The sequence below is a fragment of the Miscanthus floridulus genome, chromosome 17 (genome assembly GCF_019320115.1).
Source record: "Miscanthus floridulus cultivar M001 chromosome 17, ASM1932011v1, whole genome shotgun sequence".
Classification (NCBI taxonomy): Eukaryota; Viridiplantae; Streptophyta; class Magnoliopsida; order Poales; family Poaceae; genus Miscanthus; species Miscanthus floridulus.
The window spans coordinates 85,258,050-85,330,138 of NC_089596.1; the positions used below are offsets into that span (position 1 = coordinate 85,258,050).

At 46.5% G+C, this 72,089-nt stretch overlaps 1 protein-coding gene, 1 long non-coding RNA gene and 1 pseudogene across 2 annotated transcripts; 1 reads left to right on the forward strand and 2 right to left on the reverse strand.

The window, feature by feature from the left end:
- The first annotated feature begins 3,705 nt into the window (after positions 1-3,705).
- Positions 3,706-5,966, forward strand: LOC136516657 (protein NUCLEAR FUSION DEFECTIVE 4-like). Its single transcript, XM_066510111.1, has 2 exons — positions 3,706-5,064; positions 5,175-5,966. The coding sequence occupies exons 1-2, from the start codon at positions 3,869-3,871 to the stop codon at positions 5,599-5,601; spliced, it is 1,623 nt and encodes a 540-aa protein (XP_066366208.1). The 5' UTR covers positions 3,706-3,868; the 3' UTR covers positions 5,602-5,966.
- A 5,621-nt stretch (positions 5,967-11,587) lies between these two features.
- On the reverse strand, positions 11,588-13,515 carry LOC136518888 (uncharacterized). The gene is made up of 3 exons (XR_010774643.1): positions 12,650-13,515; positions 12,494-12,571; positions 11,588-11,787 (listed from the first exon to the last, which is right to left on the reverse strand). It is a non-coding gene; the product is annotated as an uncharacterized lncRNA (long non-coding RNA).
- Positions 13,516-25,135: 11,620 nt separating this feature from the next.
- On the reverse strand, positions 25,136-46,182 carry LOC136515900 (uncharacterized; annotated as a pseudogene).
- Between the last annotated feature and the right edge of the window lie 25,907 nt (positions 46,183-72,089).

Here is a 72,089-nt window from a genome sequence, read left to right on the forward strand (position 1 = left end):
GCGCCGCCTCCCGTGCGCTGGAAACGCACAGTACCATCGAACGCGCACGCATGTGTACCCTAAATTTTCTAGAAAAGATAAAAAAAAAGGTACGATCACCAATGTCCAAACCCTGATGGGTAGCGTGCCCACTGGACAACCCTACCACACTAGACCACATGTGCCTTAAATATTCAGTCTGTTCGGCAGGTCATAAACGATCGTGAATTATTTACTACTGGCTGGTTTGATTAGTTTGATGTTAAAGAAAAATATTATTCTAGCTTATAATCCACGATTGTTTACGACCGTATAATCCCAGACTGAACAGGCTGCTGTGTCTTCGGGCTTTGAGATAGGAGATCGCCGAAGATATTTACGGCCTTAATTCATGGTGATGTCAACGTTAGCTGGGCGTGACATCGATTTGAAAACGTGTGCACCTGAGCAAGAGCAGCCACACCAGCTTTATTACTGTATACTATTTCTCTACGGCAATATGATGTGAAACTCGATCAGGTTGAAATGACGGCGGGGATTGCTCTGGAGAATACATGTGGTGCCACTATTAACCTAGCTTGCTCATGAGTCGTCTGATAGCTTGTAAGATCGTAAATACAAAACTATGTATGACGGTGGGTACATTATGTGCTAAACACTAGTAATCCAAGAGCCTTGTAAACGGTAGATGAGCACAAGGATACTGGATACTAAAGGATCCAAGTGGTGGGACGTCTTTCTGACTGAGGCTGAACTGGCTAAATATGATCGACCGCCGCTCCACATGAACCGTGCAAGGGCGATGATGCCGTAGATCATCGACAAGACAACTGAACCAAGGTGCATACTTAAATATAAAACTGAACCGGTATCCAACGGATTTTACTATGATACTTCTAAATGACTATAAGCCGTTCATTTGTTTCGATCAGACAGTTAATGATCACCTATATGGAATATATATTTATTTAATTTCTTATTTTGTAAAATATGATACATATGGAAAGTTTAGATATGAAAAATCTTTTTTCTAGATTTGATTGATGATCTACAGATATAGTAAATCCTTTTGATTTTGTTTGGCCTTATATATTTTGACTATTATATAATTTTGTATATATGTGACCTGATACACTTGATTTTTTTTAATTTTTTGAGAATTACACGGTACAATATAGACGCTCACAACACGCACGCACACTCACTCTTATGAACACACGTATGCAAACCCGACCCTTATGAGCATCTTCGAATGACTGAGCCGATAGATCTCGAGATTCACGAAGTCACCATAGGCGCCTCGCTATCGACACGGAAGCCACCCACCGCAGAAAGCATAGTGCCGTTAAATTTTAGAATAAATCAAAAAAAAATACGAGCACCCGTGCTAAGTCAAGAACTTGAACCTAGATGGACAGATTCTACTAGAAGAAACCCAATCAACTAATCTATGACGGAGAAAGACTCTAGTTTTATAAAAGCAATGTATCCGGCAAAACGGTTTATGTTGGGGTTACCAGCTTACAGACAGGAAGCACAAAAGCAACTCAAACGGCTAAACATCCATAACAGAACGCCTAATAGACGTGATAAGATACGCTTGATTATACATGTGATGTGATTTGCAAGTGTACATGATTAGTGTGTGTACGTGATTAGTGTGTGTGTACGTAGTTAGCGTGTCAGGTGAGCGCGCCGTATGCATGCAACGTATATATTATTGTTTACAAGCATATAATGTTTTATTGTTTATATTTTTTGGTGGCGTGTTAACGTGTGATACAAAGTATGATATGGGCAATCATTATTTCTAATGTGTGAATAACAACTAGATTGTCACTCTTTGCACAGTCCATACCAGTAGCAATTGCTACATAATATCAAGTTTTGGAAATCTCCACGGAAAAGGAAGGAAGGCCTCGACGCTTTCTGTCTCCGCACAACCCAAATCTACAACTTCTCCTAGCGACGTAGGATTCTCCTACTGTTTTAGCATTCAACATTTAGTATAAATTTTTTCTACCAAATGGCTTCTGGTGAGGATTTTTATGTACTATGACTAGTGGTAGTTTTTTACTACTACTTACAAATATTAGGAGAACTCCCACCATTTTGGTAGTGCCGTGATGAGGTCACCATGATTAGGGGGATGTGGCAAGTATTTTTACTTTCCCTATGTTAATTAAGTAATTAATTAATTAAAAAACCCAAAAATTCAAGGGCTCAGATTTATTTGGGAAAAAGTCTATCTAACCCCAACTATTCAGGATGGACTACTTTACCCCCCGAATTATAAAAACGGATTTTCTACCCCTAAACTTTCCAAAACCTGTCAAATAACCCCCGAACGGTTTTGGACGGTGGTTTTGTTACAGTGATAGTGGTTTTGTCTTTTTTATTTATTTTCGCTAAATCTTTAAAAAATCATATTAAATCACAGAAAAATCATAAAATAGAAATTCCAATTTTGTTGGACTCCACATGAGTAGATCTACACAGTGAACATATAATATGGTATGTTTTAATACAAACTTTTTGCTGTAGATTTAGATCTATGTTTTTTCTATAATTAAATGGAATAATTCATAGTTGCAGCTTCTATGGTCCAATTGTGTTGAAATTTTTATGGTGGACTAATTATTGTATGCTTGAATTATAATAAAAATTTCATACTCATTGGATTTTTCATTTTATGATTTTTCTGTGATTTACTATGATTTTTCTGTGATTCAGCCGAAATAAATTAAAAAGACAAAACCACTATCACTGTAATAAAACCACAGTCCAAAACCGTTTGTGGGTTATTTGACCGGTTTTGAAAAATTCAGGGGTAGAAAATCTGGTTTTATAGTTGGAGGGTGAAGTAGTGCACTCTAAATAGTTTGGGGGGTTATGTAGACTTTTTCCAATATATTTGAGGTATTATGTCCTAAGTAAGTAGAGGGTGTACCGTAGTATTGCCTGTATCCAGCACATCTACAGTGATTCGATTTGTAAAACATGCAGGCCCAGATGAGCGTGCGTTCCGAGACGACAAATCTGCACCTGCACGTCAGTGTCTGTGAAACGATTCACATCAGAAGCATCAAATGCAGGAGCTGTGAGCTCATAAGCCACAGGTTGCTACCTCAACTGACCAACCAGCCAGCCAGCCCCGGTTTCTTGTTATGATGTGCCCTGCAGTTACGAACCTTGCCGTTGCCGGTTGCCGTCCCTTGCTACCATCTTAAACACATACTTTGACAGGGTGATATGATGCCTCCTTGCCTTACAGCCAAACACGTTCCTTGCACGGATTAACACGTAGTAGAAACCCAGACGTTGCCTCCGCTACTGCTGCTCCGAGGCGTTTCCAAGCCGTGAACCGACCGCGGCCCACGCTTCACGTTTTGCACCAGAAGTTAGCGGCTCCCAAAGTTGACGAACGATGGTAGGAGTAGCTTCCAACTGACGACGAACCGAACCGACGGTTTGAATCAGGCACTACTGCTACCACCGCTGCTGTGGTCCGTGGTCTCGCACCTGCTGACGATGGACCTTGTGTTCCATGACCTGCACTGTGTTACTGCCATCTCGTGTACGCATGTTGCCAACCTTGGCCGGCCATCGCCGTCACGTCAGGTGCATGCCTGCCTGCGCTACCACTAGCAGCCGTCCCTGGGCCAAGCACACACAGAGCACTATATAAGCCGGGGCTTGTGGCAGTGCAGAATGGACAAGAACAAACCACACAGCCATATCGGAGTCGGAGCCACAGCCATCGCCATCGACGGCCATCGCCGTTGGCGGTTCGTTGATCGCCGTCGGGCCACTTGTTGAGATTGCACAATATTAACTAGCACGCTTCGTCGTAGCAAGCGCGCACCGGAAAAAATCCTTCCCACTAACTATGTCGTCGTCTCCTTCCTCGGCGCATTGGCTGAGCTTGGTAGGGAGCGTCTGGCTCCAGACCATCAACGGGCCCAACGCCGACTTCCCCGTCTACTCGTCGCAGCTCAAGGAGATCAAGGGCATCTCCCAGGTGCGGCTCAACTTCCTGGCCTTCGCCTCCGACGCCGGCAAGCTCTTCGGCTGGTTCGCGGGGGTGGCCGCGCTGCACCTCCCGCTCTGGGTGGTGGCGCTCACCGGCGCGACGTTCGGCCTCGTCGGGTACGGCGTGCAGTTCCTGTTCCTCAACAGGGCCGGCCTCGCGTACTGGCACCTGTTCGTGCTCACCTCCCTCGCCGGCAACGGCATCTGCTGGATCAACACGGTGTGCTACCTGCTGTGCATCCAGAACTTCCCCTCGCACAGCCGCGTCGCGGTCAGCCTGGCCACCAGCTACCTCGGGCTCAGCGCCAAGTTCTACACCACCATGGCGGAGACCATCCCGAGGGCGGCCAGGGCGAGGTACTCCACCACGGAGGTGTACCTCCTCCTCAATGCCGTCGTCCCGATGGTCGTCACGCTCGTGGCGGCGCCGTCGCTCCGGGTGGTCGACCTCAAGGACAAGCAGGAGGACCACCGCAAGAGGACCGCCGAAGCGCCGTTCCTCGCCATGTTCGTGATCACCCTGGCCACCGGAGCCTGCGCCATCGTCGGCAGCATAGGCGCCAAGTCCATCGGGCTCTCGTCCAGAGAACACATGGTCAGCTTCTACGTGATGCTCGCCCTGCCTCTACTGATCCCGGTGTGGCTCAGAGTCAGGGAGAGCACGGCCAAGATACGCGAGACTATGTGGGAGAACCGGGTCCACGACCACGACTCCGACGGGCCCGAGACGACGGCGGTGTCCGCGTCGGTGTCGGTGTTCGAGACTGAGGCGGAGGACAAGCAGGAGCAGCAGGCAGGGCCGGAGGTCGAACAGAGTAGGAGTAGTAGTCAAGAGGAGGTCGGCGGCCTCCGCTTGCTGCGGCAGCTTGACTTCTGGCTGTACTTTTTCAGCTACATGTTCAGCGGCTCTCTGGGTCTGGTCTTCCTCAACAACCTGGGACAGATCGCCGACTCCCGAGGACTCGCCGACGCGTCCACTCTGGTTTCCCTGTCCTCCTCCTTCGGCTTCTTCGGTCGTCTCCTTCCCGCCTTCTTGGACTACTACACTGCCAAGTAAGCACGCCGCTCTACCTGTGCTCGTCTCCTTCCTCAGTCTTGCATGCAAACGTCTCAGCCTTTGATTACTACTTGTCCTGACAAACAAAGATGTGCATGATGACCAGGAGTGGCTACTCCCTATCAAGAACCGCGTCCATGGCGTGGCTGATGGCTCCCATGCCCGGCGCGTTCCTGCTGCTGCTGCACCCAAAGAACATGTTCCTGTACGCCAGCACGGCCGTGGTGGGCACGTGCACGGGCGCCATCACCTCGGTGGCGGCGTCGACGACGAACGAGCTGTTCGGCACCAAGAACTTCGGCGTCAACCACAACGTGGTGGTGGCCAACATCCCGCTGGGCTCGCTCTGCTTCGGCTACCTGGCCGCGTTCGTGTACCAGAGGGGCGCGCACGGCGGCAACCGCTGCCTCGGCGCCGCCTGCTACCGGGACAGCTTCATCCTCTGGGGCGCCACGTGCGCCCTGGGCACGGCGCTCTGCACCGTGCTGTACGCGCGGTCGCGCCGTTCCACCGCCGGCAGGCTACCCCGCTAGGTAGGGCGGCATGCCGGCATACGGCGCTGGTTGGTTGGCTAACGTAGATGGTGATGACGACGAAGGGTCCAGAAGCTTCTCTGATGAACGAGTTTAGCTGTTCATTAGATGCCACATAATTAAGGAGAATAAAATATCTAGAGAGTACTGCTAGGTGGATATAGCATCTTTTTTTTTCTTCTTAGGATTGTTTTGTTTTGGTAGTTTGTTGACACACAGTCCGTGCTGGAGGCACGGAAGATCTCCATGCATGCTTATGGGTGAAACGAAACAGAGTACCATGTAAACGATGCTGGAAGTTGCAACTTTTGCCAGCCCAGCGGTAAATTCTACGTTCTGACACAGTTCAATATGTTTGCGATCAACCACCGAATTCCGTTCTGACACAATTCAATATGTTTGCGATCACCGTTTTCACTGCACCCTCTCAAAACGCAGCAATTTCATAGTACTCTCTCTTCCAAAATAAATACACATATCATTTCTCGAGTAGTCAAAAAGTCTAAATTTGATCTATTATATACACAACATAATAATATTTATATAAGTATGATTAGATTGACACTGAAATATGTTTTCATGATAAACTTTTTAAAAATATAAATATTATACGATTTTCTATATACCTAATCAAAATTTTAAAAAGTTTGACTCTCTCAAAAAAAAATGTGAACTTATTTAAGACGGATGGAATACGTGTATACTTGACCATACCATTTCTGGCCAAAGTTGCTAATTCCACTTACGTGCATCAAGCAAATACTTTCTGCTTCCATCTGTCGTACCACTTTCATGTACTCAGTCCATCAATCCGTGCTTGTGTACAGACAGACTACAGTCTTAAAAGTCATAAGCATTAGATATTTATATTTACAACTATAAAAACCAGCTATACTTTTTGTTCATTTTTCTGAAACAACATGCATATAAATACTCTGTAATATCTATCTAAGCATGATAACCTTAATAATTATTATGTATGTTTTTTATATTTATTATATTCATAGTTTTTCTCTTTCCACGTGACATGTGTCTTCATGAATATAGGCGAAACATTAGATTAGGAAATTGCTGGCCAAATTATCTGAAAAAAATAATCTGAGGGATTTGAACGACAAGATCTGCACATTCAGTAGTTTGAAGCACACCAGTACTACAAATTTACACTTGCAATCCATCTCTGCACATGAGTACTAGAAATTTACACTTGCGAATTGCAATCCATCTTCTGCAGTGGCTGGGGAGGCACGACTCGTTGTTGAGGGGCAGGAGGCGACGAAGCAACCGACGGAGACGCAGGCGCTGGGAGGCATGATTTGTTGTTGAGGACAGGAGCGACGAAGCAGCCGACGAAGTTCGCGGCAGCGGCGCAGACGAGGAAGACGACGGCCATGGCCCCAAGCTGCGGGCGGCCGCGGCGCCCGGCCCCTGCTTCCCCGGCCTCTGCGTCAGACGTCGACTTCGAGAGCTGGCTGCGCCCGGTGGTTCGTCAACATCTCCGGGATGGTGGAGCCGTAAGGCACGCTGCCCGGGCCCGGGCTGCGGCTCTTGCTGGGCGTTCGCTGGCCGCACTAGATCGGATGACACGAGAGAATCTGTCTCAATGCAGGTTACGTACGGTTTCCAAGTCGTGGGAAACAGCGCCGATTCGTTTCGTGGCCATGAAACTCCAATCTTCTCTCTTCCTCGATACATGCAAAACAGTATTTTTTGCTGACATGTCATGTAATTTAATATCCATAATAAAACTCTAATGATATTTAGAACTGGCCTAATGTGCGGCATAAGGGCGTCCCAACGGCTGACAACCTGCTGCTAGAGGACCGGCTTACCCAACACAGAGGAGAGAGGACGAGAGAATTTACAGCGCTAGCGACGGAAGAAGCGCCTAGCTCGCACGTCTTTCAACATTTTCTGAGTCACTGACCTGCGTTCCCTATATAGCTTGCATCATTTTTTTATTTCTTGCTAACACAGGAGCCGGCGATTTACTCAGGCTGTTGGGACGCCCTAATAGGATGGACTCGGGCACATGTCTGGCCTGATCCGGCTCATAACCTGTGAGAAAAATCCTGTCGCACATGTGCATGCATGATCGAGGAACAAGTGCATACTGGAGTACGTACGTGGAAATTCATGTCGCGTAGTCAGATCGAACTCAGAAGGCATGGTAAGGTAAACATCAGCCAAGCAGGCCCCGATGGACGCGTGAGAAGAAACCGACACGGACGAGAGGACCACCAGCCAGCCGCGCGGCATTGCCCTTCCTGTGTGTGCCTGGCCAAGCACGTCTACTGCCACTAGCCACAACATCATGTGGCCGACTGGCCGCCGGTCCAAGCGAGCAGAGAGCGAGAGACAGTGACCTCGCTCGATCTCCGCCCCCTGCTATAGCTAATCCATTTATCCATCCACACGCAATGCAAGATTCCTTCCTTCCTCTACCCTCGCGCGATCACACGCCCGGCCGTGTGGTGCATGCGGTGGCTGGTGGTCGAGGGCTAGCTCCGGAGCGCATGCAGCAGGGGCCGGCACACAGCAGGCCATCGATGGATGGACGACGACGTCGCGGCCGCGGCGACGACGAAGACGACGTGACCTGCAGTAAATACCAGCCGTCTCATTCTCAGTTTCTCACAATCCAAAAAGAAGGCGCCCGGCGGTATGCGGGCCGAGAGGGACGGCACATGTGCGACGCGGCTGGCCGGCCGGATCGGAGCGACGGGGTGAACCGGCCGGCAGCTAACGTTTGCGTTACGTGCGGACCTGAGCGCCGCTCGACCGTCGACCCGGCCGTTTGGAGTTTTTCACCGGCCTACAGCATGTTCGTTTGGCTGTGGCTCGTCGTAAACGATCGTAAATTTCCAACCGGAACAATATTTTTCTCTCACACAAACCGGCCAACAGTACTTCTTCACGAACCAGCAACCAACCGAACAGGTTATTAGCTAGTAGCAGATTACGTCACAACATCCGAAATAAGCCCGCGTGGTCCATTCGCAGGTTGCGTGCGTGCGTGCATGCGGTGCAAGTAAAGTAAGGCCAGTCTCAATGAAGTTTCATCAGAGTTTCATGGGCATTAAATAGGCTGATGTGGCACCGTATTGATGAAGAGAGAGATGATAAGAGTTTTATGGGAGTAGAGAGAGTTTCATGGGGATGAAACTCTTCTACACTATTTCCAAAATATGGATACATTGGTAACAGGGTCATGAAATCCCCATTGAGACTGGCCAAAGAAGAGGTCAAGGAAAGGAGAAAGCAGTAAAGCGCCCGGGCCGTTACGTTGACAGTCCACTTATTATATCCTAAAAAAAAACTTGTTCTTTACTCCAACTAAAGCATGCAGTAGGACCGCGCGTGCATAGACGATCGCCATGCATGCATGGCACTTTCTTTAGGACCATGCATTTTGATTTTCGGCACCACGGTCTACCTAGTCGGCCCGCCGGATATGCTCCTCTCCACTTTTGTTGATTGGTTTCAGTCATCAGGGCGGAACATTGTGGCATCGAGGAGTCACGGCGTACGTGCTAGTAGCGGTCGAGCTTGGAACGGACCACTCGAGCACGCTGGCCGGCCGGCCGGCCGGCTGATCTTTTCGGCACCGCACGGGCACGGGGCACCAAATGACATGCGCATGATATGCGTGATGTACAGGATCGGACGACGACGACGGAACACGACGAAGAGACCCATCGAGAATCGAGGCGCGAAAAGTAGCGTCCATGACGGTCGATCACTACTGCACCGTCGGCTCGATGCCACTATGTAGCTAGGGTGACCGGGAAAATCAAAAGGAGGAGGCAAGTAGCTTGTAGCTTGGCAAGGACGATATATCAAGTAGCTAGTACGTAGCTTGTTGGCTATGACTATGAGCGCCTTGTACACGGCGGCGCATAAACGTACGCCTTCTTCGCCCGCGCGTGGGCCGCGTACGTTCATGCATTTCATTCGCCGCGGGGGTGCGACCGGGCGTCGCGCCGTTGAACCTTTGGCTTCCACCGCCGTGTACGGCGCTCCGGCGGTCGAGATTATTTCTCGACCCTTACGGACTGGGATATATATATATATATATATATATATATATATATATATATATATATATATATATATATATATATATATATATATATATATATATATATATATATATATATATATATATATGAGAGTATATTCAGTAGCCATGTTAATTTACGAGATTATAGTAACTCCTTATTAAGTGGTTTACTATAATGTTATGGTAAATATCCCTATGTGTTATAGTAACCCAACTATCGTAAATATGTATTGACATTATCGTAAATTAGTATATAAAATTATCGTAAATGGAGGTGGCTACAGAATAACTTATTTTACAGCTGGCTACTGAATATACTCTCCATATATATATATATATATATATATATATATATATATATATATATATATATATATATATATATATATATATATATATATATATATATTCTCTTACGCGGGTGTTTTCTATGCCCTTGGGAGATAGCTGTATTTCTCGCAGATCTTCGCCACGGGTTCATCCGAACGGTTGGATGATACCCGTGAACTTCTCCGGCAGCCTGTGCACGTAGCCCTCTCTCTTCCTGTATACTCCGTAGTATCTCTCTAGCCGTGCCCAACTCTGACATGCTGAACTGCAAAAAGGCAACCTGCTTGGCATGGAGCTGCTGCTATGTCCCTGACAAAAGGTGGGGCCCAACTTGCATATAAACTCCACTCTTACCTCTCTCTCCTCTCAAGTTACTTTCACTTTCAGCGTTCAACAAAGTACTGCATGCACCTAAATATAGGTGTTTTTAGTTTTTCTATGATATTTATTGATACTATTTTTATTTTTTATTAACAAACGGTTTTATTACTGCATGCATTACCTCTGCATGCTACCCGTGACTTCCTGCATGTGGCAGTTCGGGGGATCTGCACCCAAAACGGAAGTTGCTTGTTGGGAAATTTCGGGAATTTCTGGTGTTCAAAATGCTCGTCTTCCTTGCTGTACAGAATGGACCAGTCACGACGTCCAGATTTTTCTTGCGATAGTAAACTGGCGAAGGCCAATGAGTAAAAACGTAATCTTATTTTTTTGTATGCATCATTAAAAAATAATAAATCATTTGCTGACCCAGGGGCTATTCATTTGAAACAACTTGAAATTCGTCGCGAGGTCTACTCCAATTTTTAGCAGGAAATTCAGTCCTCCAATATGTATTTATATATTTTTTATTTTAGAAATTAGGAAAAATATCTTGATTGGATCTGTTAGCTCGGAAAGGAGTCGTCAGAGAATGAATTAAGGATGGGTGAAAATCTTGAGAACCGGATTTGGTTAGTTTGCATGCATGCGGTGCTTTGTTGGATGCTGAAAGTGACGTGGGAGTGAGGTGTGTGTCAAGAGAGAGATGAGCGCATTGCGCCCAGGCGAGAGAAGCAAGCTGGCGTCGGAGGCAAAAGAAGGGGGAAAGCCTGGTAGCCCCGTTGGTGCGCTCAGAAGCTGCCTGCACCGTTTTAGGGCTGCTTTGGCAACACAGGGTGATTAACCCAGGGAAGAAAACGGCAAGGGAGGAATTTTTTTGGACATCATAATCCCCTTCTCCTCTCCAGGGAAGATTTCACGTGCGGGATCATTCCCCTGCTGCTCTTTGGAAACCTTTTTCCCCTGCTTCTGTCGGGAACGGAAGAAATCGGTGGTTTTTCACAGTAGACATGGTTTCTCACAGATAGCACCCAATATATTAGCCTAGGAATGCTACTGTGAGTCCGTGAGAAACCATGTCTTAAAAAATCAGGAAAAAATAGCAAAAAATAAAGAAAAAACAAAAAGAGGTGAATAATATAAAAAATCACTACATATCAATGTCAGAGCCACAAAATCATGAAAAATCCCAGGAACAAATCTCACCATACAAATATAGACATAATTCAGACCTTAAACCAAATCTAGTAAACGCAAAAGTATTATCTGACATCTAATCAACTACTAGTAGCATTCATACAGATTGTTCTACATCCTTAAATCCAATAGAAAATGGTGAAGTCATAATCATATACTTCAATCATCTCGAAATTGACCATCCTTACATTCAATGTCTTCTGGCATCTAGCAAAGTACTATCAAAAGTTACGACTTCACTTATTTTAAATCATGCATTGCTTCCACTGAGACATCTGCAGTAACACAATAATGAAAATGGTGATCTGACAAGTCTGGCTCTGGAAAATGCTATTGTATATGGCCAAAATACATATAACATAGGTAAAAAGGAGATTGTTCTCATGATGCCTATGGCTATCTATCAGTTCAGACTAGGATAAATGAAATACACAACCGTACTGGTATAGGACAAGAAAGCATTCGAACAGGAAGACATGCATGCTGGATTTAGAAAAAAAAAACATGAAACATGCATGCTGGATTTGGAAAAAAACAAGTGTAACGTGACAAACTTGCATGAAACAGAAAGACATAGCTACATCAGGATCTGCCAATGCTTGAGGGCTAAACAAAAAAAAACAAAAACAGAAGATTATTCTACTGCTCCCTTTCAAGAGACAATTCAGAGAAGTAGACACCAGCCATAGCCAGTGGGTCTCTGTGTGCTAACACCAACAAACTGGCTCCTCCATCCATTAGCAATGAACAATGCAATGCAACAGGACAAGTCTCACAAACTCACAGTAGGTTCAGTCCTTCACCCAACAGCTAACACCAACAAACAGGGAGACTTATTATACCATGTGTAGAACCATGAAAAAAAATCCATGTATATGATTACTATCTCACAGACATGCAAATTCCTAGGCTAATAAAAAAATAAGATCAATCGGCAGTCATAGCTGTTGGCAAGTGCAAGCTATTGTTCAAATAATATACCTGCATACAATGACTGCAGCTGCGTTTTTCTTCTCAATTCAAACATTGCCTCCACCAACATTGCCTCCACAGATAGCACTGCAAGTAAGCACAAGGAAAAGCATTAGCAGCTAAGTCATACCAAAGTAAACTAATCCAGTGGCAGCCAAGCATTACCTAATCTGCTGTTTGAGCCAAATCAAACGAACATTTTTGTTTTTCATTTTCATGAATACCTCCCTGTCAATCTCAGATTTGAAGATATTCATAGCATACGCCTTCTCCACATCAGTAAGTTCCATTGCATCAACTTCATCGAGACACTTGTCGACTGAAAATGCTTCGTCTTGTTTCTTCTTTTCATTGAGTGCTTCCATTGTTTTACTTGTTTGCATCTTCTTAAACTGCACAAAACCATCAATAGCAGCACCAATGTGACTTTGCTTACGCTTTCTCCCACCACTCGTTCCTTGCACAGAATCTTGATTGGAAGGTGTAGACTGAGCTTCATTGCGTGCACTTGAGACGTCTAGCCCATCAAAAGTAGCACCTCGACTTGTGCTATCAGACACTGCAACAGGAGCAACTGGAGCAGCCAGAGCAGCCGGAGCAGCTGGAGCAGCAATAGGAACAAGAGGAGCAGGCTGCAAGTGCTCAGTTGATGTGAAGTTTAGATCTCCTGTAGCAACACTTCCTATGCAAAAAAAAAAGGAGTTTTAGATGTTTACTCATTGGGGAGTTATCGTTGATGTTCGCTGACTCTGGTGCTGTTGAGTCAGATGATAAAACACAACTGTCTCGAGGAGCTGATGACAACAGTTTGAATCAGGATCATGGAAGTAATAATGGTTTCTTAAACAATAGGGGAATTGATTTGTCAGGAATTGATGGCCCACAGTCTGCTGGAGTGTTTAAATCATCAACACTGCTTGCCCACCGTGATTGTGTAACAGGATTAGCCGTTGGAGGTAAAAATCCAACACTGTTAATGTCTATATTTAAAACATTTGCTATTTTGTTAGTTGGTTTCTTTTGTTCACAGGGTTTTGTAATGCTGGCTCAAGAACTGCCTATTTTCATTCTTTATTTCACTACAGGTGGATTCTTTATTTTTTATTTCACTTCATTTCCTAGTAACTTCTTGTATGGTCCTCATCCAGAGTGACAGGTGAGAACAAATTGTGTCTATGTATGTAGGCCACATGCTATTTTCTTGGATTTTCTACACTAGCTAATCTCAACAATTCAGTCCAGCATATCTGTCAGTTATGACTAGTGGTGTGAGTAGGACTAAAATCCATACACAATGCCGCCACTATATGGTCCGGGTGGTAATTACCAACAAGTTAAAAAGTTTATTTACTCTTTTTGTAAAAGGAAAAAAACACACCAAAACAGTTAAGATAGGGTTTTGTACAGTAAACAGTTAAGATGGGAACAGACATTGCGAATAGCTCAATGCACAGTAAACGTGAGATCAAGGATTGACGGAAATAGACATTGTGAAGAGCTCAACGTGAGATGAAGAATGATGGAAAGAGAGAAAGCCCTCCTCATGATTAATAAGAAAAAACAGTTAAGATAGGGTTTTGTAATAAGGGGTGGATATTAACGAAGAGATACATTTTCTTCAAATCCTTTAGGACTAGAATACACTAAAAAGCACAATCTATGTTTTTTAATAAAAAAAGACAAATATTACTGTAACCTTAGAGAGAAGTTTCAAATAACATACCAGTATACAATGACGTACAGTCTTCATATAAAGAAAACGGCTTCTTCTGGAACCTAGCCATTTTTCCATTATCCTATTTAATACCAAGACAACAGCATAGTTAGTACTTGCAACCAGAATATGGCAACAATTTTTTGGTTCAATGAAAAAATCTTACATTGATCAGTTTCTTCCATTTTTCCGATTCCGCAATGACCATGGCCAATGAGTCATTCCAACCAACACCACTATCCTTTAACGCTACATGTATCGCCTTCCAGCTGCCCTTTAGCTCCTTTTCCTTCTCTTGTAGCTGCTGCTTTGTGAAGCATGCTAAAGGATACATTTGGGTAAACTTCTCTGAGATACTTCTCCAACCCTCTCCACTCCATCCATTCTGACCCCTGAACAAGGGGATGTTCACATGGTCCCTCGTAATGTCAACAAGCCCTTTCTCATATCTAGAGTTCCATGTAGCCCTTGCCTTCGACATTGCTACAAGAAATAATTACAGAAATACATAACTCATAAAATATTATAGAATGTATTGGAGAATTTATTACAGAATATTGCATCACACAGAAATACATAACTCATAACATATTATAGAATATAAAATAAAAGGGAGAAGAATAAAGAATAGCTCCTCATCTTCTTCTTCCTCTTCCAACAAAAAATTTCTAGCAAGCTCTTCCTAAGAAGCCATCTAGTGTTACATATATGAAATTATATTATTACATATATATAAAATAAAAGGCACAAGGCCAATACTCAAGCATAGCAAGTCACAAGTGTCATATGTAATAAACTCAAGCACATCACAGAAAATAAACTTCAACTATCACTGCCCCAGCTGAGTGACGAGCTACTCAAGTCTGAAACCCAGAACCAGAAGCCAGTCCCTTCAACAGCTCCATGATTAACTAGTGGGCGAAAAACATTTACAAGGCTACATGCAGCATCTCAAGTCTATATGGACCCTAACTAACTTTGCCCAGCAGCTAGCTAATTACTGTACCTTTGGATAACTAATCACAAGGCTACATGCATCATCTCATCCATACCACAAAGTTCTCTGTACAAAATCAACAACAACTCACATAGTAGCATCAAGAAGTATTAAAAGTCTAAAAAAGTGGAGAAAACATATAATCAGACAGCAGCACCTAATCATCCAGGCAGCACCTACTCATCCAGGCATGCATGCATTCAATTTTTTTAGAACATGACTGACAACAAAAACGACAGCCAAATTAGGAAAAAACAACAGTGGGGGAACTAACCTGACACTAGTGTCACCCGTCCCAAGACGCAGCAGAAAATCACTCCTGCAAAAGCATCATGCCCTCATTAGTCGAAGACTCTGACCCTAAGGTTGACTGTTGTAATTGACAAAGTGATTAGTCCTTTCCAAACAGCATTTATACCAGGAAGGAACATCTTAGAAGGTGTGGTGATTTTGCAAGAGGTTTTGCATGAGTTGAGATATAGTAAGCACAAGATTTTCAATTTAACTTAGGGATAAAATTATAGCAATCAGTAAGATTAAAATTTCAAAGTCAGAACTTAGATTCATTGTTAGATCATTTTGCTGGACAGAACGATATTATAGCAACCTACCTCAAGCAAACTTAGAAGAGCTATCAAGGGTTGGGGGCAGAACTATGACAGTTATCAAAAGAAACTCAAGAAAGATATTATGAAGAGAATAATTTCACAAATGTGCTAATGGCAGAAGAAGGAAGATGCAGATTACTATGCTGGAAGTGGATGGGCAGGAAACAGTGGATCCCCAGTGTCTGAGAACCCACATCACAAATTATTATAAAATGTTGTTTGGAAGTGTTGAGGTGGCAGATATGCATCTAGATGCAGATTTGTGGCCCACCAGCCAGCAGATCCAGGAAACTGACAATGAGTTCTTGACCAGACCTTTTCCTAATCTTTTCAGAATTGCGTCACATCCAGATTTAGAGGTGGCCAAGGCTTGTGTGAATGGTCAGTGGCATATAGAGTTCAGGTGACAGCTGAATGACATCTTGGTTGAGGAATGGGTTCCCTTCTAGATCTCTTGAATGATATTCAACTGTATGAAGGCAAAGATGAGGTTTTCTGGTGCCTGGAAAGAACCAAGAAATATACTTCTAGATCGTTGTATAGATTAATGACATATGGAGGCGCTGTGGACCGTTGTATGATGACAGTATGGCAATGCAATATTCCTTTGAAGGTGAAGATCTTTCTGTGGATGGCAGTACATGACCGTATACAATGTGGAGTTCAACTAAAGAAAAAAAAGTGGACAGGGCCCGAAGAACAACTATAAGCATGCATATAGTTGTTGTGCAATGCTAGAAAAAAATCCATCACGACATGCCATCCTATTCTATTGCAATGGTGTTCTGAACACAGAAACCAGCTCACCAGTTGGATCTTTAAGCTACATGAAGCAATTGAGTTCTATTTTCACATCACAAACAAGAAACCATAGAATCACAAACAAGAAACCATAGATCTACAAGAAGGGGTGTGAGATGCGGACAGAAGACTAACTTGTAGAGGCAGAGGTTGTGTCGTGTTGCTGGCGACGTCGGTGTTGCTCACGGACGACACAATGGCTCACCAGATCTTGCGACGAGGCCGGTCAGTCACGGAGTAGTGGTGGAGCCGTCGTGGTCGGGTCGGCGGGCGGCGGATGAAGAGCTGTGCGAGCGGTCGCGATTCGCGAGCGGATGCATAGGGCGGAGTGGGGAGAAAGATGCGGCCATCCACAGTCCCAAGATCCACAGGAAACGTGTGAGGATAGGATCAGGAACCCTAGATGCGGTGCAGGGAGATGCAAGTGGAAGCGAGCTCACCTGCGGAGACGTAGATGCTGGTGCCGCAAGGTGATGGCGACGGAGGAGAAGTCGAGGCCGGAGGAGCCGAGGCGACGACGGAGAGTCGAGGCGAGGCCGGAGGAGCCGAGGCGACGACGGAGAGGCGTCCAAGCTCGCGGACTGGTAACTCCAAGATCAACCAGAAAGAGATGTGGATGAAACCCTAGCGGATCGAGAAGCTTCTGTGGGGAAGGAGATGTGGATGGAGGTGGACTGACCGGCGATAACGACGGTGGTGGAGCGAAGTGGAGCCGGGGTGCGCCAACCAGGGAAGTCGCGGCGGCGGAGGCGGGCTCACCGACTGGGCGGCGTCGCGAGTCGCGAGCGACGAAATCGCGAGTCGCGAGCGAGCGAGTCGGGGAAACCCTCCCGGCCTCACGAGTCGTGGATTCCTACCGCGGGGAAAAGGAAGGGAATCTGGCTGAGATCCTCGGGTGGGTGGGCTGCCAAAGGACGTAAAAATTTGGCCCAGGGAGAAATGGCACGGGGAAGATTGACACGGGGAAAACGCTGGAATCCCTCCGGGAAAGCGGGCTGCCAAAGTAGGCCTTAGGGGGTGGCCATTATACACCCGTGGGGGATAAAGAACACGGGTGCTAGGAGGATATTATTTATATTTATATATAAATATAAATATATTACATTACACGATCCAGATCTTCTATATAGTCGTACGTGTTGAAGCAGGCAAATTAAATTAAAGCAGCCGCGCCGGCGAAACGGAGAAAAGATTGTACCGATCGAGTTACGTATATTAGAGATCGAGTGCGCATGCATCAGGATATCAAAGCTATACACAACATAGGCACTAGCTAGCAGAGCATAGAATCATGTGGGTACGTTAACGGAAAAAGCGTGACGGTGACAGGGGGCCATTGTGCGGCTAACACCACCGGCAATGCAGGATTATTTGCGAGGGGCCGGGATCGGAAAGAGATAGATGCTGGGCACACCGAGAAACCGATCCATCCATCGATGGAGTGCAGTGGACTGTGGACGGTGACGTGCTCGGCCAGTTCCGCGGAGCGTCACGGTGACGCGGCCGTGACGATGCCATAAACTGGCACTGGCTAGATAGATATATCTATATACACGTAGATAGATATGGTTCGAGTGTTGCCATCTTAATTCTGGCTGCTCGGGTGCCTCCGCCGTGGTCCAACAAGCGGATGGAAAGTGCGTGCGTGCGCCGTGTCGCGCGCAGCAAATGGTAGAGCCGGAACAAACCGTGCATGAACATCAGAGCATCCCATGACCGGAACGTCTCTGGAGGTATACGTACGTGCGTATCTCAGCAGGCCGACACCCCCCGTGCCGGATGCTGTGCACGCATGCATCACGCTGATGCAGGCCGTGATGCACGCAACGCAACAACGCTCGCCCTGAATAATAATTCCTTCCGAAAATGTACAGGGCTAGCTGCCTAGCTAGGGTGTGTCAATATTAATTTTATGATTATGATCTGACTTTTATCCAGATGCTAGTTGCACGTACTCGAGATCAGCTTTCTTCATCAACCAACCGGCCCCTGGGTACACGCGTACGTGTCCAGGTGAGATGCTGTTAAGCGCCCTTATTAGCTCTCCGATCCTGGTACTAGATGCGTGTTGTCTGCCCAGGTTTAACACCACCTTTTGGCGTGTCTTGTGAGCATTGCACGTACTAGCAGATAGCACCGATGGATTAGATATGATCCTCTGTTTCCATGGCGGCATTGCGCAACAGGCACAGATGACCGATCATCGATGGGTCTCAAATACAGGAATGCTAAACGTCACCCGTGTGTTTTAAGTCATAAACACATGATTTTCCTGTGCCTCTGACGTGTATGGCCCACACCTGACTCAACATAGAAAAACGACCCTCCTCCCTCGCTGGCTCGCGGCGACGCATCTCTCTCTCACCGACGCATCTCTCTCTCTCACCCCGGCGCCGGCGAGCCCCACCCGCGCCCCGGCGACTTCCCGGCGAGCCCCACCCCGCACCCTGACGACCTCCACCCGGCGAGCCCCACCCACGCCCGCGCCCCCACCCGCCCGCGAGCTCGCCGGCCATGGCGGATCCATCGAGGTAGGTCTTTTTCTCCTCCTCGCCCTCCTCCTCTTTCTGAATCTGTGCCGACCGGAGACAAAGACGACGACGGCGGTGGCTAGAGTTACGGCGAGCCTCTCCTCCAAATTTTGTCCTTGTCCTTTCATAGAAAAAAAATATTTTTTGTGATCTGCGATTTGTGATTTGTGCCGACACAGCCGCAGATCTTTGTTACTTGTGATTTGTGCCGACATAGCCGCGACCAATGGTGGGGTGGTGGACGGCGGCGACGGCGGTGAGGGCCAAGGTCTGGAGGTAGAAGAAGGCCGGAGGCCGGAGGTAGAAGAAGGCTGGAGGCTGTTGAATCTTCATCCAATAGTTTAAAAAAATCATGTGTTGAAACTGCATAAAACACACGGTTCTGCATTAGACATCTTAGGCTATAGCCATGGCATCAGCTTTAATTAACGGACAAAGAGATGGCTACAGCGGCGAAGGGGGACAAGAGGGCATCTGCAATGGATGATGCGACGGGACGCGCCTCCATTCGGGCCGAGACGTGTCGGAGATCCTCTGCTAGTTCCGTCCGATGATCGGGCGTGATGATCGTCCGCTCATCTGCGGAACATATGCCTGCCGCAGACGATGGTGTGGTGGGCACACAGATACGACGCGTGCCCGTGGTCGCTAGAGTTCTGCATGCCCCACAAGGGCAAAGCATTGCTGCTGCTTTCGCATGGGACAGCGGAAGGTTGAGATATTTTTGGGGCACGGCCGCACGCGGGTGCAATGTGGCCATGGACATGCATGGAGTGTGGATATACATGCACGCACGCAACATGCATGGTCCGGGAGTGCAATGTGGAGTGTAGGATGATGCACATGCACGCACGAAGCATGCATGCCGCACATGGATCAATCTTCCGTGGACACGTCAAGGGATAGAGCTTGGCATAAAACCAGGAAGATGTGATTACAAAGTGTGCCCAATTCAGGCAGGACTTCGCAATCTAGCGGTATAAACGATGCTTGACGAATGACGAAATAACATGTAATGGGAAAGGAGAAGTGAAGCTAAATATGGGACCAGCATATATATAAGAGAAGAAAATAAAAATAAAATGTCAAATGAAACGAAGGGAGACTTCAAGATCTGAAAGCAAGGAAAGGACATAATTGCAGAAACGAAGGGAGAAAAAAAAACACGAAAACAGCGGTAACACGGGATACAACAAGTCCACGTGACCCCAACGTATTTGTAGGCTTCGGCCGAAGAGAATTGGAGCCCAATCCATGGAGCGGTGTCCTGGCCGACCCAAGCTCCTTGTCCTCGACCATGGATTCCTCCTCCTATGGGCCACGCATTAGAGAGATTTCGTCGAACCCATAGGCCCAATCATCATAAATGTTCTACAAGTCTGTGTAGAGTTACATGGATTGTCTTTTTCCCCGACTAGGTAGCGTGCTCGTACGTTGTTACGGGATAGCTAACATTTTGTACTAAAAATACACGGATCATATGATAAGATAACAATACTGTAAAAATTAAATACCAACGTTAAAGTAGCATTTAATCCAAAAATAAAGTTTGTGAAATTAACACAGTCACGGAGAGCGCGGTATTGCATGCTCATAAACTATACTTTATAGACATTTCCGTGATGAACACCATGCACGAGCGGCCGTATATATAAACTTAAATATAATATTTGAGTAAATATAAATGTGTCACACGACATTGTTCATGAAATGTAAATCTAACATGTAAGGTTGATTTTCCGGTTGACATGTAGTGTGTATACAACATCTCCTTGTAGAGTCTAATAAACCATTTAAAAATGCCTAGGAACAGCAACAAATGTGACGTTAGTAAGATAATATTTGTGCAATATAAATTAAATAAAAAATGCATGTATGCGTTAGTAATGTTCTATTACCTCGCCTATGGCGTTAGAACCTCCTTAAATACAATATTCTTCGTGAAAATTCCATCCACTGTTGGGGTCTTCTTATCCTTACCTTTTTTTATTTGACGCATTCTTATTTTTTTCTCCTCGGCGTTCTTTTTAGCATTTTTCTTCTCATTTTTTTGGGCCCCTCATGTGCATCCGCTTCAGGCGGGAGGGCAAGGATCTTAATATTCGTTCTTGACGTGGCTCTAGACATCGCAACGTACAACTGACCGTGAGAGAACACCGGTGTAGGCAGGTACACACCAACGTTCGGGATAGTTTGGCCCTGTGACTTGTTGACTGTCATGGCAAAACTCAGCCTAATAGAAAACTGCTTCCTCTTAAACTGGAACGAAAACATCTCATCATCAGACGGGCATATATAGCGTGGTATTTGAGGAAAGAATACCCGCTTCTCAGCATGCTGCCCCACCATGATTTCTGGATCGATTGTATTTCTTTAGAACCCCCGCACCACCAGCTTTGTACCGTTGCATAGCCCTTTGGCAGGGTCAATATTCCTAAACAATATGATAGTACACCTGAGCTTGAGCTTCAAGACAGTGTGGAGGCAGCCCGTTAGGGGTCAGACTGTTAAGGAACTCCGATGGATAGTAGTTATGTGGATCATCTACCGTGCAGTCAAAACTGTGATAGACCGTCTCACCGCCCTAGAACATATCAATCATTTTCATATTGATCATGTCAACCCAATCGTTACGTGTAGATAAAATCACTCTGGTGGTGATGTAGTCTTTGTCCGTCATGTTTGCATTTAGATATGGAAAGATGATGCCGATCAATCTATGAAGATCTTTCTCGGCATCGCCAGAGTACGGGACATAGATCTCGTCTAGAATATGTACATCGCCATCTTCGTTAACCTCTTCCGTTCCACCACCAATGCGCAACAGATAATCTGCAAACCACGGGTCACTCTGAGCCCTCATGTTGCGGACGAGCTTTAGGTGGCACATGGATTCCCAAAGATATGACCTTCGTAGAGAAGCACCAACTATTTGAGCCCTGGATCCTTTCCGCACAATAGGAAGGACTTGTCTGAAATCCCCACCAAGGACAACAGTCTTCCCACCAAACGATAGGTCTGACCGGCCCATTATATCCCATAGGCTGTTGTCTAGTGCTTTCGCATTTTACCTCTTTGTCATAGATGTCTCGTCCCAAATTATGAGAGCTGCTTGCTGCAACAACTTGGCAGTACCACTCTGTTTCGTGAAGCTACAACAACCGCCCTCTTCAAGAGTGAGGGGTATCTTGAAATGCGTGTGGGCCGTCCTCCCGCCTAGCATTATGGATGCTGTGAGCCACGGCAAGCTTGTCCTGGCTACGTAGTTTTGTGAGAAGTGCCCTATACAAAAAGGTCTTTCCCGTCCTGCCAGATCCATCCACAAAGAACAAACCACCTTGTTTGCTATAGACAACGGCCCTTATCTTATCATAGGCAGACCTTTGCTCGACGTTGAGTGAGTCGCATAATAGCACATCTTCAGGATTCTGCTCGACGCTAGCTTCCTCAAATATCTCACGAGGAATATGGCTGGCATTGTCGTATGAGTGATCAATATTTGGAAGAGGAAATGACCTTATGTCCTTCCCCATAGAATGCAACATATTTCTAATGTCTATCAAAACCATCTGTTGCACCAGATTCGGGGATGGATTATTACGGCTGTAGTCCTCTGACTTTGCATCATAGTGTTTTTTCCACAACCCCATCACATCATTCGGCTCGCAGAATACCAATATTATTGCAAATAGCCTTTGTAGAGAGGAAGGTATCTAGAAGAAAGTAGCTTCAGTTAGACATTCATCTAGTGTATTGTCTTGTTCGATTAGACCCCTCCTTTTTGCAGCTTCACAGAATGAAGGTAGTAGCACGCCATCAACTGTCCTGAGGTGTTTGTATGAGGTAGCACCAGCAACAATGTTTAAGAGAACATGAAGAAAATAGCGTTCTCCCTCAGCAGGATGAGCTGAGATGCCTCCGCCAACTTGGAAAACAAAGTTTTTCCTTTTCTGCCAGAATTTACCATCAGACTGCCAGGTAAAATGCTCTGGAAAGTCCTGATACAAGATTCCGCGAGCTTCCTTATGCAGCCTGTTTGCATCGAAGTATGCTGTCAGCATTGACTCTTCTACACCTGGCCTATTAACGATCCGTTGAACCTTGTCCCATTTATGAAATGCCACCATGGGCATGTCAGGTAGATGAAGCTACAACTGTTGTACGGGTGGATGGTTCTTGCTCAAGTGAAAGCCATATATCTTCCATAGTGTTTCTGGAGGTGTCACCCACCGGGCGTCTCTATACTGCTTGATCTCATCAATGTTCCCTTTCTCGTCTGCTTTGTCAGCCTCCCTCATCACCATCGATGCCCTGTCATGTCCTTTGTATATGTACTTGAACAGATACTTTACTGATTTAATGCTCCCACAGGCCTCAACATTTATATGGCAGTTGAAGGTACGTAGCAGGTAAGGGTTATAAGGCACGACCCATTGATTGTCCAAGTAATGGCCTCAAACTTTTTGCATACGGCCATCATTGCGTCGCTGATAGATGGGGTACAAATCCTTTCCCTGTGACGTTACCTCACAGAATGGGCATGGGTAACGGTTCTTGCATGACCCGTGGCCCACCGTGCATGGACAATATGGATTAAGCATCCCACAGGGACCATGCAACATATGCTTCATGACCATCTTGTATAGCTCAGGGTACTTCTTCTTGTTTGGTAGCTCTGTAGTGATAATCATGTCATATTGCTCGGGACATGTGAGCTTGTACTTCCGTTCCATTATTAGAAAGAAGTGTGCATGCAGCAAGCTCCTCTTCTGGAACTCCACTACATATACGTAGGCCTTCACCTTCCCAAGTATGTCTTTCTCCATCAATATTTTCCTCATCTCCTCTAACTTTGCTCTGAAGACTCGTGTGACGAGATCTAGGCGGTCCTATGGTGTCTGGCCTAGATAAAGTTCATTCTTGGTCTCATCCCAGTTAGGGTTGCACGTTATTGTGAGGAAGATATCAGGTTTACCATACTTTCGCACCAGAGCCATTGCATCCATGTACCGGCGCCTCATATCACGGGGTCCTCCGATGAATGACGAAGACAGAACAGTATGCCTTCCAACATTCTCAATAGATCCTTCACCCGAATGCATGCTGTCCACTAGGCCTTGGTATAGGTCAGCCCTCAAAGTATACTGATTGTTCCTCATGTAGTCTAAATGCGAGCTCTCAATCTTGATGTAGGTGTCAACGATGAACTGCTGGAAAAGACACCGGCCAAAGAGTATTGGATTAAATATCCTTGGCCGCATCTAGAACTTGTAGCACTAGTAGTCGCGCACGGAGACACATGTATTCCCAACAGGTTCTACAGGGCGACATTATTCGAATTAGTATCATGAGTACAGAAAAGAGTTTATATTGCATTATTGAAAAGAGTTCAAGTTATCTCCATCATCATCCTCATCATTGCCACCATTCTCAGCATGCTTTTTGTGGATTGCTCAAGCTCGCTCAACTTGAGCCATAGTCACACCCACTTTTGGAATGCAATTGTGCCACCCGAGCTCACCCCTTAGAAAGAACAACGGGTATGACAGTGGGTCGTAGCACGCATTATATGAGCGGATGTCGTGTATAGACCAATCCTTCCCTTGTAGGAGAACACTATGCTCAAATTGGCCTAGATGCTCACTCCCCTCAACCCAGATGGTGGCTACCTCTGATGTCAATGGCACGTTATATGTTCTCTGGTCAAGCCACTGGTCAAAGTTCAACTCGACCCGGTAATCCTTGAGGTTTTCAACGTGCCCCATACTCCTTAGTTGTTGAGTAGGGATTCTCATTAAAGATGCTAACCAATTGCTGTATAACTTTTCTATCTTTTTGGGCTCATTGCTCACAGCACTTGCTCATCCGATGCTCGAGGGATGGATCGTCGTCGTAAAAATAAAGCTCGAGGTGTCTCTTTTCGACACCATCCTCTTTACCAAATGATCGTATGTTATGGTAAATCTGGCCATGGGCACAAAACATGTAGACACCGCAGATTCACATGTTAGTGGTCATACGATCTAGGTGGCAGTACAGAGAAGTGAAAGAGAAGTGACCGTTGAAATATCTGATGTTTGCACGAAAGTGCCTAGCATCAGCGTCCGAGCTTGACCACAACCTTATGAGCTCTGGTGGTGTCTCGAGAGTTGAAAGATGAATCCTTCCACCCCAACAACAGAATTCAGGCGGTTCTCCCTCAAATTTCTTTGTGTTGCAGTGCTCGCAGTTCAGCACCAACGGTAGCATGTGTGACTCTGACACGACATTAGCGTAAACCCTATCATATGGATCTGGGACATCAGGCTCACTGTTCTCTTGCTCATTCGTGTCGAGATTGTGCTCGACATCGGTTCCCTCCTCGTCATCTTCTGGCAAAATGTTGATGTGTTACGCGTTGTAAGATAGTTTGTGAAATAATGTTTGGACTACGCCTTATCATCTTCCTTGTCCTCCTCAAATATGACATGCTCATCATAGTCTGTGCAACACGGCCACATATATGACGAACGAAACATAATGGCATACAAAATAAACAAAAAAGGGATAAATTTAATAAACAAAATACCATCCTCGACCATAGAGTCTGTTGTATGAGTTTGTGCACCGTTTGGAGGCAATGAAGAGGTACCGTCAACTATAGATAGTTGTGTCTGTGTACTTGTGCAATTATTAGGTGGTGGAATTAGAGATTCCTGGGTGACACCATCTGTAGTAACAAAGGTATTAGTTTTTGGAATAGAAGAGTGAAGGTGAAAGTCCCAACAATATATATATATATATATATATATATATATATATATATATATATATATATATATATATATATATATATATATATATATATAAAATTACTGTTATAAACCACACTCGGCTGAGTAGAGTCGTTCGCATCATTGCACTTTCCATCCGCACACCCTCTAGCCCTTCTTCCAATGTTTGCTTCAAAAGCCCGATTGCGATGGGATAGAAGGGAATTTCTCTATCCAGTGGTCACTCGATGCCTATGTATGGTCTATGCCGCAACCAATTCAGGGGTTTGGACTTCTAGATTTTGAACTACAATCGGCGCGATGTCAATAGGCGTGCTCGTCAATTCGCGTATTTCCATATCGTGTGAAGGCGTTTTAGGCGATTGAGGTGAAGAAGGGAAAATAAGCTCAGGGTTAAAGTGAGAGCTCTCCATGGCTATTGAGTCTGGATGCAAATGGTTGGCTAGGTATTCTCTCACCATCCTATTGTAGTTTTTCTTGCTCTCTTTTCGTTTCACCTCCTTCTCTTGTGGAGTCATTTGCAGTTTTCTTGCAGCATTTTTGTGTGCATTTTCTGCCGCATACAAGTCACACGGTCTTTTGTTTATTAGCGCCTTTTTGTTCAGGAGACACTGCACCCCTTCGTGCTCTATCTAGCTCACGCTTACGCTCTTTTGGACATGTGATAATATTGTCGATGGAACTGGATGCATTTACAGCACCTATATATAATAAAAAAAGTACGATCTCAAATAGATTTCACAAAGGCACATATTGCAAGAACATTAATTTCTTATTACATTGTCATGAACGATGACTGGGTTGCCCACTACATTTTTTCTTCTCAAATAGATAACATTAATGAAAAAAACAATCGGTCTGTTCGCTTGGCTTATAAGCCATACTTTTTTAGCAAATAAATAATATTTTTCTCTCACAACAAATCAGCGAATAGTACTTTCAGCCATGGCTTATCTGCCAAGCGAACAGGGCAAATGTACCTGGGTTTAGATCAGGTGATGCATCCGTCAAGTCAATTATGCCACTTTGATCTATACATCTATCGGAGTAGTCATCTACATATATATAATAACATGATATTAACATTGACCTCGGCATCATACAAACACAAGAAAAAATAATTAGTATTGGGAACAAAAAAAAACCAAAATGGCACATGAGTTATCTTTATCAATCTGCATGGGTTTATATGAGTTGTTTTGATGTAGCCAGTCACTATCTTCATAGCCAACAGTGTTTTCCGTGGTTGATTCAACTCCAACAGGTACAACATAATTGCACAACAAATAAGCGAACCAATGACTGATGCAAGTAGGTGGCATCATTCATACATAACAAAAAACTTTTCTTAATTGGCAAAGTTTTAGTCCATCGGATTTTTCCTAATTTACACAAAACTTTTAGCTCAAAGTATATACTTTTAGAACATATACATCACTATATTAAATAAACTAAAAAATGGTAATACTAAATTCAGAAACGGAAAATCAGAATGCGGTCCACCTCTCGACCCAGCAGCTAGTGCAGTTTCCACCTTTCTCAGATGATACTTTTCTCTACGTTTTTTTTATTTTTTCATCCCTTTCTTCTTGAGTCATTGCTGCATGTCGTGCTTTTTCTCTTTTCCTTTTATGCTGCGCACGTTCATCAACTTGCGCTTATGAATTTGATGTTGTCTGGCCAGCTGTTTGAAAATAAGTTGATAGATATTTACTTAATCACCACAACAACAAATAATACAAGTGAAAGCGTCTATGAACATGTGTGTAAACAATTACCTCCATTGATGGTGTTTGTCAAGCCTGCAAATGGTGTACGACCTTCATTATTTTGCATAGGTTCAATTATGATGAAACTGAACACAAAATTAATCCCTAGTTTCAATCAGAAATTAATCGTTGAAAGTGGTCGAAGTTAGCAGGCATAATACATGTACACTAATGTAATTAGATCATATCCGAATACAAATAACCAATTAGCTTAAGTTAGGGTTGGGTCCTCGGTTTTGTAAACTACCGCCAGTTGTGTCTGTTGTAACCAAGTGGCGATCAATAGGACAAAAGCTATCTGTGGCATATACAAATTCAGAGTAGTTCATATTTGTGGCTGTAGCTACTGGCTGTCAAATTTCTACTGCCATTCCTTTTGTGGTGCTCTATTTGCAGACCATGTAAATGCTTCATACATTTTAACTTGGTTAAAGAGAAGGAATAAAACATCAGTGCATAGGAGCAGATCGGAACATAAAGGTGTGTTCATAATAAGGAAATATCTTCTTTAACTGTTTGCTGAGCTGCAGCTATATACACCACATGTTTTTCTTTAAATTGCATCGAAAGTCAAGACGAAAAACCAATTGATTGTGTCAGCTTAAGATCAGTGGTACGCTCAACCCCTTTTCTTAAGAAGTGTACTCAATGCACAACTGCAGGCACTGAGAAGCAGCAAGAAATCTCTACAATTAATTGAGATTATTAAAGACATTTAGATATTTTCCCATGGGCGGAACATTCAGAGATAAAATTGTTAATTCTCTACACTACTAGTTGATCTGTCAATATAAGGACTGCAGACTGCTAAATCCTATTTTGCACAATGCAAACAATTTTGACCATTTTAGAATTCTACATTTAGGCAAGTTTGCATCAATCAAAATTCAGAACAAACCATAAGATGCAATATGAAAATCCAGAGATGCGGCAAAACTCTAACGAATTCCAACTCCTGGGAGGTTTGCAAAGCAAAACAATGCAATTCGGGTAAGCTCGAACATACTACTCCTTGTACTATGACCTCAGATACATCTTTGAATATTCTGAACGTTAACAGACAACTCTCAACACGAAAAAGATGCATTTGAGTAGAGGCTAGGATCCAGGATGTAGGCAAATTATTAATTTGGAGAATAATGGCTTATGATATCACCGAATACATAATTCTGGATTAGAGTAGAGATATGTGACTGTATAGAAAAAAGTCTACTTAACCCCCCACCTTTCATACTTGGTCTACTTCACCCCCAACTATGAAACCGTCTGTTTTACCCCTGAACTTTCCAAAACCGTCTATTTTACCCCCTGGACGTTTTTTGACGGCGGTTTTGTTACAGTAACAGCGGGTTTGCTACAGTAATGGTGGGTTTGCCACAGTAATGTTGGGTTTGAATTTTCTTTTTTTTATTTATTTTCGGTGAATTTTTGAAAAATCATAGTAAATCATAGAAAAATCATAAAATGAAAAATCTAATTTTATTGAACTCCACATGAGTAGATCTACACAGTGAATATATAATACGGTATGCTTTAGTACAATTTTTTTGTAGCTTTAGATTAATTGGAAAATCCAATTTTATCTGTAATTAATTAGAATTTATCTATAACTAAGTTATACATAGTCCAATGAGTACAAAATTTTTACTATAGTTCAAGCATACAATAATTAGCGTACCATAAAAATTTCACCACAATTGGACTATAGAAGCTGCAGCTATGAATTATTCCAATTAATTACAGACAAAATTAGATTTTCCAATTAATCTAAGGCTACAGTAAATTTTTTGTACTAAAGCATACCGTATTATATATTCACTATGTAGATCTACTCATGTGGAGTCCAACAAAATTAGATTTTTTATTTTATGATTTTTCTATGATTTACTGTGATTTTTCAAAGATTCATCAAAAATAAAAAAAGAAAATTCAAACCCCACCCACCGTTATTGTAGCAAACCTGCTGTTACTGTAGCAAAACCGCTGTCAAAAACCGCCCGGGGGTAAAACAGACGGTTTTGGAAAGTTCAGGGGGTAAAACTGACATTTTTGGAAAGTTCAGGGGATAAAACAGACGATAAAACAGACGATTTTATAGTTGGAGGGTGAAGTAGACCAAGTATGAAAGATGGAGGGTTAAATAGAATTTTTCCTAACTGTATATATAAGTTCTTGAAAAATCACCTGTGGCTGCTAGGCACCTATTACCTGAAAATAGTGAGATCGTTCTGACTCCTTGAAAAATCTCTTGTGGCTGCTAGGCACCTATTGCCATATTCTGTACAGGAAATGTGGCATGAGACAAAGAAGAGAAAAAATGTAGCATTAGTGCATTGTTCGTCAACTCTGAAGTATATATATGTAACTACAACAAAAAATGTGATAGTACCTGAACTGTTCGTCAGTCGTCACCCAAGAGCCAGCAGAGATAGCTGGAAGGTACAGATTAATCGGAATGGTCAACAAGATATCTTCAAAAAAATTTGCATGCTAAAATACAAACAAGCACAAATGGACACACTTACAATTTATGTGTGCACAATACATTACTGAACCACAAACACATGTCATCAGATAACAGGATATTGTCGGGCATATTTGAACAAATAAGTTTATCGGGCATATTTGAACAAATAAGTTTATTACTAAGATATCAGATTATGGGTGTGCCGGATCATGAACAATAAGGCATGTTGGATGTTGAACGGTAGGGAGCAAAACCTAGATTGCAGCTAGGGCGGTCTGCAGCAGTGCACCAGGCACACGATGGACAATCAAAGCTGCAGTGGTCATTACCAGCAGAGAAGTCAGAGAGCAGATCCTTGGTATTGAGAAAAAAGCTCGCTGAAAAATAAATCTATATGTGTCGACGAAATATGGTCGGCAGTCTACCTAGGGGTATGCCCAAGGTAGTAGATTGTCGGCAGACAGATGCGCAAGCCACAAACAAGACGGTGACGTAAGACATACACGAGGTTTTATCCAGGTTCGGTCGCTGCGAAGGCATAATACCTACGTCCTGCGTCTGATTATATTGTTGTATGTCAATGAGAGATGTTTTTTAGAGTGGTCCCCTGCCCGCCTTATATAGTCCGGGGGCAGGGTTACAGATCTAGAAACTAATCCTAGCCAGTTACAATTGCCATAGGTGGCTGGATAAGGATTCCTATTCTAATCGACTGGGATCCTGCTTGATCTTCAAATCTGTCTTGATTCCTTGCGCGGGATTCCGAACAGGTTGGCCGGGCCGCGTGTCGTCTTCTAGTGGACCAGACGCCCTGACCCAGGCAGCCGTAAGGGTATAGGGGTTAATACCCCCACAGCTAGTCCCCGAGCACCATGTATTATGCTGCGACACGCCGTTCGATCTCCTTCGACTAATGTGATCCGTCTTCATGTCATCTTCAACTGATTGAAACATTGACCAACCGAATGTGCCAGCATTCCGGTCAGAACAGAGAGCAGTAGACCACGATTATAGCCGAAGATTCTGGTTGTCCGAAGAATGCATGGTGCTCTTAAAAAAAGAAAAAGATTTCTTTTCTTATCAAGTGTGCCCATTTGTATTTCTGATAAGAAATGTAAGTGACCCTTGGACAATAGTAATTCTGGCAATCAGTCAAAGCGTAGGGGTCGATAAGATAAACACATTCACCGCAAGGTGAAGTGTGCCCACTTAGTCCCCGAGCCTGGTAGTAGGTGACGTAGGCACGTGGTGCTAGGGTCTAAAAAGAATTTCCACTGAAGTTAAGAATCCAATCGTCGTACAAGCAATACGAGATGCACCGGCAGGTGCATCGTACCGATGTAGTCCCCGAGCTTGCTGGAAGGCGAAGTATAAGCCTTGTAGCAAGGTCCAAATAAATGCCTATCGACTGTATGTAAGTACAAATCACATGTAGCCGAGGAGAGCATTCTCCGAGCAGTGGTCGGAACAATCCCCGAGCACGGTAGTGGTCGAAGCAGTCCCCGAGCACGGTAGTGGTCTGGACAGTCCCTGAGCACGGTAGTGGTCTGGGCAGTCCCCGAGCACGGTAGTAGTCTGGGCAGTTCCCGAGCACGGTAGTGGTCTAGGCAGTCCCCGAGCACGGTAGTGGTCTGGACCATCCCTGAGCACGAGACGTGCGGCGAAGAACCAAATGCCACTTGTACTATTATTTGGTGTATTTATTTATCTTCTTACTCTGTCTAGTCCAATCTGACATGTCTGGTCAAAAAAGTAGACGGGTATAACACGTCATACTGCCTTCTTGTCCTTTCAAGCAAACAGTCAATTGGCACCTGTAAGGAGGTGCGTCAGTGTGGACCCTCTCACACTGGTAATGAAGAGGCGCATACACTGATAACGAAGAGGCGCATATATTGGCATAGATCTTGAGGTTGCGAAAACAACCATCTACGGCGCGTGCGCACGTTCCCAAGAATCTCGAGCAGACGAAACGGCAGAACTCTTGGTTAAATATAGTATAGAATTGGTAAGTTACTTTTTATCGAACCCCATTATCATTCACCGCCATAGCCTTCTTCTTCCTCTTGCCAACCCTAATACCTCCAAAATCATCACCAATCACTCCTCCATCAGCAAGGCCGGATTCATGGCGAAAAGTGACACCCAGAAGAAAGCCGGAGTCATGGCGAAGGAGTGGTGGAAGTCGAGAAGCAACGAGCAGACCATCGAAGACCTCGTCATCATGGGAGTACTCCACAACAAGGAACTCGTAGGATGGCGCGCGCCAGAGGGCGAGGGGTACCCCGATCCACAACCAGGTGAGATTGTGGTTTTCGAAGATTTCTTCAAGCGGGGTTTTGGGGTTCCAGTGCACCCTTTTCTTCAGGGGCTCTGTCTGTATTACGAGATTGGGATTTGCAATCTGCATCCTAACTCGATTCTTCTTGTCTCCACCTTCATTCATCTTTGCGAAGCGTATGGCGGCTTCCAGCCCCATTTCGATTTCTTTCGCCATCTTTTCTGTCTACGGAAGAAAGGAAGCGGCGGCTCGAAAATAGCCGGAGGTGTGTACCACAACCTTTGTGACAGGATGAAGGCCCAGTACCTGCACTGCCCTTGGAACACGTCGCTTGATGACTGGTACAAGAAGTGGTTCTACATCCGTGAAGAGCCGAACATGATCACACTGTGCGACGTGGGGTTCATTCCGTAGAAGAGGACCAGCTGGTCGGAGAAGCCCGAGCACCTAGAATAGATCCCAGAACTACTTGGGATGATCCCGTGGAAGAAACTGGACGGTCCAAGCATGGTCGGGAACTTCATCAGCCGAAGGATCCAGCCCTGCCAGAGGAGGGTACATCCTGGCTACGAGTACCAAGGTAGCGCAGACCCAACGAGGACAAGGCAAGAGGCGCTTGACAAGATCGAAGTCAGAGCCAGAATTGGAGAGCTATTTAACTTAGCTGATCCAAATTATGACAGATTGAGCGACATCGAGCACGCTTTCAAGCTCGCCCGACCTTCCCCAAAGGTAAATCATTTTGCCTTGTACCCGTAGTTTTATGTTGTAAGAGAAACTTACTGTGTTATCTCCTTTGTGTTTCCCAGATTAATGGTCGGGATAGAGCAACAGTGTTCGTGTCTCCACCCCCTGGTGTAGATTGGACGCAAGTCATCGGCCCAGCCACCCAGACCAGCACCGGGATCGAAGACGTCGACTGGGCCGTGCTCGGAGTTGGGGAGGAGGCAGCGGCCAAAGCTGCTGGTAAGCGGCCGGCGACCAGTAAGCGTCGTCAGGCGATCTTTACTCTGTCGGATGATGACACAGAGGATGCAGACATCTTTTGACTCGTCCCTCGAAAGAGAAGGAGGCAACTGGAGTCGATGAAGCAAGGTGGCTCCTCCATGCCGGTGGGACCCGCATCACCGACCACTGCAGTGCGGAGGACAAGCGACGAAGGGGTCGAGCACCAAGCCCCGACGTTAGTGCTGGATGTAGAGGGAGACTAGGTGTCACCCGCACAACATGTGGAGCAAGCACGGCCGAAAAGACGTGCCTTTGCCACATCATTCCGCGCTTCCAACATGTAAGTATTTATAACTTTGATGTAAGCTTGCAATTTTTATTGACTATGGTTGCCTTCTGAACTTATCTTGGATATACTAGGTCGGCGTCCACCGAAAATCCGGATCAACTAGCCGGGAGCAGCATGGCTCCGGCAGCAATTGTAGAGAAGACTGTGCAACAGCCGTCCATGGAGGTACCCATAGCAGAAAAACCATCGGAGCCTCAGCCCACCAGCAGTCAGACAACAGTCCCCGAGCAGGGGGTCAAGGGAAGAGCTGAGCCAAACACAAATGCTCCGAGCACCAACCCTACGGGGGGCGATACCTCAGCATCAAGGGTAACATGTCAGACCGAGGAGCAGCGGACGGAGGTGAGAGCACAGAGCACGTTTGTCGATGCTACAGCCCGTGGGAAGGCCATAGTGATCGTAGAAGCTGCTAACTCCGGACCAGCACCCATACCCGAAGAAGAGGTCGGAGAGGATGAAGTAGAAGAGGTCCTGGGCTGTCCACAGGACAGACGACAACATGTATATGTGTCGCGCTGGCGGAACAACCAATGGGTTGTTCATGAGGAAATCCTAGAGGTCGAAGAGACCATGAAAGTTGAACGGGCGGCGAAACGACTGGTGACGGAAGTCCAGGTATGTTTTGCTTGACCACCTGATCTTGCCATCTAGTCATACTATCTTACTTAGCTTTTTGCACGTAGGACTTAATGAAGACCGCAAGGTATCGTAAGAAATGCTTCGACCAGATTGTGGGGGTCACAGCAAGCAATAAAGAACTGACGGCCGAAGTGGAACGCTTGCGCCACCAACTTGAAGCTGCCAACCATCAAAGGATGGAGCAAGAGTCCCAGAACCAGAACCTGGTCGTCCAGCTCAGTAACAAAGAGCAGGAATTAACAAGTAAGTAGTCACTTTATCAGAACGAGTGCATGACAAGTGTTATTGCATTGCTGGTAGTAATAGCTGTAGTGCAGGCTTAGAAGCCGAGGTGGTCTGTCTCCAAGAGGAGAATAGTCATACGGTCATAGAGTGTGATCGCCTGAAGGAAGACAACAGGAAACTGGCGCACGACCAGTCGCAGCTCTAGGACCACACGACCAAGATAAAAGAGGAACTAAAAAGTAAGTGTTACAGACCCTTTTGCTCACTGTTATTGCCCACCTTATCTTGTTGTGGTATGATGTTTTAATGTCTTGTGCGGTTTGCAGTTTTAAAAGTCAATGCCAAAAAGAATCTGGAGGCCGTGATAAAAGATCATGACGGCTGGAAGGCGCGGTGCCAAGAGATCTCCGAGGATCGGGACACGTGGAAGAACCGGTGCCAGAAAGTGGCAACGAGCATTCTGCCGGTCCTCAACCTTATCGATCCAGCGCTTACAGAGGACGTGCCAAGGACGCCATAGCTCGAACTGGTCGATAGATGCTGAAAGGCATGGGGATGGTTCCAAGAGTTCGTGAAGGAGGTGAGTGAGTACACAGGCGCACATGTGCTAAGCATGGTGCGTGCTCACTACCCCTTGATCGATCTCAAACGCCTGGAGGCTTGATACCCGAAGGAGGTAGATCCAGACAAGGCTGAGGAGCTTCGGATGACCCAGCTAGACTTGTCAGCAAAAATAATTGGCGACATTAACCTGTGTGGTGGCAGAACAGCACCTGAACAGGGTACACCATCAACAAGTCAGCTGGAAGCGCCATCGATTTTAAGCCAACCAGCGAAGCCTGCGGTCTTGACCAGCCAGGCATCGGCGGGGCCATCTTCTTTAGCTCGACCAGTACAAGAGTCCCTAGGACTCAAGCACGATGCCAAGCCCAGCGAACAGCAGGTGCCGCGTGACCCGACCAGCCAATAGTATAGGCTGTAGCTATAGAAGAAGATGTAGTTGTGTTATTGTAAACTTGGACCTTTTCAGGCAAGCTTGTAATAACATAATTGTATATCTGCATAAGCTTGTTTGTTTTGTGGAAAACATATTTAAGCTTGGATCTCGTGTTGGTGTAACTAAGTAAGAACATATTAGCGTTCTGTTTAGTTGTACCAGTTGAGTTAATACGTCATCCTGACAGGTTTGTATGGCCCTGGTTTGTCCTGTGGTCGGAGTGTGAGGTGCGTAGCCTATGCACACATAGACGCAGACAACTCAAACCAGAGGGGACCTACCGATCACCCATAGCGTAGAGAGCAGATCCCATGCACGCGTTGGGAGAAACCGGAGACAGGGCCTGCTCCGAAAACCTAGGAAGGAATGGTGGTCGATTTTGACTGGTTGAGTTAGGATAACGATAGACTTCATAGTGACACATTAGAGTGGTTGGAGAAATCATAATAGCTTTATTAAATTTGAAAGTACAAAAGGAGTACATATCTTAGGAGTTAAGCATAGAAACGCCTAAGCTTGTCGATGTGCCATGAATTGGGTATGTCCGTACCATCCAGGTGAGCTAACCTATAAGACGTTGGTCGTGTAACTTCCTTGATCATGAAGGGCCCTTCCCATAGAGTTGCGAGTTTGTGGACGCCAGCCTGATTCATCTTCCACTTCAGGACCAGGTCCCCGACCACGAAGGACCGCTCCTTAACATTCTTGTTGTAGTACCTGCGCAAAACAGCAAGGTATTTGGCTGTACATACGCAAGAATCGAGCCGCTTCTCTTCTGCACTATTCACTTCTAGCTCCCACACATCGTTGGCCTTGTCTTCATCGAAGTTCTCTACCCGTGCTGATCTGAAGGCTATATCTGCTGGGAGCACTGCCTCAGCACCGTAAACCATAAAGTATGGTGATACGCCGGTATTGCGACTGGGCTGGGTTCTGAGGCCCCAGACCATGGCTGGTAACTCTTTGAGCCATCTTCCGGAAGCTTTGTCGTTTTCTCTATACATCCTCTTCTTAAGTGCGTCCAAGATCATACCATTTGCCCGCTCGACCTGTCCATTAGCTCTAGGGTGCGCCACCGAGACGTATTTTACTACTATGCTCCTTTCTTCGCAGAAGTCCCAAAAAGTGTTCTCGATGAACTGAGTACCCAGATCAGTGATGATGCTGTTGGGTATGCCGAAGCGGTGGATGACCTGGTCGATGAACGTGACGGCTTTTTCTGAAGATGCCTGTACCAGAGGCATGTACTCTATCCACTTAGAAAATTTGTCGATCAGCACAAAGACACATGTAAATTTCCTAGGAGCCGGCTTGAAGGGCCCGATCATATCTAGTCCCCAGCATGTGAAGGGCCAAGAGGCTAGTATTGTCTAAATCTCATGTGCTGGTACGTGGATTCTCTTGGCGAAGAACTGACAACCCTCACAATGGCGGACTAGCTTCTCTACATCGGCTACAGCTGACGGCCAGTAAAACCCTGCTCGAAAAGCCTTGCCAACCAGCGTTCTCGAGGCCACGTGGTTGCTGCAGGAGCCAGAGTGGATTTGGTCCAGGAGATGTTCGCCATCCTCCTGGGTTATACACTTCATCAAGATTTCCTCCTTTGCGTTCTTGCGCCACAATTTGCCATCGACGAGCAGATACTGCTTACTACGACGCATCAGGCATTTGTTTTCTATCCGATCGGTGTAACCGCTACCATCTGTCAGGTACTTGATGAAAGGTACTCTCTAGTCAGGCTTCTTAGTGGTCGGAGGTGGTTCGATGGTGTTTGATGCTAGAACCGTAGCCACCAAAAGCTGGTCTGGAGGCTTGTCGACCATGGGATCTTCCTCTTCGATGGAAGGCATGAGCAAGTCTTGAACAAATACACCATGTGGGATTTTAGCTCAGGATGATCCTAACTTTGACAGCGCATCTGCTGCTTGATTTTTGTCTCGGACCACATGTGTGTACTCGATGCCATAGAACTTGCCTTCCAGCTTTCTGATCGATTTGCAGTATGCATCCATCTTTTCGCTAGTCGTATCCCAGTCCTTGTTGAGTTGATTGATGACCAGAGCCGATTCCCTATAGACATAGAGACGTTTGACACCGAGCTCGACCGCAATGCGCAGACCATGCAGGCATGCTTCGTACTCGGCGGCGTTATTAGACGCCGGGAAATAAATCCTGAGGACGTATCGGAGCTGCTCCTTGGATGGTGATACAAAAAGGACTCCTACTCCTGTGCCATCAATGTTGAGAGAGCCATCGAAGTACATCTTCCAATACTCATCGGGCCCCTAAGAGACAGGTGTGCTTAAGTCTGTCCACTCGACGATGAAATCGACAAGTGCCTGAGACTTGATTGTAGTACAGCTTGCAAATTCCAAGGAGAAAGGGCATAGCTCCATTGCCCATTTGATGATACACCCATTCGCATCCTTATTGCGAATGATGTCTCCTAGAGGGTGCTCAATCATGACCACCACACGGTATCCGTCGAAGTAATGTTTCAACTTTTGGGATGTTATCAGTATGGCGTAGATCAATTTTTGAATCTGTGGGTACCTAGTCTTGGATTCATTGAGTACCTCACTGATGAAATAGATTGGTCACTGTACCTTGTAGACATGGCCGGGCTCGTCGCGCTCGACCACCATGGCAGTGGAGACCACTCGATTAGTTGCCGCAATGTAAAGCAGGAGGGTTTCGTCTTCTCTGGGAGCAGTGAGGACCGGAGGTGACGTAAGGTATTGTTTCAGCTATGTGAAGGCAGCGTCTACTTCCTCCGACCACTCAAACTTCTCGGATGATGTGAGCAGTTTAAAGAACGGTAATCCTTTTTCGCCTAATCTTGATATGAAACGACTGAGAGCGGCTATGCATCCGGTAAGCTTCTAGACATCCTTCACCTTTTTGGGCAGCTTCATGTCCAAGATAGCTTTGACTTTCTCCGGGTTAGGGCGTATGCCATCGTGACTGACGACGTTGCCAAGTAGTATGCCAGAAGGAACACCAAAGATGCACTTCTTTGGGTTTAATTTCCATTGGAATGTATTAAGGGCTGCAAAGGTGCATTCGAGGTTGTCAACAAGGGTACATGCTTCCTTGGTTTTGACAACTACATCATCAACAAAAGCCTCGACAAGGTCGTCTTTTATCTCGTCTTTGAGGCAGGCCTATATGGCGCGTTGGTAGGTAGCCCCGGTGTTCTTGAGCCCGAACGACATGGTTGTGTAGCAGTAAGCGCCGAAAGGCGTGATGAACGATGTCTTGATCTGGTCGTCCTTTTTGAGAGCGATCTGGTGATAACCAGAGTAGCAATCGAGAAAGGAAAGCAGCTCACAACCGGCCGTTGAATCTACGACCTCGTCTATGTGAGGTAAGCCGAAGGGGTCTTTAGAGCAGTGTTTGTTGAGATCAGTGTACTCAACACACATTCTCCATTCATTATTCTTTTTGCATACAAGAACCGGGTTGGCTAACCACTCCGGATGATACACTTCTTTAATAAATCCGGCTGCCAAAAGCCGTGTAACTTCTACCCTAATCGCCTCCTTTTTGTCGTGAGCGAACTGTCGTAGCTTCTGTTTGATAGGTTTGACCTTGCCGTCGACATTTAAGGAGTGCTCGATCAAGGTTCGAGGTACACCGGGCATGTCAGCGGGTTTCCATGCGAACACGCTCATGTTGTTCCTCAAGAACCTGACGAGCGCGTCTTCCTATTTAGGATCCAGGTTGGCCCCGATAAGGGCCATTTTGCTAGGATCACCGTCGACCAGCTGGATCGTTTTGTGCTCTTTGGACTTGACGTTCTTGCATGGGGCCTCGAGCTCTGGAATCTCCAGGTGGTCGGCTGGGGTCTTCTTGGCGTCGAGCATGGTCTCGGCCATGCGAATAGAGAGGTCATGAGCCTCTGCTATTTTTAAGCTGTCATCCTTGCAGGTGTAAGCTGTGTACACGTTGCCCTTGAGAGTTAGAACCCCCTTCTCAGTAGGCATCTTGAGCACCAAATACCTATAGTGAGGTATGGCCATGAACTTGGTGAGCGTTGGTCGACCAAGGATAGCATGGTAGGTGCCCTCAAAGTCGGCGACCACGAAGTTGACGTAGTCGGTGCGGAAGTGGTCTAGGGTACCAAATTGCACAGGTAGCGTGATCTGCCCGAGAGGAGTAGAGCTTTGTCCAAGGAGAACATCCCAGAACTATGCCTCGTATGGCTTGAGATCAGCCGGGGTTATCTTCAGAGCTAGCAAACTGTTCTTGAACAGTATATCAATGGAGCTACCACTGTCAATCAGCACTCTATCGAACTGGACCCTGTTGATACAAGGATCAAGGACTAGAGGAAAACATCCTGGCTCAGGTATTGCGGCCCATTGGTCCTTTCTGCTGAAGGAGATCTCACGGTGAGACCAAGGAGGGATCCACGGATCGGCGATGAGGTTGTCGGTGTTGGCCACGATCAAGCAAGCACGGGCGAGAAGCTTGCGTTCTCGTTTGGTCTCAATGGACACTTTGCCTCCAATGATGGTGTGGACACGATCGGTTGGCTTGATGTACTTGTGACGGGGATCTGCTTCTTCATCATCGTTGTCCTCGTTGCGCTGTTCCCCTATGTCGTTAGGCTTGTTGGACGTATCCGGAGCCTGTTGACGCGTGTAGATAGACTTGAGAACGCGGCAATTCTCCATGGTATGGTTTGACTTGGGGTGGAGCTGGTAGGGTCCTTTCAACGCTTTGGCGTAGTCTTCTTCGTAGTTGCGACGTCCGCCACCTTTCTTAACGCTGTTGACCTCGCCATCGTCTTCCCGAGCACGCTTGCCCCTGTAATCGTCACGGCGATTACGCCGCTGATTACGCTGGTCGTGGTGGTCGCGGGGGTCGTTGCGCTGGTTGCGGCGATCAAAATTGTCGTTCCGACCACGGTTGCCGCGGTAGTCGTCGCGGTGTGGGGGGTGGTCGGAGCATGGAACCCTTGCTGTTTCTTCGATGATTATCTTTTTAGCATCATCGGCATCCACATATTTCTTGGCAGTGGCCAGGAGCGCTGTGACTGATTCAGGTCTCTTGCGGAGGAGCTTGTCCCGTAGGGCATCGTGGAAGCGGAGACCAGTGATGAAAGCCTCGATTGCCTCGTTGTCGGAGATTGACGGGACCTTGATGCGCATCTCCAAGAAACGTCGGACGTACTCGCGTAGTGGCACATCTCTCCGATCTCGAATCCGCTGCAGATCATATTTGTTGCTGGGTTGCTCGCAAGTGGCAATGAAGTTGTCGATGAAAGCTTGCTTGAGCTCTTGCCAAGAATCAAAGTAGTTCACCGGCAAGCTGACCAGCCATTGGTGACCTGCATGGCCAACAGTGACTGGGAAGTAGTTAGACATGACGTGCTCATCAGCCATGGCTGATCTGCACGCGGTTTCGTAGAGCATGACCCATAATTCGGGGTTCTCCTTACCGTCGTACTTCTAAAGTTTTTCGAGCTTGAAGTTCTTGGCCATATGACTTGGCGAAGATGCGGAGTAAACTGCTTCAAACCCGGAGGGCCGTAGGTAGTATCATATTCCATACGGTGATAGCTTTCGTGGGATGCACGATCGTTGGCTCTTTGGTTGATGCGATCGCGCAGATCGTGTTCTCCGAGGTAATGGCGGAGATCGTTATTGCCATCACGGCGATCTCGGTTGCCACCCTGATTAACCCTGCTACCGTGGTTATCGTGGCGATTATCGCGGTTGTCTCGGCAGTTGTCATCCCGAAAGTCGCGACGGTTGTCATCCCGACGGCGGTTGTCGTCCCGACCACCATCATGGCCACTGTTTCCGCCTTGACGGTTGTCTGATGGGTCGTTGTTGCGCGAACCACGTTGGTTGGGTGGCTGTGAGTGACTTGAGTACCGGCGGCTATGGCTTGATTCGACTGAGACAAATGGAGCCCGGGCTTGATTTACAATCTCTACGGTCTGGGTCATAGCAGCCGTCAGGTAAGCTTGTATATCATCACGAACTGCCTGTATTTCCGGGGTGTTGGGTAGTCGTTGCATTGTCGCTATAGCAACAGCTACGTTGGTGCTTGGAGTCCTGAAGACCTGCTTGTCCCCACCCTGTCAAAGGCATTGTTAAGATCGCGTGGCTAGACCCTTATGTGTCGGGCCTCCTCTTCTGCCTCGGCTTCGATTTGTCGGTGATTAAACCGATCAATATTGCGTGCTTCGCGTGCCAGCCTTTCTTGTTCCATCTCACCGACTGCCGGTGGTTCGTCATTACTGACAACATTGATCAAGTCTCCTCGCCTTGGAGGGAAGGACGGGAATCGCGGGTATCCCGGGGCATGGTCTGGGATATCCAGATCGTATTCAACGCCTTCATCGTCATGATGCTGGAGCTTGGTGCGAACGGAGGCATTAGATGCGATGCCGGACGAAGAGCTTGAGCCACCCTCTTGAACTGTGTGGACCAATCCTTCTTGATAATCCTCAATCCGGACCATGTTGACGAAGTTGCGTGGCTTTGGCCGAGGTCGATGTATAAAACACAGATCCGAGCAGCGTTGTATATTGTACGCGTAGTTGGAGGCAGCGTTTCGCAGGCCGTAGGGCTGGGCCTGGTAGTTCTCCGTCGAGGCTTCGTACTCGGAGAGCCGGAGACCCATCGCGGAGGCTGGCCAGCGACGAGCGGAGCGCCCTTCAGGAGTAGATGTGACCACGAGATCTGTACCGAGTCGTGCAGGACGACTGGCCCGAGCTGGTCGGGTAGATCTATTGTGGGTAGCGGTTACCTGCTCATTAGGTTGACTTTGAATTGAACTTACCAGAGCTAGGGTTTCAGCAAGTTTGGTGCCGACCCGATCGATGGAGTCGAGCAGGTCGGTGTTGTCGATCTGCTTCCCTTTGTAGCGAGGAAGCGGACGACGGGTTGTCGGCGTGGCTGAAGGCGATGCGGACGTGGTCGGAGCCAGATCCACCGTGGTCGGAGCCGTAGCCGATGCAGGTGAAGCAGTGGTCGACGCGGATTGAATCCGCGCCTCCTCCGTGATCATGGCGATGAAATTGTCAGAGCCAGTGGTCCAGGTGATCTGGCCGACAGTGAACGTGAGGCCGTTCGGCGTAGCCACGGAGCCGGAGATGATGACCATCTTGTTTGCTTGGAGAGCAGTACGCACACTCCCTACCTGGCGCGCCACTGTCGATGAAATATGGTCGGCAGTCTACCTAGGGGTATGCCCAAGGTAGTAGATTGTCGGCAGACAGATGCGCAAGCCACAAACAAGACGGTGACGCAAGACAGACACGAGGTTTTATCTAGGTTCGACCGCCGCGAAGGCGTAATACCTACGTCCTGCGTCTGATTGTATTGCTGTATGTCAATGAGAGATGTTTTTTAGAGGGGTCCCCTGCCCGCCTTATATAGTTCGGGGGCAGGGTTACAGATCTGGAAACTAATCCTAGTCAGTTACAATTGCCATAGGTGGCCGGATAAGGATTCCTATTCGAACCGACCGGGATCCTGTTTGATCTCCAAATCTGCCTTGATTCCTTGCGCGGGATTCCGAACAAGTTGGCCGGGCTATACATCGTCTTCTAGTGGACCGGACCCCCTGATCCGGGCCGGTCCAAGCCTAGCCATAAGGGTATAGGGGTTAATACCCCACAATATGGACAATCAAACCTTGAGAGTTAGATTTCAGTTCCACTCACAGTAATCGGCGTGAGCTCCTAGTAAGGATCAGGTGCAGTTTGCCACATCACCTGGGCGATAGTTTGAAAAATCTCATTCCAGAAAACATTACTTAGAACTATGTATAAAAATAAGCCTGCATAGTTTGAAAAATCTAAAACAAGACCTTTCATTAGAACCAATCTATTATGGGTGAATTCAGATACTTTGCACATTCCAACAAAAAATATTTAGATAGCAATGAGAACAAAATAGCACACACACATGCAGCAACGGATATTTAAAAGCCTGTAGGCCATGATCCGAGGTAGCCACAACTTGGCTTCATATGCAGGAAACAAAAGTGTCTCCACTGTTTCAAAAAAAACCAAGATCATGAACAAGAGCTGTACGATTATCACTACTCTGATTCAATTTGCAGAAATAATTCAGCCAGTTATCAGTAAAATTGGTAAAATGTTTGTATTATGATGACTGGGCAATATTTTTTATTTCTTCAAGTAGCACCAACAGGAACTGACACAAGCGCTCTCTCTCTCTCTCTCTCTCTCTCTCTCCACGCAGGAAACAATCAACTGATCTTGCCCAGTTCTATCTTCAGTTGAAGAAGAGCCAGAACATACATATGAATGGAAACAATTTGGTTGTTTTGTTATGCTTCTTATTTTTAGTACTATAATTGAGCTGTAATTTGTGCAGGCTGCCAATAAGACAGATGTTAACTGTGCATAATAAAATGGCTGAGAGGGATTCTTGTCTAGTCTTATCAAGACATATAGAAAGTGAGAACTATGGAAGTTGTTTTGCTTTGAGAGTTAATTGCATAGAATAAAAAGGGATTTGATAGACTGATGACTCATTGTTCAAAATAATTTTAACTGAAAACACTGCAGAAACCAGAATAAGTTGCATGAACAGTCTGTGATCTTTTTCAAATGTTAGCAACCGAACTTCAAAAGTCAAATCTGGCTAGACAGCTTTTATGAAAGCACTCTGAAATATGCAAGAAATAATGTTTGCCAAATGTGAAATGTGAAACGACTCATTCACCACATCTGTAATCGCCCCTCAATTAGTTTATAGTAACTCTGAAGCTATGAGTTGCAGGCAACAAAATGATTTAAGGGGAAAAAACTGCATCCTGATCTATACTATAGTATAAAGAGCGTGCAACCTCAGATCTCCGATCTCTCTCACAAACTACTGTTACCGGCACAGTCAACTGCCGGATGAACAGTACCGGGGTTTTTTTTATAAACAGTACAGGGTCCGCAGATTAACAGTAACGGGTTTTTAATAAACAGTAGCGGGTTTATGAACACTGCTTTACCAGATTTTATGAACAGTGACGGGTTACTATGAACAGTATTTCACCCATTAACGAAGACCAACAGCCTATTTTCTTTTTTTTTTTACGCCTCAATACAAATCTTTTTTCTCCACTATTGCCCGCGCATAGCGCGGGGTTCCCTGCTAGCTCCACTATTCTTTTGTGAAAAGAGAGTACAATTCGTTTAGCTGGCCTATCAGAAGACATAATAATAGGAGAAACGTGTACCCTAAACAGAAATGTCAAAGCAATGAATGGAAGGCTATAACATTTTGTTCAGTGTGCTATAGCATTTGCTATTTAATCAATGTACTTGCTAGAGCGGTAAGTTAGCTTTCAGAAAAATTTAAGCTATCCAGATCATGGATGACATTTTGTTCAGTGTGCTATAACATTTGCTATTTAATCAATGTACTTGCTAGAGAGGTAAGTTCGTTTTTAGAAAAAATAAAGCTATCCAGATCATGGATGTAGATATACCTATACCTGTCTTGTTTTTCACTAGTAATTCTGAATCTCTTCCTGCAGTCAAAATTAAGTATTAGGCTAGAACCATAAAAAGATGGAGCAAAGAGCAGGGATACCTGTTGATAGGACTTGATGCCCTACCGACGTTACTGCGTAGGTTATATGGGTGGAAGAGGGGAGGACGTGGTCTATACTCTTCACGCCGGTGAGGGGCCGTGGCGGCGAGAGTGCGGCGGTTGCTGCTGCTGCCCTAGAACTCTCGCGGTGCTACAGTAGCGACGGCACTGTTCACGCACGACAACAGTAGGAGGCGGCTAGGGTTAGGAAATCCCGGCTCCCTTCAGGAAGCCGGAAACAACTCTGTTTCTGCTTAATCCAATCTCAAAGTCTTTACCAGTGTTTATACTTCTCTCTAATAATATTTTCTCTAATAGTAATAGGAATAAATAAAATAACCATGGGCTTTTAGGCCCCTAGGCTCCCCCTGGCCGGCAACCCCTAGCAAGTCATGGGCCTACGCCTTGTATAATGGGTGCCGATCATAACATCTCTCCCCGCCTGCGCAAACAGCTCGTCCTCGAGCTGGAAGTCGGGGTAGAGGGTGCGGAACTCGTCGACGGACTCCCATGTGGCATCCTCCTCGGAGAAGCCGCGCCACTGGATGAGTACGTGCCAGGCACCCCGGCTTTGCTGATCCCGGAGTGCCTTGGCAGGAGCTGGCAGCAGCCAACCGTCCAGGGTCGGCTCAAGGATGCCCAACGCTGCTGGCGAGTCCCCTTTGTGGCACTTGAGCAAGCCCACGTAGAAGACATCATGTAAACGAGCACCCTCCGGCAGCTGCAGACGGTACGCCACCCGACCGATGCGTTCCAGGACGTGGAAGGGCCCTGCGTAGCGGGGACCGAGCTTGCCTTTGGCACCTAGCTCGAGAGACTACGCCGTTCGGTGCAGCAACCGTAGTCAGACCCAATCACCCACTTGGAACTCCACATCGCGATGCCCTGCATCATAATACCTCTTGGACAGCTGATGGGCCTGCAAAAGACGTTGGCGAACCTCTGCCAGGACCTCATCCCAGGAGCGTAGAAGAGCATCAACAGCCTCCGTATGCACCGTCCCTGGCGTGTAGGGCAACATTGGCGGAGGAGGCCGACCGTAGATGACCTCGAAGGGAGTGGCACGCAGGGCAGTGTGGAAGGAGGTATTATAGCAATACTCCACCCACGAGAGCTAGTCCACCCATGCACGCAGGCGATCGCCCGTCACACAGCGCAAGTACATGGCGATGACCTTGTTGACCACCTCAGATTGGCCATCCATCTACGGGTGGAACGCCGTACTCATGCGGAGTTTAACGTCGGCCATCCGGAAAGAGATCCCGCCACACGTGCCTGGTAAACACGGGGTCCCGATCACTGACAATGGACAGCAAGGAACCCATGAAGGCGGACAATGTCGTCGAAGAAGGCTCAGGGCAACGGTCGTGGCAGGTGTAGGGGTGGCCGAGCGCGATGAAGTGGGCATAATTGGAGAAGCGATCCACCACGGTGAGAATGACGACTTGCCACCGACCTTGGGCAGCCCCTTGATGAAGTCCATCAAGATGTCGGCCCACACTTGGGACAACACCTCGAGAGGCTGCAGCAGCCCCGCCGGTTGCAACGTCCTTCTGTCTTGTTCTTCTAGCAGGTGGTGCAAGAACGCACCCAATCTTGAACCAACACGCGATCCCGTGGAATGTAGAAATCAGCGCGGAGGGCGATGGAGGGGTCTTCTGGACTCCCTCGTGGCCAGCCAAGTGCGCTAGGAGGAGCACCTAGTGGCGTAGGTCCCCATGGTCCGGTACAAAGATGCGGGACCCATGGAGAAGGAGCCCGTCGTCGAGGTGCCACGGCTTCGAGAGCTCGCCGGCCCGGAGCTGCTGGCCATCGGGTGCGGTCGCTGTTGCCCGCCTAATGTCATCCAGGAGGGCGAAGGTCGGCCCGGACAGGGCATGAACAGCCATAGTCGCCCCCTCCATGGTGGCCGTGGCCCCCTCCTCTGCATCCCGGCGAGATAGAGTGTTCGCCACGGTGTTCAGACACCCCGGGCGATACTCTACAGAGAAGTCAAAGCCGAAGAGCTTGCTGGTCGATTGGTGCTGCGGAACGGTGGATAGGCGCTGATCAAGCAAAAATTTGAGACTGTAGTGGTCAGTTGAACCATAAAATGACGCCCCCACAAGTATGGACGCCAATGGTGCACTGCCTGCACTAGGCCGATCAGTTCCCACTCATACGCTGGAAGCTTCAAGTGCCAGCTAGCAAAGGGCCTGCTGAAGTAGGCAAGGGGTCCCGCGCCCTGATGTAGGACAGCGCCGAACCCCGCACCCGATGCGTCGCAGTCGACGAAAAAGGTCGTGGCAAAGTCCAGCATCTGGAGAACGGGCCCTGTGGTCAAGGCGCTCTTGAGCGCCTCAAATGCTGCTGCTGCTACGTCGTCATCCCATACAAACGCGTCTCGCCGTAAGAGACACGTGAGCGGTGCTGCGATATGGCCGAAGTCCCGGATGAACTTCCGGTAGTAGCCCAAGAGGCCCAAGAAGCCACGGAGGCCCCGGATGGAGCATGGCGTCGGCCATGCCGCAACGGCGGTGACCTTGTCGGCGTCCATGGCGATGCCGCCCTCGGAGATCACATGGCCTAAATAGGCCACCGATGTCGCCCCAAATGAGCACTTGGAGCGCTTCAGGTGAAGGTGATGTGCCCGTAGCGCATTGAGGACGATGTTGATGTGCTGCAGGTGTTTAGCCCACGAAGAGCTGTAGATCAAAATATTGTCAAAAAATACCAGCACGAACCTCCATAGGTAGGGTCGGAGCACATCGTTCATCAAGGCCTAGAAAGTTGCTAGGGCATTGGAGAGCCCAAACGGCATCACCAGGAACTCGTAGTGGCTGTGATGCATGCGGAAGGTAGTCTTGTCGATGTCGTCGGAATGCATCCGCACCTGATGATACCCGGAGCGTAGATTGAGCTTGGTGAAGAAGCGAGCGCCATGGAGCTTGTCAAGCAGCTCATAAACCACCAGAATCAGGGAACTTGTCCTTGGAAGTCTTGGCATTGAGGGCGCGGTAGTCGATGCAGAAGCGCCAAGACTTGTCTGCCTTCTATACCAGCAAGACGGGTGTGGAGAATGGAGAGGTGCTCGGTCCGGATGATGCCATGGGCGAGCATGGATGCACAATGTCGTTCCAGCTCGTCCTTCTGCAAGCTAGGGGGTAGCGGTACGGGCGCACCATGATCGGGGCGGTGCCGGGCAGTAGGTGGATGCGGCTCATCGTACAGGCGCACCGGTGGGCTCATCGAAGACGATGCTCTGCTACAGCAGCAGCAAGTCCATCAACGGCTGCTGGGCGTTGGCAGAGAGTGCAGCGAGGTGCTGCTGTGGGACCGCCGCGTCGTGGTTGTGCACGCCCTGCCAAAGGACGTGTCTGCCCTTGCGCCAGAAGGACAGTGTCATGGCCTCGAAATCCAACAAGATGGGACCCAAGGTCCGTAGGTAGTCGACGCAGAGGATGAAGTCGAAGCAGCCCAAGTCCAATCCGACGCACGTGATGGAAAAAGACTCTAAGCCGATGCGGATGGGCACGTGGCGAGCAATGCCCTCGCAAGGTAGCCGGTCGCCGTTGGCCATGGTGACACGGAGCTGCTCACCGCCCATCGGGGCGAGCCCTAGACGACGCATCATCGCGCCATGGAGGAAGTTGTGCGTGGAGCCAGTGTCGAGTAGCGCCAACAGCCGCTCCCCTTTAACCTTCACCGGAAGTAGCATCGTATTGTCCGTGTGGATCCCTGCAAGTGCATGTAGAGAGACCATGAGAGCATTAGCGGCCGCAGGCTCCTCGACATTCCGGAGCCTCATGGTTGGCTGACATTATCCATCGACCGCGGCATCCCCTAGCCCGTCGTCGATGTAGTCGTCCGACTCGAAGGTAGAAGAGTCCGTGGGCACACGTGGTCCAGCAGATGTAGGGCTCATCATAGTTGAAGCAAAGCCCTTGTCGACGCCGACTCTAGTTGCTTCGGCCAGCGATGAGGTGGTGGAACTGGCGCACTAGGGTGCACCCCGTTCACCGCTAGTTGGTCGCCCCACTCCTGGGAACAAGGGCTCTAGGTGGAGGAGCACCCGCTCCTAGGCATGTAGCGGGGGAAAAGTAGGCCGCTGAGGAGGTCGAGCGCCCCGCTGGAGAGGCGCTGGAGGAATGGCCGCCGCACGACGCTCGAATGCCCGGGCCAAATACATGGCTGTCTAAAGGTCGGGTGGATCCCGCATCTCCACATCCACCCGAATGTGCTCCGGGAGGCTGCCCACGTAGAGTTTGACCTTCTGCTTTGTGGAGATGTCGCGCGCATGGCACAACACCGCCTAGAAGCGGTCAGAGAACTCCTGGATGGTGGAGTGGAAAGGTAGGTGCCCTAGCTCAGCCAATCTGGTACCGCGGACCGGCGGCCCGAAGCGGAGATGGCACAACTCCACGAAGTGATCCCAAGGAGGCATGCCCTCATCTTGCTCGAGGGTGTAGTACCATGTCTGCGCCATCCCCTTGAGATGGTAGGAAGCCAGCCAGGTATGGTCGGAGGCCGATGTGCGCTGGCCCCTGAAAAACTGCTCACAATGATTGAGCCAGTTTAGGGGGTCCTCGGAGCCATCGTACGTCGAGAACTCCAGCTTGTAGAACTTCGGGGGGTGGCGCCCATGATCACCCCCTGCTCACCGCCTTGATTAGCACCCGTAGGGAAGCTATCGATGGTTGGAGAGGCGTTGGAGTGTGGCAGGAGGCTGCTGCCATGGAGGAGCGTGCCATCGACACCTCCATAGAGGGTGACTGCTGCGAACGGCCCACCGTGAGCAACGACAGCGCCCATCGTCAGTGCCGACAGTATGGACACCGTGGTGTTGTCGTGGAGTAGATTGGCTCTATTGTGGAACTGAGTGCCTAGGCCAGAATCTACGACGGTGATGGAGGAAAACGAATCTATTGAATTAGAACATATGTCAACGGCAGCGATACGGAGGCCGACGACGAGGGCAGTGCTGCGCTGGGCATCCCATAGGGGTACGAGATGGCCAGGTAGGATGCGGCTGATGACGGTGGCGGAGGGGGTGGTGGTGGCTGTGTGGGCAGTGGCAGCGTGATGGTTAGCTGTCCCTGGAGGAGCACCCATAGCATTTCCTGGACCTCCCGCATACAGTGGCTGAGGTCCAGGATTGCCGCCGTCGTCTACTCCGGCGAGAATACCGGGGCCAGCGCAGCCACTGATCCTAGTGGCAGCGACGGGGTCACCACCACGCCTGAAGTTGTGGGAGGTGCTGTGGTGGAGAGCGGCATGGCGGAGATCACCGGCGAAGGTGCAGACGTGGAGGCAGCGGGGAAGGCCATGATCTGCAAGGTCTCTGATCCAGGTTGATAGGACTTGATGCCCTACCAGCGTTACTGCGTAGGTTATAGGGGTGGAAGAGGGGAGGACGTGGTCTATACTCTTGACGCTGACGAGGGGCCGTGGCGGCGAGAGTGCAGCGGCTGCTGCTGCTGCTGCCCTAGAACTCTCGCAGTGCTACAGTAGCGACGGCACTGTTCACGCGCGACAACAGTAGGAGGCGGCTAGGGTTAGAAAATCCCGGCTCCCTTCAGGAAGCCGGAAACAACTCTGTTTCTGCTTAATCCAATCTCAAAGTCTTTACAAGTATTTATACTTCTCTCTAATAATAATTTCTCTAATAGTAATAGGAATAAATAAAATAACTATGGGCTTTTAGGCCCCTAGGCTCCCCCTAGCCGGCAGCCCCTAGCCAGTCATGGGTCTACGCCTTGTATAATGGGTGCCGGTCATAACACCTGTTTTGCAAGATACGAGTAAAGGGAAGAGAAGGGGTGGGCATACCTGCTGGGTGCCCGACAAAGATCTGACGAAGGAACCAACAAAGACCCGAGTGCCTGACGTGCGGCGGCAAAGATCTCAGAGCCTGTGTGACGGTGCAGCGGCCGGTCTAGCGGCGCCTGCAGGCTGACGTTGTGGCGTCCGTCTTCGTCGATGAGCACCTGGCTGGCGTCGACGACGACGGCAGAAACCTAAAACATGGGGTAGCGACGGCGGGGTGCAGGCAGCCGCGACGCAGCGGGGCATGTGCTTTAGCCTATCGCCCGAGGTCGTGGTTGTTAAGCAGCAGGACGGCATGACCGGTAGCAGCGGTGGCCGGCCCTTCATCGGCTTCTGTGGGGACTCGGTTGGACTCGGTGGTTCCAGAGGATTGGCGAGCACATTGAGAGGCAGGGACGAAGAGGTGAGAGCGGTTTTAGCGAAGGGAGAAAATCATGGAATTTTATTTACAGAAGGGAGAGGGTGGGGCGCGGGTGTAGGGAAGAGAGGGGTGGGACGCGGTTGCATGGAATCACCGGGTGGGTCAGATTTTGTCGCAAGGACAAGTGTAGGAGCGAGGGGCGCCGGATCATAGCAGGTAGAACTATAGACCCATGTCACACCAAAATGGTGTCCACTCTTTAGTCTTTTTAGTTGTGGAAGATCACGCAAAAGATTTGCGCGTCTTTGTATTAAGGTAGAGAAAAAGTTGAATACAACATGCCTTAACAGCGCCCTAGAGGGTCAAAAGAGTTTTACATGGACGCTCGGACCCAACCTAGTGTACTAAAATTGATGGTGTTACATTGGACACTAATCAACCCAAAATTGCGGCACCGGCTACGAGGCCTAAGCCCGGGCAGCCGAGCCGCGGAGGCGCCGCTTGCGTGCACCCACGTCGTCATCCGACAGGAACAACTCACGAAGCGCATGTATGTTATCGGGTTCACCACTGTAGATTTCCTCGTACGCCTTCATGGCTGACGTGGACGGAGACACCATCCCACTGGTTAGTCCCAGGCACTTCTAGACAAGGTGCTCATCTCACTTGGACGCCAGGATATGTGACAGGCTTTGTGCTGCTATCCGCTTGCTCCTCTTGGGGAGCACAGGCGGTGCACAATCGCCATCGGTCGTATCAACTCCAGCCAGCTCAGGAGAGGCGGCTGTCTCATCTTTGTGACTCGCTCGGTAAAGCTCTTGAGGCGTCTATCGGTGGTGGTCGTCTGAGGGGATGTAGTGTAGTTGACGGCGTCCGTGGCATCCACGACCATCGCGTCTCCCGAGGTGGTAGCCCCGACCGCATACCATCAATCCTTGTATGGGAGCTCTTTTTTGTGTGTAAACCTTGTCTGGGAGCTGGAACGCTCGACCAAACAAAGTGTGCCGGTCAGCCCGTGGGCCGTGGTCACCACGCGGACTACTATAGTGTACTATAATCCATATCATGTAGCGTAGCAGTCCAAGCTGGTAGCTATGGCCTTGTTTAGTTCTAGGGTGTAAAAGTTTGGGGTGTCACATCGGGTGTCACATGGGGATGTCGCATGGGGTATTTGGATACTAATAAAAAAAATAAATTACAGAATTCATCAGTAAACCGCGAGACGAATTTATTAAGTCTAATTAATCCAGCATTAACACATGTATTACTGTAGCACTTTATTGTCAAATCATGGGCTAATTAGTCTTAAAAGATTCGTCTCGCAAAGTAGTCACAATCTGTGTAATTAGTTATTTTTTAGTCTATATTTAATACTCCATGCATGTGTCAAACATTCGATAGGATATGATGTAAACTTTTGGGAGAGGAACTAAACAAGACCTGTATATGGTGGCCAGCTCGCACCCACTTCCAGCCCCTTTGCATCTACTACATCTACCTACACACGCTGAAAACCTCGTAAGCTGGAACAGTGATTCGTGTAAGGGCAGTCCCAATGGGTATTAATGATAGTTTCTATCTATTTTAATTACAATGACAACTCAGTAATTTGCTAATGTGTCAAACGAATTAAGAGAGGGAGAGAGTACAGAACAAAGAAATCATTTCTATGTGAAGGAACGAGGTCCTCTCTCGAACCGAGACACGAAGAAACTGCAAAAATAGCATTGGGGAGACACGACTCGTTTCCATCCTCCTCCTCCGGATCCAGTACGCCGCCGCCACCGTGCCAAACCTTGCGCACTTCTCCTCCCATGTGGCCCTACGCACGCTTCTTCTCTGCGCATCTAGGATCCACTCGACTAAATTTCTCCACCATCCTCCCATTTGGCCAGAGCAAGCAGATGCGGAAAGACTGCCGCCGCCATTGTTGGTGTCGCCCGTGCTACCTCTCTGGCAGCCAAGGCCGCTCGACTACACTAGCCCGACTTGACCTCCGCGAAGAGGCCACCGCCTACCCGTCTGCCGTCTGCACGTTGTTATACATGATAGGCAATATAAACGACGAAGAACAGTAGATCAAGCATAGAGGACATGAGATTTTAACGTGCAAAACCCTCCCAAGGTGGAAGTAAAAAAAACAACGGGCACCAGCCAACAAATCTTCACTATATCAGGTGAGGTTACAAACGTCGGAGATTTACAACTTAGGGATACCCTAACCTAGGGGCCTTCCCGTATAGAAGTCTATGATACATCTTTTTCATGAGGGAGGTGGTCCATATATATAGGGAGGAAAAACCCCACACCCTCATCTATTAGCAATACAGAACTAATAGGTGGTGTAGTCCCTCTTAACGCTAATGGGCCGCTTCGCTTCGGCCCAAGCTTGAATTTAGATCATAGCTCAATAAACTCCACCTTGAGACAAATTCCTTCTTATCGCATAAAATGAATCTTCACCTTGAAACAACAAAGAAATACTTCTGGTGCCAAATAGCCTCTTAGGCTAAACAATTATACCAACTAAGCTTGAGCAAAGCTCAAACTTAGCAACAGGAACTGGCTTTGCCAACATATCAGCAGGATTATCATGTGTGCTTATCTTGCATACCTTCAACTTACCTTGCGCGACCACATCGCGAACATAATGGTATTTGGCATCAATGTGCTTCGTTCTCTCATGAAACATCTGATCTTTAGTGAGACATATAGCACTTTGACTGTCATAAAATAAATTAATGCAAGAATCATCTCCACAAAGCTTAGCAAACAAACCTTTCAACCAAACTAATTCTTTACATGCTTCAGCAATAGCAATATATTCTGCTTCAGTGGTAGACAGGGCAACAATGAGCTGCAATATTGCCCTCCAACTCACAGCACAACCACCAATAGTGAACACATAACCTGTGAGAGATCTCCTCTTATCCAAATTAGCAGCAAAATCTGAATCTTGGTAGCTAGTGAGTCCCTTATCAGTCCTGCCAAACTTCAAATAAGCATTTGTTGTGCCACGAAGGTACCTGAAAATCCACTGAACAACCTTATAATGTTCTTTACCAGGATTAGCCATATATCTACTAACCAAACTCATAGCATATGATAAATCAGGACGAGAGCAAACCATGGCATACATCAAAGAACCAACAGCACTAGAATATGGAACTCTTGACATGTACTCAAAATCCCCATCCGTACTAGCACATTGTAAAGCTAATAATTTGAAATGAGGAGCAATAGGAGTACTAACAGACTTTGCATCATGCATGTTGAAACGATGAAGAACTTTCTTAATGTAACTTTGCTGACTAAGAAATAACAAACCAGAATTTCTGTCTCTTGTAATTTCCATACCTAGAATCTTCTTAGCAGCACCAAGATCCTTTATCTCAAACTCACTACTCAATAGTTTCTTCAACGTAGTGATTTCTTTCTTGCTCTTGGCAGCAATCAACATATCATCAACATATAACAACAAATATATAGGTGATCCATCAACAAATTTAATGTACACACATCTAACAAATTCAGACCTCTTAAAACCATGTGACATCATAAAAGAATCAAACCTTTTATACCATTGAAGAGGAGACTGTTTCAAACCATATAAGGACCTCTTTAATTTGCAAACATGATCCTCCTTACCAGGTACTATGAACCCTTCTGGCTGGTCCATGTATATCTCCTCCTTGAGCTCTCCATGTAGAAACACAGTCTTTACATCTAACTGCTCAAGCTCAAGATCTCGCATAGCAACAATACCGAAAAATGTATAAATTGAACTATGCTTTATAACTGGAGAGAACACATCATTATAATCAACGCCAGGAATCTGACTAAAACCTTTTGCTACTAACCTTGCCTTAAATCTTGGGGGCTCACTAGGAGACAAACCCTCCTTTCTTTTGAAGATCCATTTGCAACGAACGACCTTCTTGTGTTTAGGCAAGCGCACAACATCCCATGTGCCATTTTTCTCAAGTGACTGCATCCTTCTTGCATAGAGGAAATCCACTTCTCGCGATCACCAGAAACAACAGCTTCAGTGTACGTAGCTGGCTCATGAATGTTCTCAACCTATTCAGCACAACTAAAGGCATAATGAACAATATCACATTCCTCAATTAAACGTGGACGAGGTCCACAACTCCTCTTTGTTCTACGATCTGCAATAGACTGATTTTGAGGCTGCAAAATAGGAGGTGAGTGCTGAACAATATCATGAACATTGTTATCAACAATTTTAGTTTCCTAATCATCTACGTGCTCCACTTGCACGCTAACATGTTCCTGCTCCTCATCAAAACCAACTGGTGAAACATCTGTGGACAAGCTATCATTAAACATAACAGATTCATTAAAAACAACATTCCTACTCATGAAAGTCTTTTTAGTTTCAGGATTCCATAGCTTATATCCTTTAACTCTAGAACCATAACGAAGAAACAAACACTTAATGGCTCTAGGTTCTAGCTTTCCATTATCAACATGAGCATAAGCTGTGCAACCAAAAACTCTCAACTGTGAATAATCAGCAGGCATACCAGACCATACCTCAATGGAAGTTTTCTTATTAAGTGGGATAGAAGGTGACCGGTTGATCAAGTAACAGGCGGTGTTAGCAGCCTCAGCCCAAAAACACCTGTTCATACGAGCATTGGACAGCATGCAACGAGCCCTCGAGATGATGGTTCGGTTCATGCGCTCAGCCACACCATTCTGCTGAGGAGTGTACGGGATGGTGTGGTGCCTGACAATGCCTTCTTCCCTGCAGTAATCATTAAAAGCATCCGAACAGAATTCACCGCCATTGTCAGTACGAAGCAATTTTACCTTCTTTTTAGTTTGCCTTTCTATCATACTTTCCACTCTTTAAAAGCAGCAAAAGTATCATCTTTATTTTTCAGAAAGTAAGGCCACACTTTTCTAGAGTAATCATCAATAATGGTAAGTATGTAACGAGCACCACCGTAAGAGGGCTTATGAGACGGTCCCCACAAATCAGCATGTACATAATCAAGTGTAACTTTGGTGGTATGAACAGATGCATTGAATTTTACCCTCTTGTGCTTACCAAAAACACAGTGCTCACATAACTTCATCTTACCCACAGTGCAACCATCCAGTAGGTCTCTCTTAATCAATTCTGCCATACCAAGTTCACTCATATGCCCAAGACACATATGCCAGAGATTAGTTTTACTTGGTTCATCATTAGAAACTGTAGCAGCAGTGACGGAACCATGTAAAGTACTTCATCTAAGAACATATAACTTTGCAGAATTCATATCACCTATCATATGAATGAGAGAGCCTTTTGATACCTTACACACTCCACCTGAACCGGAGTGTCTGTACCCCTCGGCATCAAGTGTGCTGAGGGAGATGAGATTTCTGGCTATCCCTAGTATGTGTCTCACATCTTTTAGTGTGCGTATCATGCCATTATGCATCTTGATCTGAACAGAGCCAATGCCCACGATCTCACGTGGGCTGTTATCTCCCATACGCACGACATCTCCACTCTGCACAGACTTGTAAGAACTAAACTAATCTCTGTTAGAGCATATATAAAACGAGCATGCAAAATCAAGTATCCATTCATCACGACCAGCAAACGACCAGCAACACAACCAGCAAAAACAACCAGAACATCTCCTGAATCAGAATTATCAACAATGAAGACAACAGAGGCCTTACCATCACCATTGGATTTATTTTCGATTTATACGTACCGTTTCTTTTTTCCTTATTCTGCAGCTTCCAATAATCCTCAATGACATGGGTATCTTTCTTACAATACCTACAGAACTTATCCCTGCCTCTAGACTTCGAACGGCCTTTACCGTTCTTACTCTTGTCTCGATTATTGTTGTTGTTGTAGGTTTTCTGCTCGAGCCTGCCTCTAACCTGCAACACTTCGCCCTTAGAGGACGACACATCAGACTAAACCATACCTTTCATCTTTTCCCTAGTCTGGAGGGCCTCATATACTTCCGCAAGGGTTAGTTCATCACGGCTTAATAGTATGGTATCTCAGAAATTTGCAAACGAAGTAGGCAGTGAGCACAACAGTAGAAGAGCTAAATCTTCATCATCATATTTTATCTCCATCGACACTAGGTCGGTAACGATCTCCTTAAAGATCGATAAGTGGTTCATCACCGAACCACCTTCTTGCAGCTTGTGCGTGAACAGCTTCATCTTCACGTGCATATTACTAGTTAGATCCTTGGACATGCAGATCGATTCCAGCTTGAGCCAAAGTTCTGCGACAGTTTTCTCCTGCAGCACTTCTTGCAAAATATCATTATGTAGATGAAGTTGACTCAGAGACAGAGCCTTACGATCCTTTCGCTTCTCTTCAGCGGTCCATGACTTCTGCCCTTTTCCTCCAAAATCGTTCAGCGCCTCATCAAGATCCGAAGATTGTGCCAGAATCGCCCGCATCTTGACTTGCCACAGTGCAAATCTTGTCTTGTAACCCAGCAGCGGTAGATCAAACTTCATCGATGCCATCGCGAAACCCTAAGGTCAAACCAAGCTCTGGTACCACTTGTTATACACGATAGGCAATATAAACGACGAAGAACAGTAGATCAAGCACAGGGGACATGAGATTTTAACGTGGAAAATCCTCTCAAGGTGGAAGGAAAAAAACCACAGACACCAGCCAGCAAATCTTCACTATATTGGGTGAGGTTACAAACGTCGGAGATTTACAACTTGTGGATACCTTAACCTGGAGGCCTTCCCGTATAGAAGTCTATAATACATCTTTTCTAAGAGGGAGGTGGTCCGTATATATAGGGAGGAAAAACCTCACACCCTTATTTATTAGCAATACGAAACTAATAGATGGTGTAGTCCCTCTTAACGTTAATGGACCGCTTCGCTTTAACTAAGCTTAAATTTAGATCATAGCTCAACACACGTATGTCGTCATTGACCTCGCCCACAACTCTGCTCGTAATGGAATGCAACACGCTTGTCGTCGTCCCTGCAAAGTCTCTGTTCCTGAAGACAGCATGCTGATTCGATTTGATTTCATGGAATACTTTTGCAGTCGATGTTTCCATCAACAAAGCTTGTCCGTTGAGTTTTACATCTACTTTTGACTAGAACATGTGAACAGTACCATGATTTGGAATTAGCATGTGAGCTTGCCTTCAGTTTGCTCCTTATTCATTATCTTTTAAGCTTGTGTGACTGTACAAGCTTAATGTTTGGCCGAAGCAATTAGCAACATTAGAGTGAAGCTTAGATGCTGCATACGAGGCATGAGCCAGTGTTTGGCCTGACGTAAGGTAGGCATCGTTGTTTACTTCTGCTACGAACTGGTTTCGTTCTGTTTATTTGACTTATAAGTCGTACTTTTTAGCTAACGAATAGTATTTTTTCTCACAACAAATCAGACAACAGTACTTTCAGCCATGACTTATCAGCTAAACGAACAGGGCATTTGTTGTTTAGGAGATTGATTTGTGGCCACGTAAGTGCTACATATATCCTTGCTACAGCAGATCAAGCTCTATTTGTAAAGCATGCCTGAGATCATTAAGGCTCCGTTCGCTTCGTAAAAAAACGAGCCGAAACACTGTTCTGGCTGTTTTATTATGAGAGAAAAATATTGTTCCGGCTAAAAAAACAAGCCGCAAAGTACGGATTATAAGAGAAACGAAACCTAATTTTTTCTAAACTTAGAAACTACTATAGAAACTATGTATTGGAGAGGTTAGGTCTAAATTTGAATTTATTAATCTTGAAAACTGCTTCAAGAAATTATGTATTGGGACTGCCACTGACTTCCGGGTGTTGCGGTTCATGTTGCTTGTCGTGAGTACATAAATGCTAGGCAAATGCAAGTCTGTACTACAGTATATCCACCAGACCTAACACGCGTAGTACCAATAATCACATTTAATTATATAATAACGGCATTCTTCTCCCCAAAAAAAAAAGAACCACTGTTGCTGTAGAATAGACTTGCTTGTTGCGACAGAAACAGTAGTGTTTTTCGCACGCCAGGACCAGGAGGAGGATCGAACAGTACTCCGCCGGTGCAGCCAGTTCTGTGCATCATCCCCCGCGATCCGTGGGTTCATCATGTTTGCCGGGCGGGTGCCCGGATACACCTGCGCAACGCAACAGTTACTACTCTTACAGTACTACGTGCCTATCGATCAGGATCGGATGCACACTTGCTCGTGGTATACCAGTACAGTGCAGTACACGCACAAAAATGGGAGAGTATATTTGGACGGCAGCAGCTGTGCCCAAGTCGCAACTCTCTTAGGGTGTATTTAGCTGGGGAGTTGAAAATTTTTGGGTGTCATATCGGATGTGTCGGAAGGATGTCGGGAGAGGTTTTTTGAATACTAATAAAAAAACATATTACAGAACCCATCAGGAAACTGCGAGACGAATCTAATGATACTAATTAATCGGTCATTAGCACATGTGGGTTACCGTAACACTTAAGGCTTTTCATGGACTAATTAGACTTAAAAGATTCGTCTCGCGATTTTGCCGAGAACTGTGCAATTAGTTTTTTTTCGTCTACATTTAGTACTTCATGCATGTGTCCAAACATGCTCTTTTAGTGTAGGAGGCAAAAAATTTTGGAAACTAAACATGGCCTTAACTGCAGTACTGCACCAATCAATGAATGGTAATCCCGATGCATTTGGTGGTGCTCGATGCATGACGGGCTCGCTGGAAACGATGCCTACGCGTAGGGAGACCTTGGCTTGATCACTTCAACTTACCGGCTGGCTTATCAATCTAAGAAAATTTACCTTTAGCTCTCTAGACAACGTAAACTCATCTTTGGACTCTGGGAGTCGGCGTCAGAACAGATAGCTCTGAGATAACACGTCTCAGCGTCACTACCTATGGCGCCGAGGTGCCTGGCCGCGTACGACATGGCACCCGAGGTGACGCTGACGTGGCCGGTACCTCGGAGCCACATATCTTGGGCACCCACCTCGGAGCCATGGATCTTGACGCCGACCTCGGAGCCATGGATCCTGGCGCTGAGCTTGAATTCAAAAGCCATGGTTTCCCTGGCCGAGGCTGCTTTCATTTGTTCCTTCTCCCTCTCGGGTTCTTGCTCTCCCCATCCCGTCTAATTTCTTGAATCGACGAATTTGACCTTGAAAACTTGGATTTGATCTATAGATCTTCGCGAGCAAGGTATCCTCTCTCTCCTCATCATTTTTACGCATTGATTTGTTATATATTACGTCTATTTTGCAACCCTAGATATGTTATTACTTAGTGTTTGAAGTGATTTTTATTTTTTGTATTATGTAATAGTAGGATGCCAAGACATGATAAAGCTAGTAAGCCAAGGTAATTTCTTATCATCGTGTTATATTATGGTTTCATTTATGTGCAACAAATGGAAAACCCTAGGTTTAGGGTTTATTGTTCATTGTTTTTTGTTCTTAGAACAAAATTGGTTTAATTGTAGTTATGGTCAGATGACCGAAAATGTCTTTGACCCATTACCTCTGTCTAGTGGTGTTACAGTGCCCATGTATTTTTGCGGAGATCCTTGCAAGGTAGCCAAGTCCGATGAAGAGGACACGTATAGCCTAGAGGTATTGGATGTGTGCCAATTTTGTCTTTGAGCCTACACTTCGTCAGCTGTCGCATTAACAAGATTTTGAGAAATTGATGTTATGTAATAACTCATTTGTGTCATATGAAGTCATGCATAGCTTATTTGGTGTGTAACATTTCATTGTATTGTAGACCCCTCCACCGCTCTGTGATTTTGAGCAGTGGATCGACACTGAGATCAAGCAGGAAAACAAGGAGTGGAATGTAGAAACTGTTGCAGTGGGAGGCAGAGGACAAGGAGATAATGGAGAAGAGATGCAGAGAGGAGGCTGCAAAAAAGAGCACAAGGAAGCGGAGGAAAGGAGGCGTGTTGCTACGTACAGGGAGGAGAGGGAGAAGAAGCTTGAGCGTGCGCGTCGAGCGAAAGGCAACGATGGAGGAGAATCCCGATGCCCTGAGAAAGGAAAAGTGTCCTCGTTGCACTCAGTAGTCTCCTGACTTACTAGTTCTACGGTTTATTCATGAGCAATGTTGTCTAGTCTTAGGACTTTTCATTGTGTTGTCATGTACAACACTTTATGTACGAACGTTCTTAGGCTTTGTATTGAGATATTTAGTTTGTCGGCATATACCTCTAGTATTATTGTGTTGTTTACTGTGGCCTAGTATTGGACTTCTCTTTGTGTTGTTGTTTTTATTTTTTATGGTCATAATATTCATGTTAATATTCCAGAGGCTAGATTCTGGCGATCAATCAATTCATCTATAAAAGTCTGTATGATACGACGGTGACATGATAAACCACTGAAAAGGCTAGAGGTTATAGGTGTACTGCATAAATGTACTTTAGCCAGAAAATTCCGGCAGAGTTTACCCTGTTTTTTGATGCAATCCTTACAAAAATATGACATGAATATATGACCACAATACAACATGTACAGATACACAAATATATACCACATTTATCTCAAATCATATCCATGAGCATATTAAAAGTCCATAGAGTCCATACAGCCCATAATAATAGTCCATATAATACATAACAATCCATAATAACAGTTCACAAAGTCCATAATAGTCCACAATAACATCTGATAGAAAGTCTACCACAAGCCCTCACTGCCTCCTAGCCTTACCCTTACCCTTGTGAAGTCAAGAGCGTCTCCAACCTCCACCTACAAAACAAGAAACAAGTACTACGGTCATATGCACATCGACAACCGAAAATATAAATGGAAGTGTATTAGTTCATACTTATGTTACCTGTCGACTAGAGCTGAGATCGCCAGTGGGATCGAAGGCGGGCAACCCACTGAAGAACCTAGAACGATACAACACCCTAGGACATCCCTCTCAAGGAGAGAAGTGTACCTAGTCGTCGTACTGCATGTCTTGCAACTTATCGTGGGTTCGAGGGCGAAGAGGGTACAGTTCCTGTAAAGTATACAATTTATTGGTTTACTCTGTGAACACAAATACATGTGCCCTGGCTTAAATAAATTAACATGTTACCTACCTGTGGGGGATATGACCCCCGGTACCCACTAAGACAAGACATGGGCCGGCACCATCAGAGATGGCCCCACCCATAAGATCAAGGTGTGTGGCGCACGGACACTGTTAGCGTGCAACGCAAGGCTACAAGAAGATGTGATTTATTAGATATTGTAATACCAAATAGGATATTTTTTTGTAACCCTAACCCTTCAAAGTATATAAGGAGGGACATGGGTCCCATAGATGGACCTCATTCATTCCATCTAGATACAAATAATACAAGTCGGTGGAACACTAGGACGTAGTGTTTTACGTCACACTGACGGCCTGAACCTGTCTAAATCTTGTCTCTGTATTCTTGTGCTTGTGTTACCGTTCGGTTCCTGATCATGCGCACCTCTACCAATCAATCTACCATCATGGGTAGCCCCCTCGGTGGACCTGCTGAGTATCTTTTGTCGATAGTTGGCGCGTTTGGTAGGGGTGCGCGCGCTGATCTTCCGGTGAATCAGATGGACCTCAAGATCAATATGACATTGTCTGCAAGATCGTTCTTCGGTTTTGTACGAAAACTTCTTCATCGTTGTCTACGGTGATTTGGCTTATTGCATACCCCTACCTATAGAGCACCAGAGGCCAGTGTAACCGCCTCGACCTGGTCGTAAGGCATCTCGTTGAATCATCGAGTTAGATTTCAACGTCCAACTTCTCCTGAGTCCACGCCGACTCCGACACGTGGGCAATCTACCCTGACCGGCTCTGACTCTCTGAGAGAAAGCCTACAAGCACCGTGTGGGACTTGGGCACAATGAGTAGCCTGTCTGCGACACACGATCAGATCCCTATCTCCGAGAAACCCATGTTGATCAGATCTGATCTCATCGTCATGCCTAGGCACTTGCACGTGGTCCATTCAGGCTCATGCATGATCGACGGGCATGCAAGCAAATAAGGAAGGTGTAACATGTACATCTACATGGAAGCCAACTACAGATTGCTAATGCACTTGCATGTGCGCATGCACATACGCATCATCTCCCAGAGCATGCAAGGGCTGACTCCACGCATACACGAGACCAAAACGGGCCGACTCCACACATACACGAGACCAAAACACCTCGTTCGACTGCATATCGAGTGACTACGCCCGTTCGACTACGACTCCATCCATCCGCATAAAGACAAAGTCGTCTGAACTACTCATTCCGATCGTCTGCCGCATTGCAATGATGATCGCCGCGAAGAACGGCGCCATGACAACTGCGACCACCACCATGATGACAGGCCGGAAGCTCGAGGGCCAGGCAATTTCGTCAACATCAACCAGATAATGTCATACGCCACCGACCAGATGTTCTGAATAAAGATAAGTACCCTTCTCCAGATGTTCTGAATTCAACAAAGTTTTCTCCATGGCATTTCTCCAATTATTACTTCTCCATTTATTCTCCATACTGTGCTCCATTTGTTCTCCTTGTTTAACATCTTTAAGATGCTCCACTTATTTCGTCGTATGTAATATCTTTAAGATACTCTACTCTGCCAACTCGCCGACCAGCCGCGTTCTTATTTGTGTTACCTAGAGATGGCCCTGTTCCTCGACTTCGCTCACACACGTGCATGTAACACCTCTGGTGTTATGAGCTCATTTAGCATCAGCGATTTAGGCCTAAGAAAAACTTCTAAAATGAGTTTCTTGGATTCTAATTTAAAATAAACTTGGAGTGATAAGTGAATCCTGTGTGACTTAGTTTTGTGGACTCGGATAAACGTCCAAGTTAAATTATTCGGTGCATAAAAATATTTAGGAATGTCTGACAACAATTATAGCAAATAAGTAGCGGATGGTTTGTTCTATGGGATTAAGCATGGAAAAACAATTTTATAAACCAAATAAAATACAGCTTGTAATTAGAACTTAAATAAAATTTGAAGTGTAAGTTAATAGTTTGACTTAAAATGTGATTTTTATAAATCAATAATAATATAGAACGTGTGTTGGGGTTTTAATAAAAATTGAAGTATAAGTCGGGTAGATGAAGGTGCAACTTGGGTTTTGGTAAACAGATGCTCTTGCGCGTTCGTACCGCTCGTTTCACCTACTCTGCCGCGGTCGGCAGAGCCGCGCGACGCCCTTGTGTTCGGCCGCAGCGTTCTCCCTCGCGTCCTTGTGCAGGGAGCGATGTACCGGATGTTTCACCGAGCTGGCTGCCTTCGTGTCCCACCAGTTTTGCGCCGTCTCGTCCATGTCACTGTTGTCCAGCGCCCGGCGCCTTGTGCGAGCGTCCTTGCTGCTGCTACGCTGCCCTGTCTTTTGCCTTTAAGAAAGATGGCCGGCCTGCTGCTTGCATCATCCCGCCAATCTGCAAAGCTGCCGAAGCACGCTGCACTATTCCGGCGTTAATGAAGTTGGCCAGTCACTCACGTTGTTTTCTTCCTTCCTTTTCTATTTCTGCTGCCTCAATCTTATCTTGCCTACCTCTACGGTTTGTCCTCGCTTGTCGGGACTGCCTCTGTGCTGAGCCAAGCACCCAATTTGACAGCGCCCCCATCGCCTTGGCCTACACCCCACGCCCCTTCTTTTTCCTCTCCATTGTCTCTCCGGGCCGGAGCAACCGTAGCGCCCGCCATGGCCAACCGCCGACGCCGCTACCCAGCACCGCACATGCAGGCGCGCCCGAGCCCGTGCGTGGCTCCTCGCCTTCCTCTCGTGCGCCCGTGCTGCTTTCCCTCCTAGCTCGCCTTGCCATGCTACCGTGTTGCTCACCCTCCTCGCTTGCTCTATCTCGCTCAGCTCCTCTCCATTGCTTGCCTCGTGCCAACATCACCAGTCCATTTCCCACGCCTCGCGCGTGCGTGAGCCCCACGGTCCACGCCGGACCCACTGCTCTGTTGCGCTGCCCTCCCAGGCACCTCCTCCACATGCTACAGCTCCACGGCACCACACGCGTCTCCACCCCGCTTCTCCCCCTTCCCCGCTCCTTCACCGCTACTCAGTCCCCGGCCACCACCCGCGCAAGCGCCTCGAGCCCCATGGCCCGCTCTGGACCGCTGCCCTGCAGCACCAACCAGGGCCTCCCCCACGAGCACGCCTGGGCTCAGGTTGCCACACGTAGCTCCACCTCGACGCACCGCCACGTGGAAAACCTCACCGGGGTCGCCTCTTAGGCGCACCCTCCTCTCCGGCTACGCCTGCTTCTGCGCCTCCCTCCTGCAGCCATCAGCGCTGGGAGCCGTCGATGTCGCCGAGCCATCTATGGTCTCGTCGAGGCACGCCATGACCATGCACATGACCCATGGCACAGGTCCCTCCCTGCACCAGGCGCTCTACCGTCTCCACGCCGTCGGCGAGCCGCCCCTTCGACAGGCGCACTGTCTCCCGTGCGCCCATCCCCGTGTTGCAGCGCACCGCCGATGCCACCGTGGGGCTCTGCTTTCAACGCCTGGTCCACCAGTGCCGAAGGGCTGCCCTCGCTAGCTGCCATGCCACAACCACCCACCGGTGCACCATGGCCGCCCTTTCTGCCCCTGCGCAACGCCTCCGTCGTCGCCGGCCACCCCCCGTGTCGAATCGGCCGCCGGCCGGTTCCTCTGCCTGACACTACTCTGTTCCAAGGTAGTAGGTGGACTCGAGTGTAAATAGAGATAGCAGTAAGGTCCTAGGTGCGATAATCGTGACTCAAAGGAATAGTAGAAATGGTAGCATATTAAATAGATAGAAGCTTGGGGATGTTTTTGCAAAACCGTCACCGCGCACTGGGCTTGCCCAGCTGGGCTAGCCTACCACCCTGCACTTGGGCCGCATGTGCGCGTTGTGTGCTTGGGCCGCACACTCTCCATGCGTGGGCCGGACCCTTTGGTTGCTAGGCCACTGCCTATTCTACCCAGGCCGCCGGTCACACGCCCCGCCTGGGTCATCGTGCGCCCATCCTCCTAGGCTACGGCTGCCTGTGCACCTATGGGCCATCCGCCGCCTACGCGCCTAGACCGTCCGCGTGCGCTGTTGGGCCAAGGTGATTGGCGCCGGCCCGTTTCGATTTGTAGAGCAGTTTCTAAGTTAGCTTTTAAGGTAAACTTGTAAAATTCGTAGTAAATCATAAATAAATCATAAAAATACCAAACTAGTTTTGTTGAGTTCCTAAAATCATGATCTATCCAATAGTGTATTTTGTTTGCATAGATTCGTATGTTTTTAAAGTTGCTCTAATTATTTTTACATGCTTAATATTGTTAAAAGGTGAACTTGTAGGAATTTCCGTGATAAATAGGTGATAGTGTTAGCTCTAAAAACTTTACAGTAAATTACTAATATTATTAGTTGGTCAATGTAATTTTTGTAGCACCAGAATAATTAGTTTGCTAGATACATAATGATGCCCTATTTCGAATAAAGATTAAATCGATAGAATGGAATAAAGAAACACATCGAAATTATATAATTAAAACACTTGTGGAGAAATGATATCTTTCTCGATGAGGTTGATACATAGATTATTACATTAGTCGTTAGAGCTAGCTCGTTAACTTGAAAGGCGTAAATCATATTTTTGTGAGTCACGGTTGCAGTTGATTAATTACGTCTTTGCATTGCATCGCATTGCATATCATAATAGAGACATCGATGGATCACGGAGTCATCGGGAGTTGCTGGAGAGATGGGGGTTTTGGAGATCATGTCACCATGATGGAAAGCTAACTTCTAATTAAATTTTACCCAGGTAAGCCCCGGTGCATAACCCATACTTTTCTGTAGTTTAAATTATATTTGTGCATTAAGTTTTAAGGAGTTGATTGAAACCCACTTGCATATATATCTTTATCCTATGAGTCTTACTAGTATAACAGGATCGTGTAGATCGCTATGCTACAGGACTCCGATAGAAGTCAAGTAATTGCCTATCACTCGTGAGAGATAGGAAATATATTACTGTATTATGATCACTTGGAATATATAAATGGTGGAAAGGAAACTTGTGACCGGGCAGGGAAATGGTTTGGGTATTGGTGGGTGTGATAGGTTGTGTCCTGCGGCCACGGGGCATAGGTTAAGGACCAACCATTGCATAAGACTTTAGGCAATTCACAGACTTATTATCCCAAACACATACTTAGGTTTGGGCGCTTGGAAGACTTGTTGCTCTCATGTCGTAGGTTCCGGCTCTTTCCGGACTGACTGTCATGGTAGTTTTTGGGTTAGGAGGTCCTTGCACCGCACTGAGTCCGGGACTCAGGGGCAGGGGCTTGGAGTCCCAGTTTAGACGGGGACCTAGACCCTAGGATAGGAGGGTGATGGGTTGGTCCTGCTTGTGCCTTGGGTACAAGCGGGGCGTGTGTTTTTGGGGTACCCACTTGGGGCATTGATTCACGAATCGTCGGGCGATCCGATACGGCTTGTCGATGGTCTAGCACCATAGTAAGAACTGGAAGATGAAAGATAAAAAAAGAAATCTGATTGCTTACCACCTGCTTGAAAGTAGCACATGTGCTTACATAGAATGGTTGGTTAACGAACTAATGCGGTTGTTAATAAAAATCGAATATAAGGACGCACGCTTAGTAATGCTTCATGTAGATGCAATAAACCCACAAGCCAAATAGCCTTGCATATCCTTGGAGTTTTTCTTTCCTCCTGTCGGGTAAGTCTTGCTGAGTAGAATTGAGTACTCAGGGTTTTATTTACCCCTGTTGCATGTGACAAGCGGGTGCTACAGCTGACCTTTGTGTGTGGATTCCTCCTGGTGGGCTCAGAGAGGATTTCCTTTACTCTGTGATCATAGTTTTTCTTTATAACTCTCACCAAATGTTTTTATAAATAGAAGTTCTATAATCTGTTGTCATAGTTTATTTATCAATGCTTCATCATGCGATGAATAGATGTTTATTTCCGTTGTAATTCTAATCACCTGTTTATGTTCCATTGTTCAATTAAATTGTTCATAACTCTGATAATATGATTATGTTCTGCTGTTATAACATTAAATATCATACTCTGATATTGTATTAAAAGTGATGTAAGAAATGGTTAAGAATGTTGTAAGCTTTATTCTCTCATTTGTGATCCTGATGAAAAATGTGGATTTTTGGGTTCTCCCATGGGGTGTGCCCGATGGAACCGCGTAATTTAGTGTTCTCTCTTGGGTGCTTAGTGTCTAATGGAAGATGAGCACTCCTGGGAGGTATTAGATTAGGCGGTTCTACCATAGTGCATGAGCCACACTATGTGTTATGGACAGTTAGCAGCGGCTCCTTGGTGACACTCTTTCTCTTACGCATACATGGGTGCTAGTCACTCCGCGCTATGGAGTTTGGGGCTAGTCAGGGATGATGATACAATACAGAACCAACTAGAAGAAAGTTACTCATATTTAAAATATGAACACTTCATACAAACATAATGTTTATCTACTCCGCTCTGCTGCCTTCATCGCTGAGTTCATATATTTTATTTTTACATCATGTACTTCCTGTTCTGCATATTTCAGTTGCAGGGGTCTAGTTCAGTCCATTAGCTTATTTTTTAGGCTCAGGGACTGGATCAGTAGAGAAGGACAAGAGGATCATCATTTGGGTGGTCGCACCACCTGGCAGTCGGATTTCACCGCCGACCAACTCATCGGACCGTTCGGCTCATGAACTTCATCACTGACTAGTTGGTCGGACTGTTCGGCTCTCACTTCTACTCGGAGCTCACTTCACCACTGACCAGTTGGTTGGGTTGTTCGGTGCTCAATTCTTCGCCAACTAGCTGGTCAGATTGTTCGTCGCTTCATCATCAGCTACGCTGGGGACTCGCCAGCTAAGTTGGGGACTCCTCGGTGTTCGAATTCTTCGTGCAAGAGTTGCTAGCTAAGTTGGGGACACCCTTAACGGTTGGATCTTGCTATGTCTCATTAGTGAGCCATCAAGTTGCTCCATGCTGTTTGGATCAGGGTGCTGATCTTGGGCAGCACAACTTGGGTCTTGATACACATATGCTAGATGACGTTGGCAAGCTTTCTGACTTATTTTCTTTGACCCTGCTACAAGATTTATTTCTTCATCTTCCAGCAGGCTCGGGGACTAAGTGGCTACACTTCACCTAACAGTGAATGTAGTGCTCTTTTCTTGATTTACCCTCCTTATTGACTAAGTCACGGATGATTCCTCGCAAACAGAGTCTAAGTGGCTACACTTCACCTGGAGAATTTTTTAATTTAATCTTGAGCCCCATACATCCTTCTAGCAAGCCTTACTTGGCTAAGTCTGAGATCGGTTGACCAGTTAAACTGGTCGGCTCCTACTTTCACCGCTCAAGTCACCGGTTAAACTGGTCGGCTACGACTTTCACGCTCAAGTCACCGATTTAACTGGTCGGCTTCAACTTTCACCATCCAGGTTACTAGTTTTTTTCCATCAGGATCATAAATGAGAGAATAAAGCTTACAACATTCTTAAGTCATTTCTTACATCACTTTATTACAATACTAGAATATTACCTCAATTTATTATAACAGCGGAATATAACAATGTTATCAGAGTTATAGAGAAAGCATGATTAATTTAATGACATGGTGGAGCATTAGCATAGTGGACATTTTTATACAAGAGATGCTAGCAGATTTTATATCTTTTCTTATAAAAACCTTTCATGAGGATTATAAATAAACACTACGGTCGTAGCGTGAATGGAATCCTCTCTGAGCCCACCAGGAGGTTTTGACACATAAGAGTCAGCTCTAAGTATCCTCTGATCACCTACAACAGGGGAATAAAACCCTGAGTACTCGATTGCACTCAACAAGACTTATCCGACAGGAGGAAAATAAAAGACTAGAAGGATATGCAAGGCTATCTGGCTTGTGGGTTATTGCATCAACGGAAGCATTACTAAATGTGCGTCCTTATATTCAATTTATTAGCAGTCATCATTAGTTCATTAACTAACCATTCTATGTAAGCACTTATGCTACTTTCAAGCAGGTGTTAAACAATTAGAACTATTTTACCATCTTTCAAATTCTAGTTCTTACTATGGTGCTAGACCATAGCTAAGTCGTACCGCATCACATGATCATTCGTGAACCAATGTATCCCAGCTGAGTACCCTGAAACACACGCCCCGCTTGCACCCTAGGCACAAACAAGACCAACCCACCACTCTCCTATCAAGGGGTCTAGGCCCCTGTCCAAACTTGGACTCTAAGCCCCCACTCCTGAGTCCCAGACTCAGTACGGTGCTTAGACCTCTACCATCCCCGCATCCAATCAGTCAGTCCAGAAAGAGCCAGAACCCACGACAAGAGAGCAACGTCCCATAAGCAAGTATGTGCTCAGGATAATAAGTCTGTGACCTGACTACCATTCATAGCAACGGATGGTCCTCAATTGACATAGGCAGAACAAGTACAATCCGAGCCTCACTCGAATGCCAAACCAAGTCCAGATCCAAAGTATCATTCTGCCCAGTCTACAATCAGTAAAATAATAACAACAATAATATCTTTCCTATCTCTCGCGAGTGACAGGTAATCACTCGACTTCTACCAGATCCTATAACATAGCAATCTACATTATCCTGACATACTAGTATGACTCATAGGTATATATATATGCAAGTGGTTTTCATTCAACTCCTTAAAACTTAATGCACAAGCATAAGATAAAGTGCAGAATGATAGGGGTTATGCACCGGGGCTTGCCTGGGTAAGATATAACCAAAAGTTCGTATTCCATTATAGTGACATGATCATCAAGGTATCATCTTTTCTGCTACTTCAGTCGACTCCATGATCAATCATTGTTCCTATTATGATATATGTGGATACAACGCAGAGGCGTAATTAATCAACGGTAACTGCAACTCTTAAATATGTGATTACGCTCTGCAAGCTAACGAGCTAGATTTAATGAGTAACGTACTGGTCTCTGTATCCATGTCATCAAGTAAGGCTTTGTCTCTAGAAAAATATTCTAGTTTTAAAATCCCAAGGTGTTTTGGCATTTTATTGATTAAATATATATTTTTGAACCAGGGCTCATTTAGCTACCTTAGCAAACTAATTATTATGGAGCTATAAAAATTATAGTGAGCACCTAATAATGTTAGGGATTTACTGTAAAAGTTTCAGAGCCAACACTATCACCAATTTATCACAAAAATTCCTTTAAGTTTATATCTTACAATATTAAGCATTTCAAATTAATTATATAACTCCTAAAAATATTATAAAACTATGTGAACAAAATATACTAGCAGATAAATCATAATTTTATGAACCTAACAAAATTTGTTTCACGATTTTTAGACATTCGTATGAATTTATATTAAATATACAAATCTAACTCAGAATTGAAATAGAAAAGCTTTACTAATTCGGCTAGAAAAAGAAAAAGACCAAAACGGCCCAACGTGACCCAACTCGGGCTTGGCCCGCGCACGAAGACGGCCCACGCAGTCTTGCAGAAAAGCCCTTGGCTTTTGGACAAACAACCCACGGTCCACGCTACTATTCCTAGATATAGCACTTATGCACAAAGGCCCTCGCATTTCCTCTTCTTTACAACGGGTAGGTCCCTGACACCCTCACGCTCGCCGGCGCGGCATCGGCCAGCATAGGGTGGTCATGCCGGCCGACTGGGGACCTCCACGCGTCACCTAGAGGTCGATGCTCACCTAGGGGTCGACGCGTGGCACCGGGCCGTAGTTCAAAGGCCCG

What these genes read in the sequence shown, in the direction of transcription:
- LOC136516657 (XM_066510111.1), top strand. Translation starts at nt 3,869, where the DNA reads ATGTCGTCGTCTCCTTCCTCGGCGCATTGGCTGAGCTTGGTAGGGAGC. An exon ending in TTGGACTACTACACTGCCAA is followed by an intron (nt 5,065 to 5,174) that starts GTAAGCACGCCG and finishes CATGATGACCAG; the next exon opens with GAGTGGCTACTCCCTATCAA.